This window comes from Papaver somniferum, unplaced genomic scaffold, assembly GCF_003573695.1.
Source record: "Papaver somniferum cultivar HN1 unplaced genomic scaffold, ASM357369v1 unplaced-scaffold_21, whole genome shotgun sequence".
Lineage (NCBI taxonomy): Eukaryota > Viridiplantae > Streptophyta > Magnoliopsida > Ranunculales > Papaveraceae > Papaver > Papaver somniferum.
In genome coordinates, this window is record NW_020631041.1 from 11,078,490 (window position 1) to 11,144,151 (window position 65,662).

General features: G+C 37.5%; 4 protein-coding genes across 4 annotated transcripts; all 4 read right to left on the reverse strand.

The window, feature by feature from the left end:
- Positions 1 to 11,190: 11,190 nt before the first annotated feature.
- On the reverse strand, positions 11,191 to 11,919 carry LOC113339585. The gene is made up of 2 exons (XM_026584827.1): positions 11,859 to 11,919; positions 11,191 to 11,756 (listed from the first exon to the last, which is right to left on the reverse strand). Exons 1-2 carry the CDS (start codon positions 11,917 to 11,919, stop codon positions 11,191 to 11,193), a joined length of 627 nt encoding a protein of 208 aa, XP_026440612.1.
- Positions 11,920 to 17,610: 5,691 nt separating this feature from the next.
- LOC113339586 (DNA (cytosine-5)-methyltransferase CMT3-like) lies at positions 17,611 to 22,875 on the reverse strand. Its single transcript, XM_026584828.1, has 17 exons — positions 21,961 to 22,875; positions 21,777 to 21,877; positions 21,525 to 21,688; positions 21,381 to 21,446; positions 21,035 to 21,292; positions 20,889 to 20,947; positions 20,712 to 20,778; positions 19,484 to 19,813; positions 19,302 to 19,370; positions 19,130 to 19,216; positions 18,953 to 19,052; positions 18,751 to 18,866; positions 18,565 to 18,669; positions 18,437 to 18,480; positions 18,274 to 18,343; positions 17,835 to 17,938; positions 17,611 to 17,740 (listed from the first exon to the last, which is right to left on the reverse strand). Exons 1-17 carry the CDS (start codon positions 22,509 to 22,511, stop codon positions 17,611 to 17,613), a joined length of 2,421 nt encoding a protein of 806 aa, XP_026440613.1. The 5' UTR covers positions 22,512 to 22,875.
- Positions 22,876 to 45,428: 22,553 nt separating this feature from the next.
- On the reverse strand, positions 45,429 to 48,645 carry LOC113340269 (uncharacterized protein C23H3.12c-like). Its single transcript, XM_026585474.1, has 8 exons — positions 48,274 to 48,645; positions 48,115 to 48,179; positions 47,914 to 48,012; positions 46,918 to 46,965; positions 46,764 to 46,833; positions 46,605 to 46,676; positions 46,156 to 46,278; positions 45,429 to 45,836 (listed from the first exon to the last, which is right to left on the reverse strand). Exons 1-8 carry the CDS (start codon positions 48,469 to 48,471, stop codon positions 45,693 to 45,695), a joined length of 819 nt encoding a protein of 272 aa, XP_026441259.1. The 5' UTR covers positions 48,472 to 48,645; the 3' UTR covers positions 45,429 to 45,692.
- Positions 48,646 to 51,515: 2,870 nt separating this feature from the next.
- Positions 51,516 to 55,088, reverse strand: LOC113339867 (pentatricopeptide repeat-containing protein At1g13040, mitochondrial-like). The gene is made up of 3 exons (XM_026585089.1): positions 52,598 to 55,088; positions 52,257 to 52,445; positions 51,516 to 51,782 (listed from the first exon to the last, which is right to left on the reverse strand). Exons 1-2 carry the CDS (start codon positions 54,699 to 54,701, stop codon positions 52,429 to 52,431), a joined length of 2,121 nt encoding a protein of 706 aa, XP_026440874.1. The 5' UTR covers positions 54,702 to 55,088; the 3' UTR covers positions 51,516 to 51,782; positions 52,257 to 52,428.
- Positions 55,089 to 65,662: the final 10,574 nt, after the last annotated feature.

The following is a 65,662-nucleotide window of genomic DNA, read 5'->3' on the forward strand; positions in this document are numbered from 1 at the left end:
GTACGTGTCCTGTTTGAACTTTGATTACTTCTCCCGGCCATTCCAGCCCAATTCGATCAGCCCAATCACTTGCATAGGGTCTGTTTATGTCTAACAGGATTATCCCAACTGATTTCCGGTGTTTAATCGCATTAAAACTCCTCCAATAATCGAACCAAAATCTGCCAAGTTCTTTCCCGCCAAAATTCTGTTTTAAACGTGAAGAAGGGTGTCCCCCTATCCAGCTCCGGTGTCCCTTTAGCAGCTGCCTGGAAATGGGTCACCCCTTAGTAATTAGGTTACCCCTTATCCAAAATTGAGGGTCCGTATAGCAAGTGTCCTCTGGGGCATTTTCCGCACTTTTTTCGGGGTTCCTCCGGGGTATTTCTGGGGTACTTCCGGTACACTTTTGGGGCGCTTCCGGCACTCTATCAACGGAGGTACAAACGCCGCATTTTCAGCCAATTTCGCCGCAAATCCTTATTCTTCTAAAAACAGCTACAAATAAATAAAATAACCAAATAAGTATAGAATCAAGCACTAACACTATATACAATAGAGATATATTAGACACATAAATGCGTCTATCAAATACCCCCAAACTTATTATTTGCTAGTCCTCGAGCAAATCAAAACTACAAAATAAAATCCTAACTCACTGTCGCAGGCATCGTCGATTGCATTTAGCGTATGCAATAAGCCTTTAAACCCCTAGGTGGCCCTAGTGGCCGAGTTATAGTCTCGGGAGGGCTTACCAGAGATATACCCACAAAACCTGTACTCCAGACCTTAGCTATCTACGCAGAACCTTGGAATGCACTAAAGAATCTCCTTGGTTGGCATACTTATTGACTACAGGAAGAAGTACCCTGATGCGAAATTCCAATTGTTGTACACGAGTTTGCACTCAAGCATACTAAAATTCATATAAAGTGACAGAGCTCTACTCAGATAGTTGCACTATGGACATCATATTCGGAGTCAAAACTAATCACATGGATAGATCAAGAAGATGGATATAAAAAACATAGATGGTTTTGATGTTTACTAAGTGAACGACGTTTCCCATATCTGTCTGAAGGCCTCCGCCAAAATGAACCTATCCTAATGGATTGAGATACTAGTCTGACTAATATCAACACATTGGCATATACAAGGGTACCAGTGGTCGATAACCTAACTCTAGGTCAACACAACTGGCATATACAAGGGTACCAGTGGTCGACTTTATTGAATTTATTCCTTTTGGTCAAATGGTCTGGTCTCAATTTCTTTCTTCTTTCATTTTTTTTTTTTTTTTTTTTTTTTTTTTTTTTTTTTTTTTTTTTTTTTTTTTTTTTTTTTTTTTTTTTTTTTTTTTTTTTTTTTTTTTTTTTTTTTTTTTTTTTTTTTTTTTTTTTTTTTTTTTTTTTGGCTGAAGGTATCTCAATCACTCTAATTCACCCTAGCATTGGTAACAACTTGAATCGTGGGCCCCACCTATTACTTAGAGAAACATAGTTTAAAAACAAAATAAAATAAAAATAGAAGTGAAAAGGACTCAACGAGATATGGTGAAACTATCATGTTATTTCTAACACCTGAGCTCTGTGCTTTTATGAATAGACTCTTTAGATGTTTCCATCTAATCAGATTGGTTCCTCAAACTCCTACAACCAAAATGCTTCCATCCACTTAGATTAGTTAGTGCAATCCTAAATAGGCATAAATTTCTAAGCTCTGGAGTTTATTTATTCATACTGCAACTAAAAAGTTTCTCCCATACCCCCAAACTTAAATCTAACATTGTCCTCAATGTTCTAAGATGAAATTAAAAGCATGAACAAGGAGAAAATGTTACCATTTGAAGCAAAAGAGATAAGGAAAGATATTACCGTGTTGCAAGAATATTGGGTTACCTCCCAAGAAGTGCTAAGTTTAAAGTCTTCAGCCAGACTTAGGAAAGGATTAGTCAACTCGAACCATAAAGTAACAGTCGAAATAATTGTGGGTCTTCAAAACGAAAAAGAGCTGACCAGAGGAAACTACAATAACCCAAGAAAGTGAACAAGAATAACATGCCCTTATCTAGTTTCCTGATTAAGATATTTATATCTAATTGCGGTTCAGGTTCAGGTTCTATGAAAGGGTCTAAATAAAATATTTTCCTCGGATGCATTTCCTCATAGGTTGGATCCAAATTATTAGGTCCTAGAGTCTGGAAAAACTCAAATAAGAACTTAGAATCACAAAATAATAATAACCTAAATAACTGAGGATCCTTTAAGTCAATCAGGTTTGACTTATATAATTGACCACAGTGAGAGTAGTGGTCATTCTTAAGCAAATGTGTCGATTTTAATTTCCTAAAGCATTTAGGTTTAGTCTCACAACTTAATATTCGACACATTTGAAATCTATATGTTCCCACATATGGAAGAAAACTATTTGGTGGGAAAACAAAATCAATCTTGGTATTATTGCCTGGGTTAACCACATCAACCAGAGGATGGGTTTCTAAAAGTTGAGACTCTTGTTGGATATCATTAGGTTCTGGAAAACGATTATGAAGATAATCTTGTAAGATGGTTGAGGCATTGATGTCAAGTCCCAAGTGAGGGACCTTACTAAGAGTTAAAGCACATGGAGAATGATACTCACCCCCAAACTTAGAGTTTTCGACGTCTCTAGATAGACTGGTCATAACCACCCTAATTTCTAGGTCGGCAATTGATTTTTCTAAGTCAGGTTCATCCTCGCTAATCTCTACGAGTTCATCTAAGACTATTGTTTCTAAATCGTTTGACTCGATCTCAAGATAAACTGGTTCCTCTAAACCATCATCGGTTTCGTAAACAGGACATACTACATCGTCTATAACGGGGGTATCTCTAGTCAAATCCTCGTCCTTTTGAATAGGTGAATATTTTTTAAAATTATTAGGATCTGAACCAGAAATAATATAATCATTATAAGGCTCAACTGGGGTAACAAATTCCTGATCACTATTCCCACATATTTCAGATTCTTCATCATCACTATCCTCATCATCATGATACAATTTTTGAAATTCAAGAATTCTCAATCTTTGTTCCAAACTACATGGTCTATGTTTATAATATTTCTCATAGATCGTTAGAGGTGATTCCTCAATAAAAGTTGGAGTATCCATATATCGCTGCCCACGCATATATTCACCAAGAGTCATTTCCGAAGACGTCTCTTGATAACGAGAATTTCTAGACATATATTCTCGCAACGTCATCGCAGGTGGCGTCTCCTCAAAAGGATTCATCACCGAAGAAATATAAACTACAGAGATATTCTATACAATCACAAACAAGGCCGACTCGACTCCACCAAAGCAAACCTAAAGATTTCTAGCAAACAAAAAGCATGATGGCTCCACTTAGATTGTTTCTAGACCAGCTTCTATCTTTCGAAAGGGAATTCGTTACAATTTGAGCAAACCCCTCTGGAATTACTCCGAGTTAAAGCAAGTTGAATCGAGGCGAGGGAAGCTCAGTGGAGCTTTGATACCCAATACCTCACCGATCCAATGCGGCGCAGTCACGCATTCAACTCGCAGAAACCGTCAAGAACTTCGAGGTGTGCTTAAAAGAGTAACCAATATTTTTCGAATGATTGTCCTGTTAAGCTCGATACCCTATAGGTCTCTTTCTAGTCCAAATTTTAGGCTTAGGTTCGCTTTAGGTTTTGTTTTCCTAAGGCGGGCAAGAAGGGAGCGGTGATGAAATCCGAACCCTTATCTTATATGGTCCAGTCCTTGCCCTTTACTAGGAATTTAAAAACAGTCCATATTCAAGTCCTCAGCATATATTCACCTTAAGGAGTCCAGTAACCCGCTTGCAGGAGATTCGCGGGTGTTTAGAATTTTACCTCCCGTACCAGACGGGCGAAGAACCGCTGAAGTCGACTCGGGCCACGACTCCTATGCCGTGTGCGAACCCGAGGGGCCGAGACGATATAGTAATCGTCGTCCTTCCCTGCACACAGTTTATATAATAATAATTTTTTTTTTTTAATAATAATACCCTTCCGTAGGGTTAAAAAAATAAAAATAAAAATGTCCCAAAATTAATGTCCAAAGTCCATAAAAAAAAATACAAAAGAAAAGAAAGTCTAATAAAAAAAAAATTACAAAAAAAAATGTCTCTCTTTTTATCAAAATAAATAAATAAAATTCTTCTTCTTTCGCTCCTTTAGCTTTGGTAAATCACCACAAGCTTTGGCAAAATTGTCTTTCACTCCAATCTTCAAAAATCTGCAAGGAAACAAAAAAAAAACCAAAAACGTAAAGAAGAACAAAGAATAATAAAAATAATAAAAATCTAAAAAAAATGCTAACTAAACACAGGTCCGCGTCGGCGGCGCCAAAAATTTGATGGTTTATCAAATAGTGATTGTAGTTGTAGTGGTAAAAAGGGGTCTTTTCAGACTTGTGAAGAAAACAAATTTTTTTTAGATTTAATTTAAAAAGGAAAATAAACAAAATAATTCAAGTTTAGAGAAAATTACCAAGACTAGGATCCCACCAATGACCAAATAAATAGTAAACTCTAAATAGTTTTTATGCAATTCTATTTTTAAAATCAATTCTAATATTTGCCTCAAATATGTTTTTGAAGTAATAATTGTAATTAAGAAGTATGAAACATCAAAAGTTATTAAAACCCAGCATGCTTCATCAAGTCAATTCACAATTATTCAATAAAAACCATTAATTCAAACTCAATTCATGCAAATAATTAAATAATAATATTGCAAATAAATAGAAAAATTAGAATTATACCAATAAATCTGTGCCAATGGCTTCCTCCGTCGTCTCGGCTAATGGGTTTAGCTCCTCATCCCAAAAACACACTCACAAGATAAATTCATGGCCAAAATAGGTGTTTTTATTGATGAAATAGGAATTAGCAACGCTGTAGAAGTGTTACAGCGTCACTGTTACAAAGGGTGTAAGCTGCTGGAAAGAACGATACAAATCATATGCTGTAGATAAACGACAGTTTTCTTTCGCTGTAAGCACTGTGGAAAAACGACTGACTCTGCGAGTCCGTTCTTCCTTCTTCGTCTTCCTCTTCGAGCAGCAGCAGCAGGTATGATTTTTGTTCTTTGTTTCGGCTCTGAATTCTCTCCTCTTTCTCTCTAAACTTTTCTTTGATGTAAACCAACACTTATATAGCCCAACAGATCCATAAATCTCGACTAAATCCGAGAGTATTTCTCTTTTTTTCTTCTCGAGCAGTTGAGAGAATAATCTCTTTTCTGTTGCTTTGTACGCGTCCTATAGCTATAAAATAGGTACCAAACTCTTCTTAAGACGTGAACAAGACTAAATACATTACTTTCCAGCGTCAAACTCTCCCAAATATCTCTCACAAATCTTTGAAACTTGAACAGAAAGTACGTGTCCTGTTTGAACTTTGATTACTTCTCCCGGCCATTCCAGCCCAATTCGATCAGCCCAATCACTTGCATAGGGTCTGTTTATGTCTAACAGGATTATCCCAACTGATTTCCGGTGTTTAATCGCATTAAAACTCTTCCAATAATCGAACCAAAATCTGCCAGACGCTGCCAAGTTCTTTCCCGCCAAAATTCTGTTTTAAACGTGAAGAAGGGTGTCCCCCTATCCAGCTCCGGTGTCCCTTTAGCAGCTGCCTGGAAATGGGTCACCCCTTAGTAATTAGGTTACCCCTTATCCAAAATTGAGGGTCCGTATAGCAAGTGTCCTCTGGGGCATTTTCCGCACTTTTTTCGGGGTTCCTCCGGGGTATTTCTGGGGTACTTCCGGTACACTTTTGGGGCGCTTCCGGCACTCTATCAACGGAGGTCCAAACGCCGCATTTTCAGCCAATTTCGCCGCAAATCCTTATTCTTCTAAAAACAGCTACACATAAATAAAATAACCAAATAAGTATAGAATCAAGCACTAACACTATATACAATAGAGATATATTAGACACATAAATGCGTCTATCATCGGGTTAACCCGTGAACCCGCAAGCTTTATCCGTTACGGGTGCGGGTTGAAGAAATGATCACCCGTGAAGAATATCGACCCGCGGGTTTTGACCCGTGTTAACCCGAGTTATCTACCTTGGGGTTCTGAGGGTGCCCCTTATCCATGCTGAGAGTCTGAATAACAAGTGTCCTCCGGGCGTTTTTAGACAACTTTTCGAGGTGATTTTTCCAAAAATATTTATTGGCCAAAAATACCTACACACACATAAAACACCATAATAAGTACAAAAATGAGAACTATCAATATATAGAATCGAGACAAATTAGACACAAAAATGTGTCTATCAAATACCCCCAAACTTATAATTTGCTAGTCCTCGAGAAAAATCAAATCTAGAAAATAAAATCCTAACTCACTGTCGCAGGCATCGTCGATTGCATTTAGCGTATGCAATAAGCCTTTAAACCCCTAAGTGTCCCTAGTGGCCGAGCTGTAGTCTCGGGAGGGCTTACCAGAGGGATACCCACAAAACCTTTATACTCCAGACCCTAGCTATCTACACAGAACCTTGAAAAGCACTAAAGAATCTCCTTGGTTGGCATACTTATTGACTACATGAAGAAATACCCTGATGCGAAATTCCAATTGTTGTACACGAGTTTGCACTCAAGCATACTAAAATCCATATAAAGTGACAGAGCTCTACTCAGATAGTTGCACCATGGACATCAATATTCGGAGTCAAACCAATCACATGGATAGATAAAGAGATGGATATAAAAAAACGTAGATGGTTTTGATGTTTACTAAGTGAACGGCGTTTCCCATATCTGTCTGAAGGCCTCTGCCAAAATGAACCTATCTTAATGGATTGAGATACTAGTCTGACTAATATCAACACAACTGGCATATACAAGGGAACCAGTGATTGATAATCCTAACTCTAGGTCAACACAGCTGGCATATACAAGGGTACCAGTGGTCGACTTTATTGAATTTATTCCTTTTGGTCAAATGGTCTGGTCTCTTTTTTTTTTTTTTGGTATCTCAATCACTCTAATTCACCCTAGCATTGGTAACAACTTGAATCGTGAGCCCCACCTAATCACTTAGAGTAACATAGTTTAAAAACAAAATAAAATAAAAATAGAAGTGAAAAGGACTCAACGAGATATGGTGAAACTATCATGTTATTTCTAACACCTGAGCTCTGTGCTTTTATGACTAGACTCTTCTAGATGTTTCCATCTAATCAGATTGGTTCCTCAACTCCTATAACCAAAATGCTTCCATCCACTTAGGTTGGTTAGTGTTATCCTTAATATGCATAAATTTCTAGGCTCTGAAGTTTATTTAAAGCAAAAAGTTTCTACCCCACCCTCAAACTTAAATCTAACATTGTCCGCAATGTTTCGCATGAAAGAACAATACCAAAAATATAAGTAACATGAGGAAATAGTAAAGAGAGAGTTCGGAAAGATAGTACCTGAGTGAAGTGAAACCAAAAAGTGACAAAAAAAATTATACAACATACAAATCGCCTCGATGGTCAATCAAGGGTAAACAAGGTCCTTCAGAGGGACCTTCTCAACATCACCTATAGGAAAAGGCTCTAAAAAGGGCTTCAATCTCTGACCGTTAACCTTTGAAGAACTAGTACCATCTGATGTATCAATCTCAATAGCGCCATGAGGAAAAACAGTACGGATCACAAAAGGACCGGTCCACCGAGAGCTCAGTTTCCCGGGGAATAGATGTAAACGAGTGTCATACAGAAGAACTTTTTGACCTGGATAAAATGACTTCCGTAAAATATTCTTATCATGCACAAGTTTCATTTTGTTCTTATACTCCTTAGCACTATCGTATGCATCTCTACGAATCTCGTCCAACTCATTGAGCTGGAGCTTTCTGTGAGCTCCTGCCTTGTCAAGTGAAAAGTTCAACTGCTTAATATCCCAATAGGCTCTATGCTCTAACTCAACAGGCAAGTGACATGACTTTCCAAATACTAAACGGTAGAGTGACATTCCAATGGGTGTCTTAAACGCGGTACGGTAAGCCCATAAGGCATCACTAAGCCTAGACGACCAGTCTTTCCTATTGGGATTAACTGTTTTCTCTAAAATGCGCTTAATTTGCCTATTGGAAACCTCTACCTGACCACTAGTCTGTGGGTTATACGGGGGCAGCTACTTTGTGGGTAATACCATATTGTTTCATTAACAGAGCAAACGGTCTATTACAAAAGTGTGAACCCCATCACTAATATTAGCTCGCGGTGTACCAAAACGTGTAAGTATATTCTCTTTAAAAAACTTAATTACGATCCTATGGTCATTTGTTTTACACGGAACCGCCTCAACCCACTTAGACACATAGTCTACAGCGACAAGTATGTAGAGATAACCTAAAGAATTAGGAAATGAACCCATAAAATCAATGCCTCACACATAAAAGACCTCAATCACTAAAATAGGGTTCAAAGGCATCATATTTCTACGGGAAATGGTTCCTAACCTCTGGCAACGGTCACAAGAAACACAGTGACTATGGGAGTCTTTAAACAGTGAAGGCCAGTAAAATCCACACTGCAATATTTTAGCAGCGGTCTTCTTAGCACTAAAATGACCCCCACAAGCATGTTCATGAAAAAAGGAGAGAATACTGGACTGGTCATTCTCAGGTACACATCTCCTAATAATCTGGTCGGGACAATACTTAAACAAATAAGGATCGTCCCAAAAGAAATGCTTAACCTCGGCTAAAAACCTAGAACGATCTTGTTGACCCCAATGTTGAGGGGTACGGCCAGTAACAATATAATTCACTATATATGCATACCAAGGTGATTGGGAAACAGAGAACAATTGTTCGTCAGGAAAGCTATCCCTTATAGGAAGGGCATCACTAGGGGAACTAACAACTAACCTGGATAAGTGGTCTGCTACTACATTTTCAGCACCCTTTTTGTCTCTAATGTCTGGAGAAAATTCTTGTAACAACAGGATCCACCTAATCAATCTAGGTTTGGTGTCCTTCTTAGACAAAAGGTATTTCAAAGCAGCATGATCGGTATAGATTACGATCTTAGAACCTAATAAGTAGGAACTTATCCAAGGCAAACACGATGGCTAGCAATTCCTTCTCGATAGTTGTAGTTCAATTGGGCATCATTCAGAGTTTTGCTAGCATAGTAAATCACATGAAGTAATTTGTCTACTCGTTGACCTAACACAACGCCTATAGCATAATCTGAAGCATCACACATAATCTCAAAGGGTAGGTTCCAGTTGGGTGCCTGGACTATGGGAGTGGTAGTGAGTAAATTTTTAAGCTTCTCAAAAGCCTCTAAACAAGCATCATCAAAGACAAACTTAACATCTTTTGCAAGCAAATTGCAAAGAGGTCTAGAAATCAAGCTAAAATCCTTAATGAATCGCCGGTAAAAACCTGCACGCCCTAGGAATGACCTAATATCTTTTACGGTTTTTGGGACCTGTAAAGTCTTAATAAGGTCAACTTTGGCTTTGTCTACCTCTATACCCTTTGAAGAAATGATGTGCCCTAAAACAATTCCTGATTTAACCATGAAATGACATTTTTCCCAATTAAGCACTAAATTCTTTTCCTTACACCTAGTCAACACTAATGTCAAATGATGCAAGCACTCATCAAAAGATGAACCAAACACTGAAAAATCATCCATAAAGACCTCTAAAAACCGTTCTACCATATCAGAAAATATGCTCATCATACAACGCTGAAAAGTCGCAGGGGCATTACACAGCCCGAAAGGCATGCGTCTATACGCGAATGTACCAAATGGACAGGTAAAAGTGGTTTTGTCTTGGTCTTCTGGGGCAATAAAGATCTGATTATATCCGGAAAAGCCATCTAAAAAGCAATAGAAACTATATCCAGCTAATCTCAAAAGTAATAGAAGCCATCTGTACTAATTGCTATGTATTTTACCCATCGGAGGAATATATGAAAAGAGTATGGTGTATAATAATTTATACAAAACCTTAGAATTTCTTATTAATTGAGCTAAATGTTTATAAAATTTGGACCGACAAGACATTTATCTTTGGCCACAATCGGCATTGAACTTTTTACTATACAAAAGTAAAAACCTCACTTGTTATAAAAGTTATACTCTCTTGATGATGGCACTTGAAAAATACTTGTATTAAGCTTCAATGATATTATCCAAAGTGCTCTGAGAGTGTTGGGCATAACTTGTATGCCTAAATGAAAGTTCTAAAAAGTTATTTTCTAGAAGAAACTATAAGGGAAGCTGAGTACTCTCTTAAACAATATGGAAGGTTGTTACCCAAATGCAGAAATTTTATACGAGATTTTATTGACAATTTCATTTACAGTTGTCTCTGCAGAAAGAATTTTTTCAAAGTTGAAACTGACGAAGTCTTAACTTCGGTCGGCAAACGTCACCAGAAAAATTGAATGGCCTAGCAATATTATTTATCGAGGTAGATATGGTGAAAAACATTGATTACGATGTAATAATTGATAAATTTGTATTGAGGAGGCCAGAAAGTCAATTAATAGTAGATTAGCTATTTTTATATAGTCGTTTCTATTTGTAAGTTTTATTGTGTGTTTTCTTTTTATTTTAGATGATCAGAGAATTTTTCTCAGAGTCCCATTATCCATTTTCTCCTAGAGCCTCTAGAAAGTTTGGTACGGCTCTGCCGGTGTCTTTAATGTCAAAACGTCTATTTCAGGAATACGGTGTTCATCACATTCAACCATGTAGCTGCGAACGACTATGGGATTTTGATGACGCGTTAATGTCACAACAGAAACAGTTTGGTGAGGTCTTTTGAAGTAGTGGAAAAGATTTTCCCTTATGAAACCAATATGCTGCTGCTATACTTGCAAATTATATACTTATATTCACTCTGCAACTATTATTTGAGCGTCCACGTCAACCAAACGCGCTGAGCTGCTTTTGAACATTTCATCGGATAATGGAAGCTTATACGCAACCATTATTTTTGGGGACTTTGTATGTTAATTATTTTGCGGGATAAATTTTTTCCACAATTGATGACATATAGTAGTAATAGATTTTTATTCATTCAATGTATTTGAGAAACACATTCAATACCACTCAAAAAAAAAAAACTCGAGTTACTTGGAGCATCATCACATGGCAGCAAAACAGAAGAGAACAAGTACTGAAAATTTATCATCGCATGCATTACCATTTTTAATTAATAACCATTATTATTAATCTTGGGAGCAGGTTCATATGTCGTTGCCTCATGAGCCTTCCCGTTTGAACGGCTTCCGTACGTCTGTGTTGTTTTCTCATTGTGCGGGTTCAATCCTTGTTTTCCTGCAACCACCACCGAGCCTGTCGCCGTTACCTCTAAGGTTCCATCCTGTAAATTCCCCTTCGGCTGCACTTCCACATGTCCCGTTGCGAGACCATTGGCCGCATTCACCTTCTCATTTCCTGTTAGTATCCCCTTTGTATCCTTTAAGGTCCCCTTTCCGCTGAGTGACCGTTCCTCCTCTACAATCCCAGGGCCTACATTCCTTGACCCTTCCAAGTTCCCACTTAATTCACCATTTTTTATGTCTTTCTTCAGCATCCCTGACATTTCCTCTGTTACAAGGCCGTTGCCTGCATCGTTTTTTCCATTTCCCTTCAACCCGGCACCCTTGGGTAAATTTTCTTCTCTCTCGCCGTGTACTTCCCCGTTCTCTAGCGGGGTTGATAACGACCCGGCGGCTAATTCAGCTGGGATTGGTTCCGGGCGGCCAAATGCCATCTCTGCATGCAAGTGCATATACATATTATATATAACAGTGTATTTGATATATAAAAGAAGAAAATAGCTGAAAGTTTAAACGAAAGAATTGTGTGACTACTTACCGGTAATGAATACCACCATTAAAACAAAGAGGAAAATGGTAGTGATTGAAGTTGTAGCCATGGTTCTTGCTTGGATCAACTTCAATCTAAGATGTGAATACAAGCTAATGCATTGATCAATTTATATATAGCAAACAACCCCTACCGAAATTCTCATAAAATATAACATAATGATCATTATTCTTTAGGATATGGATTAGTGGTAATGATCTCCGAAATAGATTTTGTGCATCCCTTCATCAAGATTTCATGAACAGCTATCACCAAAGCGCGTCTTTAACATGCTACCCACTCATTTAATAGCATATATATATACATGCTGGATTCTTACATCTCGAGCAACAGTTGCAGAGCACGTCTATCACCATGGTTGAAATAGTTGAACAAGTCGTTTATGGAGCTGGCACAATGGTTTGGTTATATTATTTAAATAGTTTGGATTAATTATTTATTGTTCTGATATATGCAATAAAAGTAAACAAAATAATCCCAGTACAATATTTGCTACTCACAAGATTGCCAGATTAGATATCCAGTTCTCATGTTTAGCACTTAATTTCATTAATGTGAAGAATTAATTGGGAACGAAACCAGGTAATTGTGTGCCTTTGCCGTGAAGTGACACGTTTTGGCTGATTTTGTACTACAATGTCGATTGCTTTCAAGTTATTCTAGACATTTTCAGCATGCTGTTGGATATTACAGTATAGTTTAAGTGTAAGCTCTTTGGAGATGCGGATGTCTGCTGCTGCTGGTTGTTGCAAAAAAATAATAAAAAATGTCATGATCAATTCAATCCCCTAACTATCCACGTCCGGGTCTTCTGTTACATTCAATGGATGTGTTACTGCGCAGTGCTAGATAGCCGTATCTTCTTTTTCCAAAAGTAACTGAATTCCTAGAATAAAGAAAATAACCATTCAACTCCTAATATCTAGCAATTATTATTGGGTGTTCCTTTATATACCCCTAAAAACACTAATGGTACCCCAACAGTTAGTTATGTGGGTTATAATATTAAGTTATCATGAAATCCTTAAATTGTTGGAGAATTTTATACCCGTACCCTCTCTTTAACGAAAGAGATGCATCCACATGCCCTGCCAGTTAAAGAACCCAATTACCCAAACAACAATTCATCCCCGTCTCGACCTGCAATTACACCATTTAGTAATATCCTGATCTTGTCAATGGCTTCTTTTCTGTTTAAATCTATTAATTTATGCATAGAATCGTTACACTCCAAAATCATCTATCATAAATATTGGAGGGATCTGATTAGAAGGATGTTGTACAATAGCTACATAATCACTTCGTATACGGGTGTATTTCTCCATCACCATTTTGGGCACCGTTAGATCTTGTCCAACAAAGCAAGCACCTATGACATTTTCTTGTTGTATGCCGGCTACAACATGCATTAACCTCCAATATTACGGGACCATATTTTACTTGATATCCAAATGATTTGAGTTTGATTTTGACGTTTTTCTCTTCTTCGCCTGCAGCAAGAAATCATACAAACAACATTAGTATTTTATTTACGAGTAAAGAAAGAGAAAAGGACGCGATAGAGACAAGGGGATCATGTTTGTAACCACTAAAACGGAATTATCCTCCACCGGATGAGGCAATGGTCTCCAATAGCTTGCTGCACATCTCCGCTGCTTTAGAGTTCCATCCATTCACATTACCAGAAAAATCAGGTGCCAAAATTGGCACTAAAGCTGTTACATTTGCAATTATACAAAGGGCATTCACTAACCTTATTTTCTTTCTTGTTCTTCCTTTCAACGTCTTCAATAATTGAAAAAAAAATTAGAGCGGGTTTTCACTTCGATGTTTCAGATTTTGATGGAGTTTTACGGACGTTTGATTTTATTTTTTTTGTTGATGAGATGAATCTCTCGAGTCTACTGCAAAAATCCTAGCGACGCAGTTTAGAAAATACAATGTCTGTATCGGGGTATGCAAAAGGAAAAAAACTGATGGGTAGGAAGATTAGCTTAGAGGGTAGGCAGATAAAGGGGTATCATTAGTGTTTTTAGGGGTATATAAAGGAATACCCTTATTATTATCATCAAAAATATGTGTAGTTTCCGTAAATCCTAAAACCACATCCATTCAAGACTAGGTAACATTCTAAGAAATCATGGTGAAAATCATTTGTTTATTCATCAAGATCTAAAGATTGAATACAAGATAATACAAAGATTTTACTTGCTCTCCAAATAAACTTTCTCTCTCCTAATTTCTTGTCTAACACACACCCTAGAGATCTCCATTACACAATTTCCTTCCCTTTATATAGGGTAATACATAGTGGATGACAACTAAAAGATCTCATATTTTCGGAATCACTGTGCGTTACAATCGCTCATGTACATTCGTTCCACTTCGACACACTTTACACTTTCGCATAGATCATCACACTTTACTTGTGACTATGCTGACATCATTAAATATGTCATCCTAATTTTACTATGTGCGATGATCTTCGCTTGCATTAAGTGACCTTTACTTCGCAAACATAATGAATGTGCAATATTTCACTCCTACAATATCGAAATTAGTATCTTATTATAATAGAGAAGCAGCAAGATCTTATTAGGGTTGGTGTCAAAACCAAGAACATCATATTAGTGTTTATATAGAGGTCGTGATCTTCTTCTTTTATTGATTTTATTATCCAATGGCAACTGAGAGAGCTCAACAGTATCAGTTATCTCTCGGAGGTGCAGTTCATAGTTTTGTCATGTCAATGCACCCAAGCCATGTTACCCAAGGTTTTTGGTTGGTAAAGATGCATCATCATTTATCATTTTTTTATAATCTGCAACATAATTCGGCTTTAAGTAGGGTACATAATTTTTTTTTATCTTAATTTCAAATATGAACAGGGCCTTCCTCGAAGATTTTGCGAGGATCACCTACCGAATCATGATGCATCAACGATTGGGATTACCTTGGTAGATTTACAAGGGGTACGGTTCGAAATTCGTTATATCCCCCACAAGCATGCACTGAGCGGTGGTTGGAAAGGATTTGCTTTGCAGCACAGCCTGATTCCTGGAGACGCACTTGTCTTCGAACTAACTGAACCAACCATATTTAGGGTGAGCAATAATATGAAGTATAAACTTCAGTTTGAGCATTTATAAGTACTTGTTAATTTGGGGTTCGAAAATGCTTAAAAGAGTTTCATCTGTTTTGTTTATGTTCCTTTTTATAGGTTTAAATATTCAGAGCTATGTATGTTTGAAGTACTGGTTGCTTCTCTTAGATTGGAATGCTATTTATATTATTCAGGTAGCATGACTTCACATCCTTCAATCGGGACAATGTACGCTAATGTTTAGTGTCGATTTGATGGGGTGTTGGTTGACTGACATATCTCTTTTGTTTGGATTACCAGGTTAGATGTAGCAGTAGTTTTTCGACCTTCACAAGGAAATGATGGAATGAGTGCATAGAGTAGGGTCCTTTTTTGTTTGTCAGGTTAGCCACTTGTTGTTAAGTGTGAGAGTATGGTCTGTTGGACATATATCACATGTGACGTGATAAGTCACGTATCTTGTACTTTCCTTTCTTATATTATATGTGTTGTATATGTAATATCTTTGTATATCTTATATTCCGTGTACCCAAAGGAATATCTAGTGTAATATTTGACGATATAAATATACATGTTCTTCTCTGTGTTTCTCATCCATTAAGAACACCAAAATCTAAGTCTCAACTTGGTATCACCTTGGTTTTCTTCGAAGGGCCTGTGATTTTCTTTTTATCCCTCTTTTCTTAACAAATTTTTTAGGTCATTATGACTATTAATTCTCCAGATCCTTCCAAATCTCCACAAAGCAGCATTACACATGCCGATTCTTCTTCTTGGACAGTTGTGCCTTTTGCTCGACTTCATGGAGCTATTTCAGAAAAACTGAATGGTCACAATTTTCTTCTTTGAGAAGCTCAATTTTTACCCTATTTACAAGGCTATGATCTTGAAGGTTTTGTTACTGGTTCCGTCCCCCAGTCATGAACAAGGATGGTTCTGCAAACCCTAATTTTTTATCTTGGAATCGTACCGACAAACTATTACTTGGATGGATTTTATCATCACTTGCATCACCAATTTTGGCAAAGGTAAAATCCTGTCAAACGTCTTGAGAGGTATGGACCAAACTTACTGAATTTTATGCATCTAAAATTGATGCTACTCTTATTCATTTGAAGTCTTCTCTACAAACTGTCACCAAAGGAAGTTTATCCATGGCCGACTATATTCTATTTGTTGATGCCTTTAGTCCGTATACATGGATATTTCTTATGCATGCTAAATCTGATGCTTTACAAATTTATTTTTATTACATTTTCTAAACATGTTGAGACTCTCTTCAACACCAAAATAAAGGTGTTTCGGTTTGATAATGGCGGTGAATAGTGAAAGTTCACTAAAGTCTTACAATCTAATGGTACTCATCATCGTTTTTCATGTCCCCATACTTCCGCACAAAATGGTTTAGTAGAACGTAGACATCGTCATGTTGTCGAAAGTGGTGTTACTTTACTATCTCTAGCTTTTGTTCCCTTACCTTTCTGGTATGATGCATTCTTTACGGCTACTTATCTTATGAACAGAGTGTCCTCAGCTCCGATCGGCTTAAAATCTCCTTATGAATTGCTCTTTAATCGTGTGCCTGATTATTTATCGTTACGCACATTTGGTTGTCTTTGTTTTCCCCATCTTCGACCTTATGGATGTACAAAATTGGACTCCCGTTCCTCCACTTGTGTCTTCCTAGGTTATAGTGATCAACACAAAAAGGCTATAAATGTCTTCACCCATCCACTGGTCGTGTTTACTGGTCTCATGATGTTGTCTTCGTTGAATTAGTGGGAACGATCTCTTACTACCGCTATATTATCAGTTAATTAGTGGGAAATATATTTGTTAATTTGTTGTGCCTACAACAACACGTACATGTATTATATTTCTTTTAGTGTATGTGGATGACATAATTTTAACAGGATCCTCTCTGAACTGTCTACAATCACTTATGCATACTCTTCATAATGAGTTTGCTTTGAAGGATCTTGGTCCACTTTCTTATTTTCTTGGCATAGAAGTTACACCAGTTTCGGGTGGCTTGTTTCTCTCCCAACGTCGTTATGTGGAAGACCTACTCGTCCGTGCCAACATGCAGGGTGCTAAACCAGTTACCACTCCTTTCAGTACCTCCACTGAGATACACCCTGTTGGAAGCCCTTTATTGTCCGATGTCACTTTATACCGGAGTCTAGTTGGGGGTCTCCAGTATCTCTCTATGACACGGCCTGATACTGCATTTGCTGTGCACAAGGTATGTCAATTTATGCACAAACCTACAGAGGCTCATCTAGTTCTTGTAAAGCGTATACTTCATTATCTTCATTTGCAGTTTCTCTAATCAGATTCACCACATCATCAACCAACAATGCTCTATTAGTAAAGCTGACAGTATAAGCATCCGGCCAAGGGGAACTAAGACGCTCTCTCTTCAGAAGAAAGTATATCCAAAAGTTAGAATACTAAAGAGCTGAATGTGTTGCTGCTCAGGATTGTATTACAAGAGACAGCAGCAAAGAAATAAAACAATGTGTTTTTGGATCAAAAACCTATAAGAAGAATTACTCAAATCCTCATTGAAATTGTTATTTGGTGTCATCATCAAACCATTTCACAGAAGTCAAACTTTAACTGTTATTTGGTGTCTCATCTTGAGAAGGATGGAGGGAGTTCAAAAACCTGTCCACTGTCAGAAGTATTGTTTACTACCCTTGCAAGAGAAAATCCTAGAGCTTTTCCTACCGGTACAGCCACTGCATTACCTACTTGCATGTACCTATAATGTACAAAGAATCGTTAGATATAGTTTGAAGGAGAACCAAAAAGAAATATAAAGAAAATAGAAAAACAATCAAGAGTGACAATTATACCTCTGCTTCACTGTACCAAACAGACGATAAAAATCTGGAAAACCTTGAAGACGAGTGTTCTCCCTGATTGATAATACCCGGTCTTGTTCAGGATGCAATATTATCTGACAAAAACCCCAAAAGTCAGACAATTGATGTTTATATAAACCATCCATTGATTATATAGGAAACCCATATCTTAAAAGAAGGCATTGGACATCTGGAAGGATTATGCTTAAGATTAACAGTGAATCATGAAGAATATCCAAAATAAGTTATAACCTAAAGGCTAGATGGAAACATCACTTTTACTGTCCTTAAATATCAAACCACACCCCACAAACATAACGTCTTTCTTTGTACCTTTGTTTCCCTGTTATAACCTATGATCTTAGCATGTTATATAAAAGCTTAAAACACTTCCAAAATAAGATTTGCATAAAAACAAAAATATGTTCACCTTGTTATGTGGTTCGGCACGCGTAACAACAGTGGAGACAATTTCGTCCCACCAGAGTCTTCCAAATGGCCTGAAAACCAAGAAGACATGATAAATATATTGGGCTAAAACAGGTTCTTCGTTAAATTAAAGATAACTGATCAGTGAAGAAACAAATACTCACTTTTTGGAAGTTCCCCTAACAAATTTTATAGCATACTCAGGCACCTGCATTAATATAAGAATATGTTCAATTGATGATTTGGCAGAATAACTAGTGATAAAAAGATAAGATCAAAAGAGCTTGTTTACCAATGGCTTTCGAGATTTTGCAATCATTACTTTGGCCATATTTGGATCACGACATGCCTTGTTCCCATCAACAATCACTCCAGGGAGGTTTCTGAAGTTTGCGCCCTAATAAATCGGCAAAACAATACAATCAATATACGTATTACAAGATGAAAAATGATTTCGCCAAGTTAACAAATAACTAACCTTTACCCTGGGGATCATAGAAACCCGAAGATTGTCATCTTCGCTTAGTTTTAGAGGCCTGTGGTCAAAAAGCTTTAATGTCACTGATTCCTCTGGGTAAGCTGACCCCATCAACTCTGAAAGGAAGGACCATATTCAATATTCTTGAAAGATATCCAACAGGCTAACTTAAACTTGAAAACACTATTACAGATAAACTTACTGTGCTTTGGCAAGCGAATCATTTTCTGAAAGTCTGTCAAGTCTGTCGTAGGAATATCATTACCATAGTCCCTCTCATCCCGGATTTCATGCGTTGTAATCTACAAGCGAAAGAAATACTGTAAATATGCCACTATCAAGATTAACTTGATAAAATCAATAAAGGCAGAAAGCCTACCTTAGGCAAATCAAAAATTGCATCTTTAAGAACCAACGCATCCTTCAGCTGCAGAGTATACGCTTCATCCCCCTTTACAACATTTCGCTGCACAAACCGAGCAAAGATTAATTATTTGATAAATACAAATACGTTTAACAATTCCATGATGGATAATCACATGCATATATACCTCAAACTCCTTAGGGTTATACCCACGAGCAATAACCTTATGGGTAGGAAGAGGGAACTGTGGGAGTTTCTGCAATAAGAAAAGTAAAATAAAAAGTTCTGATAACCAATTTTTATATCCAGTAAAACGAAATTAAACAGTTGCAATGATGGTTGATAGAACTATTTACAAAGCAATTCTACCTCTGTCATTTTGGCACCCCAAAGAAAGGTGCGCATACGGAACTGTGGTAGCCCGTAGCTTCCAGCTATCAATAACCCAAGACGGACTTGGTACTGCATTGCGACAAGCCTCCCCATGGCATACCGACCAAGCGTTCCACCCAAAAATCTCATAAGGTCTACTACGTTCTCCATCAAAGTGAACTTTGGCTGAAGAAACTTAACAATATCCATAAATACAACAAGCTGATAATTTTTGGGGTCCTTTAGAGGCTCCTCATAATTTCTGAACCTATTGAACCCAGAGATTCCCTGGCAGGGGGGTCCACCACATACTACATCAACAGTACCCTTAAAAGACAAACAGAACAACAGATAAATTTGTTAAGATACAATCATAAATGGCTACACAAAATAAACCAGTATCTTAAAGTAGACTACGTAAAATATTCACAGAAGGAGAGCGCCTCTTAAAGTATACCAGTTTCTTCTTAACACTCCGCTAAAGGCCAGGAAATGTTTCACGTCAAGAAGTTACATGACGCGGACATTAAGTAAGGTGTAGATTCAAAAGAGAGATTACTATGTCTTAGCATTGGGCCTTTGAACATCAAGGGCACATGAGGCGGAACCAATCAGTAAAAGAATCTGGCATTAGTGATTACTCCTTTGTTACTAAATTGATCCCGCATTGATCAATACACTAGAAACCTTAAGTTACCAAGATTACGACTTCCTAACATTATATACAGGATGATTGTGTATGGCAGAGCAACCTTGCTATTTATACTGCACCCAGTGTGTGGGTCATGTTAGGAATAATTAAACTCTACAGACATAAGACATGTCATTAATATAAGGGAAACTAAATTCATATTTGGGGTTTGGAGAACATGCATCAGTATTCTACTACAAGAATTTTAAGATAAAAAGCAATAATTCAAGGCCTGGCAACAATTCTAGTGATTAGTAAAAATTGGCAAACAATTACTTTGCAAGATAATATAAACCCTTTAAAAGTAAATCAGTTCATAATGGTACCCAAGAAAAACACAAAAAGGTGTTGGAGCCCAGCTTGTTGCTAGGCTACCGACCAAAAACTTTGTATAACTTTTCCCAAATATGTATTAGATAACAGAAATACACACAAACGCTTCTAAGTCGCGGGATAATAAAATGACAGCATCTCAAAGTACATATATGAGAGAAGAATCAGTCAGACAAAAAGTAAAACTTGATACACACTTACAGGAAGAGGCAATATATTAGATTGGTATCCATCAGTAACAAATTCCTCTATGCAGTCCTCACATTTCCTGCAGATCAAACTAATATCAACCCTATGCACTCACTGACTGAAGCACGTAAAAATAGGAAATACAAAAAGAAGATACATATGCTGAAAGCTCATAGTGCAGAAACATACGTAAGCTCTGAATAAGGCTCCCAGGAGTCCCAATCAGAACCCCACCCCTTCCACTTTACCTAAATTATATAAAAATGTCAGAAATGAGTAAGAATTAACGAAATAGAGGCTGGCAACTAAAGTATTAGAAATTGCAAAAGTAATACCTTAAAGTGTAAGGCAGGAGTCCTTTCATCTGTATCGGGGTTGACTCCATAATATATTCCAATTATCCTCTCCACTTCGTACTCTCCGTTTTCATCCGGAGGACGTCTCTGCGCCTCTTCTTCAGTTTCTTCCTTCCCTTTGTTCTTAGTTGGTTTTTTTGTTTTGTTATAATCAGTCCCCAACAAATGAAAACGAGAACAGAGATCTTTCCACTCATAAAGCAAATGTAAAAAGTCCTTGGCCTTCATGTTTCGAACCTAAAATCAATTGGCAGTTAATTGTCTGAAAACATATATTCTTGAAAATGTGAAGAGAAAAGACAATAATAGAAGCGAAACATGAAACCTCAGTCTCAGGATGATTGTGGCGAAGACTTTCGCAAGCGTCTTCGTTAAAATCTACTGCCCATCTCTGAAATAACAATGTTAAGTTTCAGTGTGAAATAAACGGACTATGCCAAATGTGCTGAATTCATTTCTTTTTACTTACAGTGACAAGGTTGACATTGGATGCAGCTGCACCCATGCACAAGCCTGTGGACATCCCACCACAACCGGCAGAAATGTCAAGAAGCGTCATAACTTTATCAGCAGTATCTTCCTCAAAGACTATCGAACAACCCTCCCTTGAAACTGCAGTGGATGATGTACTAGCTTCTTCCCCTTTTTCTACAAAAGAAGAAAGTTGTTAGTATCTGCAATCAAGAATTGGAGGGAACTATTAATAGATAAAGTTCATTACCTGTTTGTAGATTTTTAAAAGTGCAGACTTCTTCGCAATAGGACATGTCATAATAATAATGAGAGCCAGGCACCTGAAAGCAAACCAACATAAGAAATTTAGTCACTCAATAAACTAAAATGTAAACTGGAATGCATAAAAATCAGTGGACAAAGAAAACAAAGAAAAAACACATACCAAGAATGATGCTTGAGCAACAGTAATTTTCGAAAGAATACAATCCAGTGGATTGTCATCTCCAGAGTCAGAAGAGAATACGCGTTTTGCGTCAATGAGGTAAGAGTGTTCTTTGATGACCTGAAACATCGGAAAATTTTCGGACTTAAAATCCAGTGGCACATAACTCAACGAAAAGAGAAAAACCAGTGTTCTTTGATTAATCTCGTTGGGTTCTTGCATAAACTTAAATTTTGCATCCGACCTCCCCACCTCCCACTCTGTCTTCCACGCTCTTATTTCTAGAGATGGTCCCATTGATAAAACTAATTCATCTTTTGTTTTCCCTTCCAAAAATCCCCTTCCTGCTGAAAATTTTGCCTTAGCTATTTTTGACCCAATTGACCCAATCTCAAAAAGCATTTCAGAAACACCAATTGCTTCATACAATCCTAATTTACCTTTAACACATCTCGATGACGTACTATCTGATGTCCCTAGTCTTTTTGATGATTCCATCAAAATTTTACTAGAAACTTCACTACCAACTGTTTGTGATTTGGCCTCAACGAAACCCATTGTTAGTGTCCCATGCTTACCCCCTCTGAATCCCCTAATTCTTCTCCCTTATCCCTTTCTACCAGTGCTACATCATCCCCCAATCCCCTCCTCCTCTTGTATCCCCCTCCTCCTCTCCCCTTTCTTATTTGAAAAATCTCCAACCTGTAATTCCCAAAAGGTTATTGAGAGAAGCTCAAAGACTGAACTTTAATGCTCATCAGCCATCTATCCCAGTGGATCATTCTTCAAGGTCTGCTAGGAAAAAGGGTCCGCGAAGTTACAAATGAGTAACACAATTATGTCTTGGAACGTACAGGGTCTGTGCTCTCCCAAAAAAAGAGCGGCAGTCAAACAGGTGTTACAATTGCTTAAACCATCAATAGTAATTCTTCAAGAATCGAAAATTCCCACCTGCACTAATTCTGATATTGCTGATATTTGTGGCTCAAGATCAATGGGTTGGACCTTTCAGCCTTCTATCAGAGCCTCCGGCGGCATCATAATTATCTGGAATCCCAGTATTATTGAAGTCATATCCTCATTGGAAGGTTAATATTCACTATCCGTTGAATGTAGATTTTTATCGTCTAACTTTCATTGGTTTCTCACAGGAGTCTATGGACCAAATAAAATTAATGAAAGGAAATTTTTTTGGAGAGAATTACATTACATCAGAGGCCTTTGGCAAATCCCCTGGGTAATTGGAGGCGATTTCAATGTCATTCGAAGAATCGAAGATAAAAACACCAACAACAGGATCACTCGAAGTATGAGGAAATTCCCTCAATTCATTTCAACTCATGCACTAGTAGATCCCCCACTCAAAGGATCTAAGTACACATGGTCAAATGGCCGGGCATCCCTTACTCTTACTAGGATCGACAGGTTTCTGTTTTCATCTGATTACGAAGGAAAATTCCCATTCATCTCTCAACTGGCTAAGACAAGGCCAACATCAGATCATATTCCAATTTTGTTGGATTTTGCAGAGCCATCTTGGGGTCCATCTCCATTCAGGCTAGAATTAATGTGGTTTCAGCATTCGTCTTTTTTAACTAATCTTAAAGAGTGGTGGCGCTCATTTAACTTCTATGGACCCCCTAGTACTATTTTTTGGAACAAGCTACAAGCTCTTAAACACCAAATCAAAGTATGGAACAAAACTATGTTTGGCCAGTTAGATCCCAAGATACAAATTTGTCTAGATACGATTGAAGTTCTAGATGGTATTGAGGCTGATTTGGGAAGTCTGCCAGAGGAACAGTTCATTGAAAGAGCCCAAGCCAAAGTGGACTTCCAGGATATCTCAGTACAAAAAGAAATTTCTATGAAGCAAAAATCTCGAAATGAATGGTTAAAATATGGAGACCGCAATACATCTTTCTTCCAGAAAACTGCATCAGATAGAAGAAGATATAATAGAGTTAAGCAGTTATTCATTGACGGTGAGCTTGTTACTGACAAAGACGCGATTGTGGATCACATTACTGGATTCTACTCCACCTTATTTTCTGAGGAATTCACCGAAAGACCTCGTATTGGTGATATGAATTTACCTTGTATCAATGAAGAGGATGCAACTAGATTGGACTCGCCTATTACCGAAGACGAAGTCATATCTTCCCTGAAAAGTCTGGAACACGACAAGGCCCCAAGACCAGACGGATTCCCCATTGCTTTCTTCCAGAAATGTTGGCACTTCATCAAGCAGGACTTCATGGAAATGGTACACGAGTTCTCGAGCACAAGTCATCTGGACACCAGGCATAACTCAACATTTATCACTTTAATCCCAAAGAAACAACATGTGGAGATTGTGAAAGACTACAGGCCCATTAGTCTCCTCACGAGTACATACAAAATCATTGCCAAGGTTTTATCTTCTCGTCTTCAACTGCTGATGACTCAATTAGTGGATCCAAGTCAAACTGGATTTATTTCTGGAAGAAAAATCGTCGATGGCATTTTGATTGCCAACGAAATTGTAGACTCTAGAATCAAAGATAAAATCCCGGGAATGATTTGCAAAGTGGATCTTGAGAAAGCATTCAATAGAGTTAGTTGGTCTTTTCTTGAAGACATATTACGCAAAATGGGGTTTAAGGAGAAATGGCTAAGCTGGTTGAGATACTGCTATGGTTCGCCAACTTTTTCACTCTTATTAAATGGATCTCCTTTCGGTAATTTCTCGGCTTCGCGTGGTCTTCGACAAGGAGACCCGCTGTCTCCGCTGCTTTTTGTTCTTGCCATGGAAGGTCTTTCCAAAATAATTGACAAGGCAGTTGACACAGGGTTATTTAATGGCTTCTCTGTAAAGAAAGGTACTCCCCCTATATCTCACCTACACTATGCAGATGATTCAGTCTTATTTATAAATCCATCATGGGATGAGCTAAACAACCTCATGAGCATCTTAAAATGCATTGAAGCTGTATCGGGACTTCGAGTAAATCATTCAAAGACAAAATTAATCCAAGTGGGTCAGATTCCAGAATTATCTCTTTGGGAAAATAGGCTTGGATGTGTAACTTAATCTCTTCCTTTCTTATACCTTGGTATGCCACTTGGGGCACAATCAAAAGCCAAATCTCTTTGGGATCCAATTGTGGAAAAATTCGAATCTAAGCTCGCAGCTTGGAAGAAATCCATTCTCACAAGAGAAGGTAGAGTCACATTAGTGAAAGCGGTACTAATCAATGTCGTCATGTATTGCTTCTCGGTGTACCTAGCTCCCGTTTCAGTTATAAAGACATTAGAGAAGATCATGAGGAACTTCATATGGGACAATGGTGAAACTAAAAGGCTACATTTGATCAAGTGGGAGGAGCTCTGCAAGCCCCTCAAAATAGGTGGGTTAGGCATAAAGAACCTTCGGATGATGAATCAGGCTCTCATAGCTAAATGGGGTTGGAGATTTGGAGAGGAAATTATTTCTCTGTGGCACAGAATCATTCGAGACAAATACGGAGGACCGCAATCCATATGGACCCCTCAAATTCCCTCCTCTTCCTATGGATGCTCGATATGGAAGCATGTCACAACTCAATTCCAGCAGGTAACCCATCTTTCCAGTATCTCAATTGGCAACGGTTTAACCATCTCATTCTGGCTAGACAATTGGCATTCTGATGCATGTCTAAGGGACATGTATCCATCACTCTTCAAAATTGCTGGTCTCAAACAAGTCTCTATTCATGAGCACATTTCATTGGATGGTACCAGTTGGTCTTTCCACTTCAAGAGAATTTTGAAGGAAACTGAAGTCAACCAATTAGATGCCATGCTTGTATACATAGGTCATTCTCCACCGCCTCTTTACAGTCAACCTGACTCAAGAGTTTTAGGTCCCAGGTACGCGGTGGTGGATTCCTTCTCTAACAGTTCTTCAAATAGCTCAAAATTGGTCATCTAAAAGTATTTTAGGTCCAGCGAAAGGAATATGGGACCTAGTACCAGCTGCCGTGATATGGGCTTTATGGAATGAACGCAGTCGGAGAATTTTCGACGAGAAATCTCTTTCTCACTTCCAAGTCAGCGTGGAGGTGAAAGCATCAATTCTAGCTTGGAGTTCCGCCTTCAATAGAAACTTCAACTTCAGGCTTGATTGGTGTGTTTTCTCTTGGGAGAGCATGTTCCACTAACATAATAACTTAAGAAGTTCGCTTCCTTTTTACTTTCATCAGTTATGATGGACGGTATCCCCTGTTTTTGTTCACTACTTTTCTTGGTTTTCTTTTTTTGTTGCAACATGTAATTCTTTTTTCTTTGCAATAAAATTTCCCCCCTTTCTCGATCAAAAAAAAAAAAAAAAACAGTGTCTGCTGCTCGGGAAAACCATTTCACAGTAATGTATGGTGTCCTCTTAGTTGTCTCAAAGAATTCAACGATTCTTCCTATATAATCGGGCTCTCCATCTGCAGCCTGAGATACATCACGTAATATTAGATTCTTGTAAAATACAAAATCATACATTCAACTGTCAAAGACACTTATCAATCACGAAACATGAAAACTCAGCAATGAAAAATCCAATTTAACAAGAAACAAACAGAACAATTCGACGATTCTCCCAATATAACTCCTTCTGTCTAAAACAGATCAGTAATAGATTCTTGTAAACAATCACGGCACATAAACTGTCACATTATAACAAAGACACTTATCAATCAACATTAAACTCAAAATGCCCGAAACATGAAAACTCAGCAATGAAAATGTCAATTCAACATTATGAACCAATCAATATAATTCAACTATTCTCTCAATATAATACAATTCTCCTTCTGTCTAAAGCAAATCAATAATAGATTCTTGTAAACAATCACAACACATAAACTTCTCTACACCTTGGTCTACTTACTCATGAAAAATGAGAAAAAAAAAGGGGGCACAAAAACATAAACTATTTATACATTCAACTGTCAAATTATAACAAAGACACTTATCAATCAACATTATGAAACCCAAAATGCACAAAACATGAAAAATTCAGCAATGAAATATAATTCTACGATTCTCCTGAGTAGAATCCAATTCTCCTTCTATCTAAAACATATCAGTAATACATTCTTGTAAACAATTACAACACATAAACTTCTCCTACACCTTTGTCTACTTACTCATGAAACCAGAAAAACAAAAAAACTCGACCATAAAAAAACTAAATAGAACATTAAGCAAATGTATAGATGATTCACCTTGATATGACAACAGTCTCCCAATTGGTATATCTCGCCACCTACTTGTGCACTAGTGAAGTGTTGTCTCACATGCAGATAACCTTCACCACCTTCCCATATCTACAATCATACACAAAAAACCAGAAGAATCGCAACCTTTGTTGCATCATATCTGAGAGGCCATCTTTGTCTAGCTTTTTCAATAGGTACCGGTTCCCCAATTAAAAGGCAATTCTCTTTCTGCTTCTCGGATTTATTAATCTTCCTCTTCATTTTCTCCACAGGGACATCTTCAATTTCTTCATCCTCATCCACTGCTTCCTCAGGGTTTTCAATCACTAGATCTGGAACTACCTCGTCATCATCTTCTTCTTTTACACCAACCTTCTTCTTACCTTTACTTATCACACTCTTCAATTTCTTCAACGGTCCATCTGTTCTCTTCCTTGGTCTTATAACTTCAGATTTCGCCTCAGATTTACTTGTTGATTTCTTCTTCTTGTCCGGTAAATCGACAACAATCGCTTTGCCTTTACCTTTAGCTGTTTTTGCGTCTGTTGATTTGGTATCTCGATCTACTGCAGAACTAGGTTCAGCTTCTGGCTCTTTGATTTTAAGCGTTGTTCTGTTTTTCTTAGGGTCTGGAGGATCAGAATCTTGAGGTTTTCTTCCTCTTTTCCGGCTAGAAGCTGTAATTTCCATCTGAAAATTGAGATTTAGGGTACAGAGTTTCAGAAAAAGGGTTTGGGGGTAAGAAAATAGAGATTTTGAGTGAACAAAGTAAGAAAATGAAGATTTAGGGTATTAAAATGGAGATTCCGAGTAAGAAATTGGAGTTTCTGAGAGAGATTTAGACTAAGAAGATGAAGATTTAGAGAGGAGAAATGGGAGAAATTAGGGTTTAGAAGACGGAGAGAAACTGAAAGAGGGTTTTTCTGATAAATAGAGGAGTCGGAGAAATGGGAGAAATTAGGGTTTTGATCAGAGAAACAAATGAGTATCGTGGGCGGGAAAAACTGAAAATTCAAATTTCGATATATTCTGGGAACTTTTATTTTTTGACGCGAAGTTTGCGTGTAATTATATTACCGGTTGTGGATATAATCTAAACGGTGTATGTTTTGTGTAAGTTGTTTAAGGAAAGTAATACTGGTTATAGGTTATCGGATCTTTTGATGAAGATGGAAGATGAGCGGTGGATGTAAGGTGATTGAAGATTTTGATAGATCCTAAATATACTGGATAATATATCTTTCAGTTACTGAAAAAAGCTGGCAAGATCGTGTTGAGATTTTGGATTGACTCGTCCAACTATGGAAATGGGAAAAGTGGGGCGACATTTTAGCTTTTTACAGCCGATGTGGTGGTGGTGCAAGTGGACGTGGTCTTGCGGCTGAACCGGTGACTAAGGTCCGTCATTGGGGCAACTTCCCAATCTTTATTGCATTTCGCACTCCATAGACGTGGTATTTGGTTGGTTACTATACAGTCTTGTCTCGTGATGGTTGTATTATTGCTTTTGGGAAAAAAACAGTGTAGTCCAAAAACACTTTAAAAAGTACGAATTAGTCTGTCACGTCTATCACGAATTAATTAGATACAGTTTAGTCCAAAAACTATATAATAATCCGTGGTAGTGATGCGTTTTGTTTACTTGTGAGTTTTTTTTTAGCGATTTAATGTTTTTTTTTTAACTATTTGCCTGGATCGAATTCAGATACGAATAATCATATTAAGTTGTACTTCAACTAATATGAACGGGTGAAGATATGATTCGATTAAGATACAAATCAATCAAATTAGAGAAATAAAGCATTGTATAAGACAAATATGTGAATGAACAATAAAATGTCATCTGACTCAAAGATATTACTTGTCAAGGGCATTATAGACTGTATTTGGATGGTTCTTTCTCTTCAATATAAACCTTTTCACTTCAAAAATATATATATATATATATATGTTCCTTTCGCCGCACAAGACAAGAATTTAAACTGCAAATATTTTAAGAAAGAGACATTTTTAAGGTGCAAGACTAAAAAGCATTCAAAATACTCGATCAATTTCACACTTGAACAATCAAGTTCGAAGACTTATGGGAAAGCAACATTGAACTCTAAATACTCATTTTCCATAACCCATATCCTCGAACAATTCATTCAGGACGATATGTTATCCAATGAGACACGAATCCGCCAAGTGGAACACATTTACTTTCTTTGAAATCCGCTATGTGACGATCAAAAAAAAAAAAAAAGAAATCCGCTATGTATTGGATTAGATGCGGCTGGGGATAATTAAAACAAAACCAATCCGCTCAATCCTAGCAAAAACGAACTCTCATTAAACATAGATTACGTTCCCACGCAGTGTAGATAGTGCAGTCATCAAGACAAAAAAGAAAAGAACATGTAAAGTGACACATTGTGGTTGATTTTGTGCTACAATGTTCAAAAATCCCCAAACTTTTCATGTCCGATTCTTCTGTGCATTAACGGATATATTCTGTTGCACCGTGCTAGCTGTTAGCTTCCAGAATTATTTAAATTCCTAGAATAAAGAAAATAATTTATTAGCTGGATATGAAATATTCTACTCCCTAGTATCTAGAAATAATCAATATCATTATACCTAAGAATTCAAAAATATATTGCAGGCGATGATAATATAAAAAGGTCTTGTAGTGATCTTCTTTTGCTCTTTCATTATCCAATGGCAACCGAAGAAGAAAGACAAATCATGATGCAGTGATTATTACCTTGGTAGATTTACAAGGGGTACGGTTCGATACTCGTTATATGCCCCACAAGCATGGATTGAGTGGAGGCTGGAGAAGCTTTGCATTGCAGCACAACCTCATTCATGGAGACGCCCTAGTGTTTGAACTCACTGAACCTTTCGTATTTAGGGTGAGTGATAATATAAAACTTCAATTTGCATGTCAGCATTTACAAGTCTTGTTAATTTGCGGTTCGAAAATGGTTTAAGACTTTCATCTGTTTTGTTTGCATTTATAGGTTCACATATTCAGAGCTAGAGATGTTTGAAGTACTGATTTGTCAAGTTCATATTCTCCGTATTGCCAACGATTGAAGATGACGGAAACTTATGCAACTGCTGGTTTAAGTTTTCTGAATTTTTGGGATAATGACCTAAATGTAATTTTATTTTATTTTTGAAAAAACTCTTACGATTCTATTATCTTGTAGTTGAAATACTCCAATAAAATGTCTACCATGGTTTTTTTCAAGAAGTTGTATGACAAATAAAAGATATGCAAGAATTTTATACTGTTTCTTGTTTTTCTGGTTTCCTAAACAAAAAACCGAAATCCACACAAAAGACAACTAGCTGAGAGTGTTTCCATCCACACCCACTTAACCTTACACCTCATTTACACACTGTGCGACAGTCCCATCTCTAATCTACTAATCTGTAAGGGATATGTTTGAAATCAAAGAAACAAAGGCCATCGCAAAATATCTCCATGTGTGGTTGTGCTGGTGAATGAAAGAGACGCTAAATAGAGAACATGAACATCAAACTGCATAACTGAATCCATTATTGAAAACTAGAGTTTCACTTTTCCCTACAAAAGTAACTTAATGAAGATTGGGTGAACATTTTTCATCCTACAACATCGTTGTTAGAGGCGTGAACAAAATGATCAACGAACTCACCACATTGATGGTCACTGGAGTTCTAAATTTACAAAATTTATATATACTACCTCAGTCTCTAAAAGATAGTCAGGTTTGTGTGTCTAAATTTACACACAAACCTGCCTATTTTTTAGAGACGGAGAGAATAGTTGGTTACATAGAACAACGATATTTATCAACTTCCTTCGTGTCCAAATGATATGCTTTGCAAATTTCAGAATTGCTGAGACCATCTTTCTCATCTAGGTCGTGGAGATACTTATCAAGGCCTTGGAAGGGATGCAGAACCTGCACACAGGAGAAGGGTCTTAGTTATTGGCGAAGATAAAGAGGAGAAAGGAACTTTCAAAAGGTTAAAATATTAACTAGAAGAGCCACGTCCATTTTAGAGGCAGGAGTAACAACATCGCCCTATAAAAGTAAAGTTGACAAGCTACAGCACAAAAACATATATATTGCTCCAAGTACAAAATCAACATGCCTCCGCTGAGATTTTTATACTTGGGGCAAAAATGGATATGAATATGGTTACCTGTTTTGAATTTAAGCCCCTTTCTAGTTTTGTAGTGTCCATCTATTTTGAATTTGAATATTAACGATCAATTCAATCCCCTAACCATCCATGTGACATGTCCGGATCTTCTGGTAATTTAACGGATATGGTTGTTGTAGCTTAGTTGTAACTACCGAAAATCAGTAGTACACCCAAATAGTAAGTAAACGAATGAGACATGAGATACCGATTTGATTAAAGAATTTTTATTGATTTATAAAATGGGAACTCTCGATTTCAAGATTACACACAAAGGAAAACCCTAATCTTATTTTCTAAGCTAAGGTTCCTACCCTACCAAAAATTCCATCATTCATTCGTTACCCAAAGACCTCTATTTCAATGTAGTCAATTTCGGGCATCTCGGCCGGAATTCCGGCGGAATTTCGGTTACGGATCACCACAAAACGAAACACAAGATTTCTCCGAGATGAAAAGGAACCGGAAATATCGGGCATCTCGGCCAAATTTCGGCCAAATTTCGGGCATCTGAAGTGTTTCCACTTTTGTGTTTTCTTAATGATTACTTGTTCATTTTCTTGTTGGATTGATGGTATTTCATTATATCATAACATATGTAGAAATTACATATATAAAAGTTGGAACCGAAATTACACCGAGATTTGGAAACGAAATCTCCCCGAGACAAAGTTGTACCAGTGCTTCGCTCGGGACCGAGACAAACCGGAATCCGAAATCGACTACATTGCTCTATTTATAGGCATATCACCCTTAGTGATGGACAACTCATTTTTCTTCGTGGGAGCTTCGTGGTCTTGCTTTATCCTTCGCCCGGACCATTTTTCATAAAGTTTTTCCCCTTCTTTCGCTGATACCCATGTGATCCTGTCGGGACAACTGTTCTATTTCTTGCTCAATAAGTATTATCTTCGTCGAGTGACTTTTGGCCAAGCAATCTTCCTTCGCATGTATACTTGTTTCGTGTGATACCTTGTCGAATACTCCCACAGCTTTCTCGCGGTTTGCACTATTATCTCGTGCACGTATCTTCGTCGGTTCATTAATTATGACTTTCTCTGACTTGATTTGACAAGTCACTGACTGGGATCTTTGACCGAGAGGCCTTCTCGTGTTGACACGTGGTGAGTCTATTTTGTGTACCTACATTTTTCTTTTTCTTATTTCGTTCGAATTTCGCGATAACGGAATAAGAACCGTCTAGAAATTCTTTGATCGCCACGTTCTCCACTCTCCGGTTTTTATTCTCCTATGTTTTTTTAGTAACCGGCTATTACCGGTTATACTACTTCGATCGTGCCACCCAACTGGTTCTTCTGGTCATTCCCTTTTACTTTAAATATCTCTTCCCATCTTCTATTCAAGTTTTTATTTTTTCTTCCCTTCTGCACAAACCCTTACATCTCTCCTCTTTGCCTCAACTTTCTTCGACCTCCTTACTCTTCCTTCATCTTTCTTTATTATCATGGCTTCTCAGAAAGTATTACCCCCTTCTTTGCTTATTTCTTACGAAGAGTTTCAGGCAGACTTCCAAAAGAAGGGTTTGTCTCTTCTCCCTGCTGCTGATTCCTCAGTGACTCCTTCTGTTCACGCTACTCCTGACATGGAGTTAAACTCCCGGTGGGTTCTTTTCGATGCTTGGTCCTCAGACAAGATGATAGTTTCGTTAGGTCAACTGAGGGCGGGGCTTACTTTCCCTCTTTACAACCCTTCCAACCCCATCTTTCTCGAGATTTTGAGTAAGCTTCAATGTGGGGATTTCCAACTTACTGGTAACGTTCTTCGCATCTCTGGAGAGTTTTATACTCGCTCCGGTGAGGGTTCTTCGCAAATACCTTTCCCGACATGCGAATTCAATCCTCGCGACTACACTGCTGACTCCTTCGCAGCTAGCTATTCTGCGATATTCACTAGCACTAAGAGATACCAAGAGTGGGGTATCGAGCTTGTTCACAAATTTTATTCGTCGAAGAATCTCCCTCCAAGTGTGGGTCCTCTCAAGCTTGAGAAGGATGATGACTGGGCAGTGTTTCCTCTCGTGATGGGAGGTCCTTTTATTTGGGGAATTGACGAGAATTGGGTTTCCAGAGAGGGCCCTCTTCCTCAGCACCGTCATCTTCTAAACTGTAATCCTTTGAAGCTGTAATGGTCTGTTCCTGACGAGGTATCATCTCTTCCTTATCCCCTTGTCTTTCCTTTGGACGTACTGGTTCTCACATCTCAATCATTTTTTGTGCAATATGAGCTACCAGCTGTCGGTCTACTCAGAGATCACAAGGAGACGGGGCTTACTATTGGGTTTCCCAACCCTAAACAGGTATCTTATCTACTTAACTCGTTACTCGCGTTTGTCTGTCTTCCTTTTCTTACCTTTCTCTTTCGCAGAGTGTTATCGACTTCGCACTGCGTTCCCCCTCCGATTCAGCCAAGGGATCGAAGAAACGAGATCACCCTCTTCCTAAGGTATTTCGCCGAGTTTCCTTCTTATATCTTTTACCTTTTTCTTCCATTGACCGTTTGGAATCTACTTACTTTGCAGGCTGATTTTCTTGCTGCTCCTTCTTCTGGCGAGCCCAAAAGGCGCCGCAGGGTTTTAGATCTGGAAAGCTTAGTTGTTGTTAAGGTTACTGCGGTTACTTTCGTTCCTCCTTCTTCTTCTTCTCATACCCCATCCTCTCAGATTCCTGCAACCACTCCTGTGAAAACCAATGATCATCTTGTTCCTTCTCCTCGTGTCGAGAAACCCCTAGCCAAGACTCCTGCTGGTGATAAAGGAAAGCGGACAGCTTCCTCGACGATGGCCAACCCTCTCTTCAACCCTGACATGATGTTTCTTCATGATATTTATCACAAAGCCAACGAGGACTCAGCTTTACAGTCTGTCGCACTTAAGTCTTTGGAGACTTTTAGTGATGATGATTTTCTTTATCTGGATACCTCTGTCCTTTTGGATGCATCCATGGGCCTGTCTCTTCAACAGCATTCTACCTTAATGATGTTGGTGATCTTCTCACGCCATCCCTTCATGTATTATTTCGTATTTTCTTCGTGGTTGGCTTCTTACTTCATCTTCGTCGATTCTCAGGAAGGCAAGGATATGATGTGGTCGGGCCACATACTTCAAGTATGTGGCCCCTCTTAGTTTTATGACACCTATTACAACTAAAAACTGCCCCCTCCAAATCCCCGTCAACATTTCACTTTTTGAGAAAAATAGGGAGTTAAGAAAAAGAATTAGTTAAACTTTCTGGTATTTAACTGTTTTAAAACTTTATTTTCTTCTTTACAATAGGTGTCACAAAACTAAGAGGGGTCACATACTTGAAGTATGTGGTCCGACCACATCGTAGCCGCACCGTTCTTAGGATGTCAACCGCCATATGGCCAGTTTGATTGAAACTAATTTGCTGCGAGAGAAGGTCGCGTCGTTGGCGAAGGATCTCAAGGAAGAGAAGGAACACTCTAATAAACAAGAGAAGAAGGTGGAGAAACTTTTGAGTAAGTTGTTTTTCTGATAAATTCCTTTTCTGCCTTTCTTCTACAGTCCTTTATTTTCTTTTTATGTGCTTCATCAAGTGCGGTGCATGAAACGTCACATGGATGCCTCCTAAGCGTCTGCATATCTTGAGGATATCCGTGCCGAGAACTTGAACCTCTTGACTCAAAATGATAGCTATATTTCTGAAAATCTGATCCTGAACGAGAAGATCGAAACTCTTCATCTCCAACTGGACAATTCATCTGCTAATTCTGCTCGTAATGAGGAGCTAAACCTTCATCTTCACGAAGAGAATGAAAGCCTCAAGCTTGACTTCAAGCGTCTTAGTAAATCCCTTACCACATCAAGGGGCCTTCATGCTTCGGCGATGTCAGCTTACAGCCGGCTAGAGGAGGATTATAAACGGGTGGTAAAGAAGAAAGTCCAACTTATGGTCGATCTTCGCAAGTCTCGCAACAAAGCGGCTGGTCTGAACGAAGAAGTAAATTGTCTGAAGAGAAAAGTGGAATTCCTATAAGCTCAACCAAATAAGCCTCCCCGTTCCACCAGATATTCCTCACGAGTTAAGTCTGCTACTCTTCACGAATACAAAGGCTCTCTCGTTGTCTAATCCAACCAAGTTAGCTCAAAATCTCCTTATGGTCAAGGTTGGGACAATGCCTATCACGAGCTATGCGTTCGATTGGAGGAGTCAGATCTTAAGATTTCCAAGCTGGACCATTTGTACAATGACGTCCAAAAATCTTTGTACATTACCCTTCATTAGGCGGAAGGTAGCTTTAGGCGTAGCGAGAAACATCACTAACTAAGCCATATTTCATGTTCTTGACAATGCTCTATTTTGTTTTGCAGAGTCCGAGGGCCATTACAAGAATCAGGTCATCCAGCTCTCCCACGAGAGAGATGAGTCTCGCAAAGAGGTTTCCAACCTTCAAGGAGAAGTCAAGGGGCTCAATTATGATATTGAGGATATGATCAAAGCTTCCAAAAAGGTGGCGAAGCTAGCTCGTAAGAATACCCAGGATTATTTAGTCCCTCTCTTCAACGGCTATTGTGATAAGCGCGATATTCCTTACCCTTATATTCCTTTAGAGGTGTTTTCTGACGACGAAGAGCAGCCACCAGAGGAAGAAGATTATCTGGATCAGGAGGGTCAACCTCATGGTGGTGCCTCTGGCGATGCTGGTACTGGTACTGATGGTGATCCCCTTCAATAATGGCTTTCATCTTGAATCCTAGTCGTTAAATTCTGGTTGTGCTCCAATTTCTAACTTTCGCTGTTTTGTGCATTTTCTTTTCATCTGGGTGCTCCCAAGATTGGGGGGCAAAATATTTACTCAATATTTTTGGTGATCCTTTTATTTACTATATAGTTCCCTTTGCGAAGTGCTACTCCTTCTTTGATGCATCTCTATCAAGTATATACTTACCGAGGGAATACTCAAAAGAATAAAAACATTTAAAGGTATATACTTGCCTCTTGTTCTTTTGAGTGTTTCCAAGGTTGCAACACCGGCTGTCATCTCGCTTATTTTCATAGTGTCCTTTTCTTTGTCTCTTGCTTCGCCTTTGGCTTCTTTTCGTCGTCTTATGTTGCCTTTGTTTCGTCGTCTTGGTGCCATTTATCCGTGTGTTTACATGATACTATTTTTCATTCATTTGATTGTACATGGTTTCACTACAAGGTCTTAGTATGCCTCCTAATTAAGGTCTTATTTTGCCTCATCCTTTATGAAGGATCTTAATTCGACGAAGTATCAGGCGCTTACTACTCTTTCAAGTAGTAATCCATATACCTCGCCTTATCATTTTATTGGATTCCTTTCTCGCGACGATGTAATAGGCCTATCCATTCCCGTGAATGTTAGCACCGTTACATCCTCGTCTTTTTTTGTCACTCAGCTCCCTAATTCTGGAGGGTGCCATCCCTTTATATTCCTCCTGAATTCCCCTTCAAGGAAGTTACCGCTAACATGCATGTTGAGCTCTTCCCATCCGGTTATTACGACACCAGTTGTTTTCGTGACTTCTTATCCCTTTCGCCGATGTGGCTATTGGTTACGAAGTCACACCCTAAGTGAGGTTTCTTTGGGATCGAATGCTTTGTAGCCAAGACTTTCCATACGGTCATGGCCGGGAACGCTCCAGACGCCCCAGGCACCCGTAGCTCAACCGAATACGTTGGCGCCTTGATCTTACTCCACATCCCTTACTGAAGGCCATCATAAAAGGGACCCTCAGCGGATAGGTCTTATCATTGCCCCTAACTTTCTGTCTGGGATTTGTTCACTACATGCGTTAGGATTTTCCTCTTACACTTTCGTGCGAACTAAGGTGCATGTTGTGGATTCCCAGCCTTCCTAGGAGAAGGTTTTAAGTTTCCCTAGAAATCGTTTATTTCGTGGGTCTTATCTGCCTCCTATTCTTGAGGTCTTATTGAAATTTCCTTATACTTTCTTATGAAGATCTTTTTCTTATTTCAAAATATCATTGTTATTATTTCTTAAATTTTGGTACAATGCCAAATCAGTATATTTTTCCTTGCGATTTTCTCTCAGAATCAATGCCCTTCTTCGAGACGAATATGCTCATATTGATACCGCTTCAAGTCCTTCATCTTTACTTCGTTCCTGACCTTAAATAGCGTCGAGAACAATGGGTGCTTTATTGACAGGGCATAGATAAAGGACCATACCAGGTGTTCCTCCGATAGTCTAGTACTTTACAAATCGTGTCCCACCTTGCCACAATGCTTCGCAAGCTCTTGTTTTCTCCTTGCTTCAAGGAAAATAAAGCTGATATTTCGGGCTTGCATGGATCACTTCTCGCGCACTTGTTTGTCATTTCTTGCCTTCCTCGTGCATCGGGTTCCCTTCTCTCCAACCGGCTATTGCTAGTTGTTCTTCTTCTTTCCGTTATTCTTGCTTGTTGCAACAGATACTCTTTTTCCTTTGATTCTCTTCTGCTTGCTTCTATGGCTTTCCTCAAATTTTCCCGCTCTCTTTGTTCTCCTCGCCCCTTTGTACCTCGCAGTGGGTCCTGATTATCTTCCTCCATTACCCTTTTCTCAGGTGTCCTTTCTCCTTTTTGTACCCCATATTCTGTTTGCTTTCGTTTTAGGTGGCTGTTCTTGATTAATAGCTTCTCGTTTTGTCTTTAAAGCCTGATCCTTTCTCTTACCAATTCCTATTTCTTTCGTCGTTCTCGATATAGTTGCTCTTTTAATTGCTCCATTTCTTTTTCTTCATCACATACTTTTTTTCCCTTCTGAATAGGCTCACTTGGTTCTTGACTTTCATCTGTTTCTTGTGTGAATGCCTTCTTCTGTTTAGAAGTGCTCGTTTTGGCTCCTCTGCGTGGAGTTCGTTTCTCCTTGACTATGGGAGCTTCCTTTTCGCTCCCTATGCTTGGCTTTGTTTTCTTTATCTTTTCGCTTTGCTTTTCCTCCATTTGGATTTCGGATTCTGGAGTCATTTCGCAGCGGACCTCATTGTCGCCTCTTTCCTTGTCTGTATCTTCTGCACTTGTTTATATTTTGGCCTGCTCTTTGCTTATTCCAATTGTAAACACCATCATCCGTTCAGCTTTTTTGGCTTCACATGCCTCCTTCTTTCGCTCTATCCTTTTCCTTAGCTTTTTGTCATATTTGTTGACGTCTTTTTCAATACAATCTCGCGCATCCTTTATATCCCCTTTAATTTCGCCTATTCCGCTGGGCATTGGGAACCATATTGCTTGAAGATACGTCGACCCAATTCCTTTTATCCCGTGTATCCAGGGTCTGCCAATAAAAGCAATATAGGGAGAATCTATGTCTATTACACAAACGGTAACTGTTTTTCCAACTCTCCTGCGAAGATCTTCACGGTCAACTCTCCTTTTGGTCTTGATGCAACGCCGTTGAACCCATATATATTATATGTAGAGGGCACAAGGTCGGAATCTTTGTAACCCATAGTTCTGAATGCATGATAAAACAATATGTCGACTGAACTTCTAGTATCAACCAAGATTTTATCTATCACTCAGATTTTTTCCTTCTGCCCTTCACCACTTTCCCATCTTGAATATTTCTCGAAGTTCAAAGTTACGACCAGTGGTTCGGCGTGTGAAGCTCCTCCTTCGGGTGCATCTTTCGCCGAGAATGTTATTTCTATTTTTTGCTATTCTTCTAACGGCTCCTTTTTCGCTACGCTGAATATTTCATTTCCTCCGAAGTCCCTCTTGTATACTCTTTTGAGAACATTATCATGGAAGTTTTGAATGCTTTTCGCTAAGTGTATTATCGAATTGCAATTTAGTTTGCTGGCTGCTCGATCAATTTCAATTAGGTACACGGGATGGTTTTCTCGTGGTGGTGGCGGTAATGGTTGAACATATCCTTCCAGAAAATGAGCGAGCTTTCCTTGATCCAGCAAACGAAGTATGATTTTTCTAATGTTTCTACAGTCGTTTGTATGGTGCCCATGGAACCTGTGGTATCTGCAAAATTCTTTTCTCCTCGCGCCCGGAGGAGGCTCTTTTCCCACGTTTGGTAGAGGTGGTATTTCTTCCGTCAGCACTATCGCTTCCCATATGTTCTCAACAGTGGTATTGAGCCGTGGGAGCTTTACATCCTCAAAGGGTGGTGCATTCGCTCTCTGTTCTCCGAATCTAGGCGCCTGGTTATTCCTCTGTTGATATCCTGGATTATAACTTCGTGGTTCGTAGCTCCTTCGCCTCGATTCCTCGTGTCTTTTTTGATCAATCCACTCCTGATCTCCACTTGAAAAAACTACGAGCTTCTCCGGGATGGGGGATGATGGCTCCCTCTTCTCGCAGCTTTTACCGTCTTCTACCGCATGTACCGTTCTTGGAAACAGCCTTGAATTTCCGTCCTTCATAGTAACGGTGCTACTTCGCCAACTTTCTTTTGCTTTTCTTCCAACGCTATATATTCCTCCTGATATTCCCTTAATTCATTCATCGTCATAGAGTTCTGGATTATGAATATTTGAGTGTAGAGTAAATCTGTCGGGAACAAGGTGTTGACGAAGGCTAAGATAAAAAAATTCTCGTCCACCCTTCCTGCTAGCTCGCTGCACACCGTTCTCCATCTCGTCACTAATACTCGCAAGCTCTCTCTTGGTCTTCGCCTTAAGTTGAACAAGGTTTCAATTCCTGGCCTCAACATGCTGTTGCTGATATACGTTGTTAAGAATATCCTTTGCAGATCCTTGAAAGATGAAATCGACCTTTCTGGTAATCTGTCAAACCATGCCAATGCTTCGCCGGTCAGGCTTGACGGGAGGTACTTGTATAGTACAGCCTCGTTTCTTCCCCATTGCATTAATGACAAAGTATATTGTCTCAAGTGTTGTACAACACTTTCCGTTCCGTTGAATATGCTTGTAAACGTGGGTAAAACACACTTTTCTGGAATATCCGCATACATTATATCATAGGTGAACGGAGACTTGCCCGCCTCTTATATTGTTTCTGCCAATTGAGCTCTTCCTCCTTTCTTCGAGTTGCTGATCAAAGATCTCATCTCTCGCAGCTCGTTCATGATCTCCTGATTTGGGTTCCCCCCATTTTCTTCGTTATGACCACTCCTCAGCAAGCTAAGTCTTCCCTCACCTCTCCTGATTGCCCCCTGATGTCTCTCCATTTCGTCAAGTCGGGCCTCTTCCTCTCGCCTCAATTCATCCGCCCTTCTCCTTTCTTCCTCATATCTCTGTCTTTGATCTTCACATCTTGTTGCCTCTAGCGTTCTTCACTATCTTCCCGTTGTCGTATTCTTCGTCGTTCTCCTCCATCATCTTCGCGAGTAAATCTTCCCCGTCGTGGCTCTTCATCTTCTGATATTATTTTGTTTTCTCCCGAGTCCACATGGTTTTCCGCTAACTCTTCGTTGAGCCTGTCGTTTTGCATCATTAGCCTAGCGTTTTGTCTCGTCAGCCTAGCATGTTGGTCCTCCAAGTTCCTGTCTCGTTCTTGCTCAAGATGAAGCGTCTCTCTTAACTGCTCCAACGTCACATGTTCTTCTCCTCTTATGCAGCAGTCTCCGTGTCGGAGGTGTGTACCGAACCTTCTCTGTAATTGTCCTCTCCGTCCGGATCATTCTGTCGCCGGTTTGCACCTTGCCTTTCCCCTGCATCTGACGTTCCTTCCTTTTCCATTCTTCCTTTCCTCGCCTCTATACGTTTGCTTCTTCTTGTTGCTACCACATGCCGTGCTCGATCTGGTGCCCTGGCCATCTAACAATCTTTCTCTGCTCTCCACGCGAAATTCCAAGATCACTTCCTATTCTATGTTCTAACCTTGTCTACGAATGTAAAAACTCAAGATCTACAAACCTAACTTCAAACAACTCGCTAGATCTATAATCTCTACAATCTCTAAGACAACTTCTTTCCTTTTCTAACTCTTAGATGAGGATAAATCCCCAATCTATGTTCCCTGTTTCTGGACGCCAAAATGTAACTACCGAAAATCAGTAATACACCCAAATAGTAAGTAAACGAGGTCTAAGACATGAGGTACCGATTTGATTAAAGAACTTTTATTGATTTATAGAATGGGAACTCTCGATTTCAAGATTACACACAAAGGAAAACCCTAATCTTACTCTCTAAGCTAAGGTTCCTACCCTACTAAAAATTCCATCCTTCATTCGTTGCCCAAGGACCTCTATTTATAGGCATATCACCCTTAGTGCTGGACAACTCATTTTTCTTCGTGCAAGCTTCGCGGTCTTGCTTTATTCTTCGCTACGCCCATTTTTCATAAAGTTTTTCCCCTTCTTTCGCTGATACCCATGTGATCCTGTCGGAACAGCTGTCCTATTTCTTGCTTAATAAGTATTATCTTCGCCGAATGATTTTTGGGCCAAGCAATCTTCCTTCGCATGTATACTTGTTTCGTGTGATACCTTGCCGGATACTCCCACAGCTTTCTCGCGGTTTGCACTATTATCTCGTGCACGTATCTTCGCCGGTTCATTAACTATGACTTTCTCTGACTTGATTTGACAAGTCAGTGACTGGGATCTTTGACCGAGAGGCCTTCTCGTGTTGACACGTGGTGAGTCTATTTTGTCTACCTACATTAGTTGTTGGAGCTTAGCTGTAACTAAATATTTCAATTCATACAAACAGGTCTGGTCTTCTGGTAAATCTTCTTTTACTAATTGTATATATAATTTGAGGCCGAAATACTGGCTTCAGATTGAAAGTTAGGCTAAAAGCTTGAATTCTAGAGCTCTTGGCCCCAAACCAATAGGAATCAAGGGTTTCCAATTTATTTTTAAATTTTTTGTTCACATCAAACATCCGGGGGAAGATTACTCACCACTCCACGTCTAAAACACAATCTATCCCTAACTCTATCCTCCTCTCTTCCCTCCTAATATAAAACCCTACCGAAATCGGTTTACCTATACCTAATTCTCTTCTCCTCTCTCCTCCTCTCTCCCCTCCTAATACTTCTGCAAAACCCTACTGAAATCAGTTTATTTTTCCGTAAAATAAACAGTAAGAAGAATTGCCGCATCAAAATCCGGAGTTTGATCCTCTCAAAAGGATAAATTCCAATTCTTATATGACTGCTTTACTCAATTGAGCCATCTTTTGTAAGTTTTTTTTTTTGCCTTAGTTCTCCTGGTGTATGTTTTTTTCTTTTTGCACTGCAGGTGAGAGAGGAACTCCTGCAGATTATTCCATTCGTAAATTATTTATGACAGTAAGCCACTGAAAAATAGTTATGATGTATTTTTTGTACAAATATTTTCATTCCACAATGCAGGGCAACTGGATCAAGTAGCAACTTAGATCTTACGGTCATATAACCCAGTATGTTGTTGGATTCCTTTCGTTTTTCATGTGGATTTTGCTTTCAGATCCGTTCTCAAGCAAGTCTCAATCCCTAATATAGGATATCCATTTGTGTGAGATATACATTTTGGTTATTTTTCTGTTCTAAACAAACCCCTATTTCACTGACGGACCTACAGCTGGGCTAAAGGGGGCTTTAGCCCGGGTAGTCCTCCCAGTCCACAAGCCAAAAAAAAATAAATTCTACTCCACCAAGGCTTCTAGCCCGGGCCTTACAAGGAAATTTAGCCTTTCTGGGTCCGTCCTTGCCCTATTTGTCAAACACAGGTTACAGAGATGTGCTTGGGCATAAATATAGTGCAAGATACGTATTCTCTGCTCAGAAAGTATGCAGTCACATAAAAACATTTTTCATTCTGGTGTGCAATTTTTTGTTCCTCTGAATTAATGAAGCTTCAATTGTCAGGTGAATTTTGGTGTGATTCAAAACACAGGTGAATTTTGAATTGATAATGCATGTTATGATTGCAGCTAAATAAAAGTACTACCTCCGTTTCAAAATAATAGGAAGGTTTGTGTGTAATAAGGTTTCATTAATGACTGAAGTATGTGATATTTACATGCCTATTTTCATTTCTATAGTTTTGTTTTGTTTTGGACTAATGTAGTAAGTGGGCTAATGTTGTTGTTGTAGTGATTCCTAAGTCGTCATTGATGATGGATTTTTGGCTTTCCGGATGCTTTTGATTCCAGTTACACCTCAATGCCTTATACCTTCTTGGAAGACTTGCAAATCACACTGATAATGGTTGTCACACTGTTCTCTTCCACATTGAGTTGCGAAAAGATTACTGAAGAGGATGGAATACAACTATTAGCAGAAGAATGTTAGTATTTGTACAACTAATTATTTAAGTGCTTTAAGAAGCATCTGTTATTAGAAATATAAATACTGCTTTTCTTCTGGTAGGAGTACTGTACTGTTGTTAACCTCCGTGAAGCAGATGCGTGCACTTTTCTGCATGTAGCTGTTGAAGGTAAAGGAAATACTTCCTTTTTTTCCATTTGTTATTCTGTTCTTACCCAAGACCCAGGGTACACTTGAGTCATAATCAATTGGAAATCAGTAGGTTAGGCATGAAATTTCCATCCAAGATATTCACAACTAGGAAAGAAAAAAAAAGGTCCTAACATGGGTTTCTCCTTACTTAAGATGTCTAAATGAAAATAGTATCCAATCAACCAATTTATTAGAGTAGGCAGTCGTCTTATTATACCATTATGAATGTTATTTATGCCTACGAAACTAGATGACAGTAGTACACAGTTTTACTGGATTTTAAAAAGCCATAAATTTTGTGGTGCATCCAGATGGATGACAAACTCTGAACCAAAGCCATGAAGTAATCTTCAAATATTTATTATTTCTCAATTTCTCTAACCTACTCATTTGTACAAGCCTGCAGCTATCCAAGAATACCTCTCAGGTCAGTTTGTAGATATGTATGGTGGTGTTGTTGCTGCTGTTTCAAGAAGTGTACGACCGTACATAACGTTGATGTTGAATGTCACGAAATGATTAATTCTGCAGGTAATATATGTATGTCTTCCTAGATAATCGTTCAATACATATTTAGAACCTTGATTACCCAATGAACACATACAGTTTGTATCGATGAGTTACTGCTAAATGCTGACTTCAAATCCTTTTAAGGTAACCTTTGTACTCAAAGTATTGCCACTATTAATTATGGAACGGGTCTACCAGTACCAGTGTAATTTAGTATTAATATATTAACACCTCAGGTATACATGGATATTATAGGCGAACTACAATTCTGATTAGATCATTTCTTCAACATATTTGGCTACATCTAGAAGTGGGATATCAAGAACAACAATAAGTTATAGCATTACCAGGCATAAATTGTAGGATATAGCTGCATTACATGCATATGGGATGTAGACAGTACCAAATGATCGGTATCCGTTTTTTCTATCTTACGTTATGAGTTCGGGTGTCATATGAACATAAACCTCAATTTAGCTATTTTTACTTCCCACAAGAACTACCTTTTACATCTTATATTACATGCAATGACTATTAATCACACGTGACGCATTGAATATCTTTGGTTGGTAAGACTATAAATTACTTCAACATGCATGTCAGCATCCATAAGTACTTGTTTGCGGTTTTTCAAATGCTTCAAGAGTTTCATCTGTTTTGTTTATGTTGCTTTCTAGGTTTACGTATTCAGACCCAGGGATGTTTGAAGTACTGGTTGGTTCTATCTAGATTGGAATGCTATTTATATTATTACCGGTTAGATGCAGCAGTAGTACTTTGACGTTTACAGGGAAATGATCGACGAATTAGTACGTAGAGTAGGGTTTTTTGGTTGCTAGCTTATTGGTTCAGTGTGAGACGGTGATCTCTTTTATTACAGTACTGCAATGGGTCTTTTATGTTATTCAAGTATTGAACTGAACAATATATAGAAATGAAAGAATCGATCGGTTGCATTCTGAAATGCTTGCCTTTCCTTCTATGTGTCTCTTTATATGTTGAAAATTTTGGATAATCGGCAAATGAAATTTCTCCAAATTTTAATAACTGAATGTAATTGCTCCCTCACAATAACTCATTCGCCACAATTTCTCCAAGTTCTTCTACGTTGCAATGAGTTCGACATGCACATAGCAGACAACCAAACACCTCACTCAGGTTCAAACCATGTAATATCGCCTCATGAACTGGAATATTAATATGCCGCAATTAACAACCATATAGTAAACTGCATAACTGAATCCATTATTGAAAACTAAGCTTTAACTTCTGCCTACAAAAGAGGACTCGGGTGAACATTTCCAATGAAAATGTCACTCTTCTTCGAGAATGAAGCTGCCTACAACCCTATTGTCAGAACTCAGAAGTGTGAGCAAAATGATCAACAAACTCATCACATAGATGGCCTGTGGAGATCTGAATTTACAAAATTTATATAGTTGGTTACATAGAACAACGATACTTATCAACTTCCTGTGTGTCCAAATGATAAGCTTTGCAAATTTTAGAAACAACGGACTTGTTGAGACCATCTTTTTCATCTAGGTCCTGGAGATACTTATCAAGGTCTTCAGAGGGATGCAGAACCTGCACACAGGAAAAGGGTCTTAGTTAATTGGGAAAAAGGAGACAGGAAAAGGAACTTGTCTTAGTTAATTGGGAAAAAACAGACTGGAAAAGGAACTTTCTAAAGGAAAAAATGTTCCATGGATATCTAAAGCCACATTCAAGTTTAAAAGATTTTCAGTAATTTACTCTAGTGGTGAGAAAAGAGTACGACACAACATCCTCGAGAGATGTCTTTAGATTTCTACAGACCCTGTATTTAACTAAGTGCAACCCAAATTTGCATACATGTGGATAATAATTTCATTACTTGCCATGAGGATAATGGTTAGTAGCTTACCCATTGTGGAATAGGTGCATTCAGGCTTTTATGTTCTTGCTCGTCTTCATCATCACTGTCCCTTTTCTGCTCCTTTACAGTTGTCGAGCCATCTGATACTAGAACAAGAAGCCTTTCGCTTCCCTACAAAATTTGCAATCATGAATTAGTGTAACTGGTTGTGTCTACAGGCAGCATGGAAATGGATGACAAAGAAATTACGGTTTGGACTATAAATTCACATATATGAAACTAACCAAACATATAACAGAATCGCCCTATAGAAGTAAAATTGACAAACTACGGCACAAAAACATATATACTGGTCAAAGTACAACACCAACATGCCTTCCACTGAGATTTTTTTGGTTTGTAACTGACGCCTTTAGCATGAGTACGAATAGTTCTAATCCAATATATAACTGGTCAACGAAACTATGGCTGCTTAACTATGAGAAGATTCCACAAACCTGGAGAGCTCGCCAGTGGGAATAGGTGCGGAATAAGGTCCAAAAGAACGGGATGTTGGGCAGTGGTAGAATCTGTGCAGAAATAAATAGTATAGGCATGAGTTGCAATAGAGCTTAGTAAGCAACACCATTGGGAAATCAGTGAAATGAAATACTTACAGCACATGCAGCAGTTAGTGGAAGCAGCGAAACAGAACCATAGAAGTACCGTCTGTGAATTACAGATCCCCTGGAGAAAAAAAAAAGTAGAACACTTTGCTTCAGTAAAACAAAACAACAGCTTAATCATTTCAAGAGGAAAGAATTTAGCTACCTGAAAGCAATATGGCGTAATCTTCGGCGCACAAGACGAGGATTTAAACTGAAAATATTTAACAAACAGTTTATCAATTAAGCAAGGTTGAATATCTACTTTCTATGAAAAGTTAATAAGGGTTCGAACTTCTCTTAGTATTCAGTTTGCAACATGAGAACTCTGTCTTTTTACTTGCTAGACATGTGAATGTCTCATCCTAACTCATTATAATAGTTCAGTGACACCCATAAAGCCATAAGATATCATGAACTATCAAAACAGAGCCCAGTCCTTTAGCATTAATTCTCACTCAGCGATTCAAAATGAATGCTTTAAGGTGCAAGACTACAAAGCATTCAAAGCACAGAAAATTCTTTGAGCATTTCTTGCTCATTCAATTCCACATTCTGAAAATTTACGTAAACACCAGGAGTCTTGGACAATCAAGTTTGAAGCCTTCTAGTAAAGTGACATTGAACTCTAAAGACTCTTTTGCACAAATCCGTTGCTCAAGCAACCCATTCATGACAAATAATAACAACGAGACATGCCTGGCTGCACGCAAATGAGTGCACAAATCCATTGCTCCAAACAGAACCCAGTAATTTAACACTAATTCTCAAGCGACAGAACACTTTAAGGTGTAAAACTACAGAACATTCAAACTAAAGAAATTCTCTGAGCATTTCTTGCCCAATCAATCCCACATTCTGAACATTTATGTTAAATCCAACACTAGTAGCATTAGATAATCAAGTTCCGAACCTTCTAGGAAGGCAACATTGAACTCTAGAGACTCTTTTGCACAAATCAATTGCTCAAACAACCCATTCATGGCGATATAATAACAACAAAACATGACAATTGCACGCAAATGAGTGCACACACTGCTACGTGGCCATGAAGCCCACCTTGCCCCTGCGTGCTCTCCTTGGGTGCAGCATTGCGTTTTCCAGATGACAATGTACACTAAAGCATATAGTTCGAGTACAAAGGATTCAGAAGTTTACAGACCTCGTTGGATAAGTAATCTCGACATTGGTAACATCCTTTGAAATCGACTTCAAGAAAATTTCAGACGGCTTAACACGAGCCAGCAGTTTCACTCCTAAACTACAACACCAAATTAAACCAAAAATCCCATTCTCAGTCAAACATTTCCACACGTTTCCCATTCAAAATCGAGTAATCGAATAGTGTGGTTAGAGAATTTACCCATGAATCTTATTCTTGATACTACCTTCAGGAGCTTCTCCAAGACCAGCCCAAGCTTTATTCATCTACACACAACAAAATGAATTTCTCCAATTTTTTTCAAAAAACAAAACAAAACCCATTAAAATTCATGAAATGTGAAACAAGAAATCGACTTACTTTAGTTGAGAAGAATTCAGTAATGATCTCAACATTTTGATTCATGGGTTTCCCATTAGAAGTAATTTTCTTATAAAGATCTTTAAATTTTGGTGATGGTTTTGCTGATTCTGATTCTTGAACTGTTTGTTCAATGGATCTACTGAAACACCAATTCCTTCCTTTGATTGGAAACACTATCACTCTTGCTGCCTTCATGATTCTTCAACTCTGATTTTGAAACTAAAACCCTTAAATGTAAAACCCTAGTTTGATAAGAATCATTCCCCAAAATGAAACCCTAGAAATGGGTTTGAAGAATCTGGTGATGGAAGTTGGAGGGATGGATTCAATTGGCAAATTTTTGAGAATTCTGGAGAAAAAAAATGTGGGATTTTTTCAAAGAGAGAAATGGGAAGAAATGCGGCGAATGGGTCAACTTTTATACTACCAACCCGGATCGGTGGTGGAGCCAATTCTAAGTACCAAGTTTGTAATTTTGGTCCGATTCATCTCAGTGAGTTGTTTTTCTGTACCAAGGCTGCAGAGGTTGTTTTGATTGTTTGGTAATTGGTTGGGAGGTAGAAGAAGAATTTCTATTCGTGGAATGCAAGCGGCCGTGCATGCATTTTACGTGGAAAAACGACATTTATGAGATGAACTACTTTTTTGGAGTGAACGCCTGTCGGAAAAAAATGATCTGTCGATAAATTTATTACTGTTCAGATTGAGAAATTCTAACTTGCAGCTCGTTGAAAAAGTTGCATGGTACATCTCCTCCTGCACTATCCTTTTTTGTAATGAATGAATTCTGGAGGGACAAGTAGTTGCATTGTGGTAAAAAAGGTGCCCATTAACCATCACTACTACGAAGAACTTTGAGGATTTTCAAGATCAAGACTTTGACCCTCTTAATATTTCTATCTTTATTACTCAACTTCTTGCATTTATGTTAAAGACAATGCAGAGAATACGGATTTCGGGTAGTATGTGAATCCTGGTTGAAAGGATTAGGAAGACTTGCAGAATCATGAGATTCAATAGTAGTCGAGACTGAAACAAATTGTATTCGTGGCATGTAATAATCGTACATGCATTCTACGTGGAAGTCTTGTATTTGTTAGAAAAACTTGATACAAACAAAAACAATAACTTGAGATACTTTCTTTTGGATTGAGAAGTTTTGGCATGCATGATCTCCCATTCAAATTTGAATTCCATCCAGCCCAGTAGTTGGCTAGTGGTAAAAAAGAAATGATTTTTTAGGGACCATGGTTTTTTTGAGGGGACCATGGTTTTATTAGGACACCTTCCCTATAGTGATAAGGGGTGTCCTAAAACGTTGAAATGACTAACCTACTCTTAACCTAATTTAATTTAAAACCAACCTAATAACCACCTATATCTATAACCACCACCTCCTCCCACCACCACCGCCGATTACCACCGCCCACCACCACCAACCATCGATTACCACCACCACCACCACCACCGCCGATTACCACCACCACCACCTCCGATTACCGCCACCTCCAACCACCGATTACCACCGCCACCTCCTCCCACCATCACCGCCACCGCCTATTTAAGAAATGTAACAACATCAATGCAATCACAATTAAGTTCGGTTACATAATAATTTTATCGAGTATAAAAGACGTCAGCCGCAACCTGATTCTGCCATGGGACCACTCCGGAGGTATTTTCCAACTAACCCTTCACTTTAATTTGATTTTGATTGCTTCAATCGAATAGAAATCATCAAAATAGGGTTTTAATAGGAGTTACAGAGCCATGTTCGGTTAGGCCGATTTTCCAAGAAACCCTAGTTTACTAACCGAACTTCTTGAAAATGAAGAACACGAAGAACAGTTCGGTTCTATTGGATTTAAAACTAAGTCACCGAACTCTCTGTTCGGTTGTTTCGCAAAAAAATTTAAAACTACGAAGTAACCGAACTCCACCCTTAGAACCGAAAAAAAAAATCCAGTCTAACCGAATTGTGTTGTTGTGGCCACTATGTTGAGTTCCAAAATAACCGAACTTAGCCAATAGAGTTCGGTTTGTTCGCAAAAACTTTAAAACTACAAAGTAACCGAACTTAGCCAATAGACGCTGTAACTTCACATTTTTTTTTTGTTTATTAAGTTCGGTAACTTCACAATTTTATCGCAGAGTTCGGTTGGTTAGCTGTTAGGTTCAAGTTTGCGAAAGAACCGAACTTCGTAAACTTACATACTCTTATATTACGTAAAGTTCGGTTAGATCAAAAGTGCATGCAGTTTGCGAACCAACCGAACATAACGTTGTAACTCCTAGAAATTCTATTATTTGAGAGTTCGGTAACCTGCGTGTTTGGAACAAGTAACCGAACTACATTTTCAGATGAGTTCGGTTACTTGTTCATCTCACGGGGAAACCGAACTACAGCTTCATATGAGTTCGGTTACTTGTTCTTCATATAAAGTAACTGAACTGTTCAAAATCCAGTTCAAATCCGAATCATTTTGAAGATTAACAAATATTCTAGGAGAGGATGGAGATGAAGAATCAGATGAGTTTTCATCATTTGAATACTCAAACTTAGTGAATTAGAAAAAAAAATTATTTTCCATGTTTTTCTCCTTCATCTTCTCTAACTCTACTCTCTCAATAATTTTACTCAACTAATAATAAACTCATCTTTTAATTTAATCTCACTAATTGTTTTTAACTAAATCATTCACTAATCATAACCTAAAATTAATTAAAGGGTAGATTAGGTATTAAATAAATAACTAGATATGAGGTGATCTAAAATTACTTCTAATGCCTTTACCCAGAATAAAACCATGGTCCCAAAAAAATCGTTCTGAAAAAGGAAAACACTAAACGTGGGCCCATAATTGAAGCCCAAATGCAGACTGATGAATCAGAGTAGGGTAAAAAAAAATGCAGCAACAATCACCAGTACAAAAGTTACTGATACTGGACATAGTTGAAGACAGTAAATTTAAATTCGAAGGTACAGATATCAAATAATGAACAAGACACTGCAGTGACTACCGGTCCGGTCCGGATACTGCTCTCAAGTCAGGTGGGTGAACATAGTACTAACAGAATCATGAGATTCAACAGTAGCAATAAGAGTGCCCAGAACTCCGGACTCCAGAGAAATGACTGTTACACAAACCAAATATTGCAATGTTTAACTGCGGATAACAAAAATATGTCACATAGTGGTCAAGTATCGTCTGAAAGTGCAGGACCAAAGATTCATGAAAAGTTCCTCAAAATTGGAAGGCCTCTATTGAAATTCGAAAATCAGTAGTTGTACATTTTCACAGAGCCCAATCTGTATGATTAGACTAGGTTTACAATACTGATCTAAAAGGTAAACAATACATGGATGTATGGAAATAATCATCAAATGAGAAGAAAACACTAGAAAGAATGGTATGTATACAGATTATTCATGCAGGGAAGGGGAGCATGGCGATATAGATGACCTTTGGTTTCCTATTCGAAAATTGCCCATATCATACATACACCTGCAAATTCATGAAAAATAGTATTATGTTGAATTATATGACAAACTCCTTACAGATTCATATACGAGCAACAAACAGAAGATTTTAAAATGAGAGTCTACTGAGATCTTTCGGACAGATAAAATCGAGGGATGTCAGTCTGCACAAGGCTGGATAATATGGAATTGGAAACACACAGGACACTAGGGGAATGTGTCTATGACCCTTTATCTGTTTGACGTGTCAGTCGTCAGCTTAATTACAAGAAGAGCTCTATATTTATCCCTCGTAACATAGCTACCCAAGAATGTGTCTGAAGTAATATAGATTAGGGTATACTAGATTCATAGTCACTTCACTCTAAGGTGATCTAACCTTTACAAGGTTGCAGTAAATGTGTCAGAGAAAGTGCCAATAATTCTTCTATCTACCATGGTTATACCATCAGATACATCAAAGTTCATTGGATCGTTCTGTGAAATGTAAATGTCGTACCTGGATGTCCTTGTTTATCTTCTGTCTTGCAATGAAGAGCTGCAAGCCTGCAAAGGCCCCAAATGAAGACTGGCTTCACTCACACCTCCAGATGGTTTCATCTGGTTGTTAGAGTCTCCGACTTCCGTACATGCTTTTGAACAGCGCATTAAAAGACGCAATCAGCTCATAGTTACAATAGATTTGTACCTGAAAGAAGAAATTGATCAAAGAATCATTTCTGTTAGTAAAGATAGCAGCTTTCTCATGCTGGGTTTAACTGTTGTTATCAAAATTACCAGACTCCTGATAAAGCAAAATGCTTTTAGTTCAGCAGGAAGTATAATACTTGAAGGTAGTACCTGTCAACATATTCATGACTGAAGCATCCTTTGACTGGATGGCATTGGTTAGGGTCTTGGAAAGTGCAGCATCAAGAGTAAATCCGTTCTCCATCATCTGGTCCCACACTTTACAAGCTATTGTAAGCTTCTTTTCCCTTATGAGCCCCCCAATTATCAATTTATAGGTCACTTCGTCAGGATGGCACCCATTACGTTGCATATCTTCGTAAAATTGCATGCCTTCAGCAACCCTAAATGCTTTGAAGAGCCCATTTATAAGGGCATTGTAACAAATTACATCCGGAGTGATTCGAAGTCTTTCCATGTCGCGGAAAAAGTTTTGAGCTTGATCAACTCTCCCGCTCTTGCACAGGTGATCAATCATTGTAGTATACAAAACTCGGTCAGGAAATAATCCCTTTTGTGACATTCGATCAAGAAGATCCTCTGCTAAATCAGCACGACCCTTTTTGAAGAAGGCATTTATGAGAATCGTAAACGTTACAACATCTGGTTCAAACCCTTTTCCACTCATCTCTTCGAACATCCTGTACGCCTTTTGGGTTTCGCGGGCCCAACAATACGCCCTAATCATAGTATTGTAAGATACTGTATCACATAAACCTCTCTTCTCCATCGTTTTCACCAACAAATTATATGCACTGTCCGTACGGTTAGCTTTGCAGAGAGCCTTAAGGAATTGGTTGTAGCTGTATGTATCGGGTTTCGTCTGACTTCTTTCCATCTTCTTTAGCAATTTCGCCGCCTCTTCTAACATTCCGTTATTACAGCAGTAATTCAATTCTATGTTGTAAGTAACCATATCCGGTGCACACCCGTTCTTCCTCATGAATTCCTCAATTGCTTGTGCTTTTTTAACCTCACCTTTCTGACAATATCCATGAATAAGGGTGTTATACACTGAAACACTCAATGGGGTTTTTCCCTTCATTGAGTCTACAGTAAGATCATAAGCCAAATCAACCTCTCCACGTTTACACAAACCAAAAACCAGCACCCCACATGTTATCCCATCCGGAAGCAATCCTCTACCAATCATTTCACGCCAAAGCTTAACTGCCAATTCATAGCGCCCATCACTACACAACCCTTTTAGCACTGTCGTGTAAGTGACAACATCAGGGTCACTTCCCTTCTGTAACATCGTCTGCATTACTTCCAGAGCTTTGTCTAATTCGTTCTCCTTGCACAAGAGGTTTACATATATATTGTAACTCCACATGTCAGGTATAGCCCCATATCTATCCATGTCTTCTAAAAGTCTCTCAATGAAACTGAAATTCTTCACCTTACAGAGAAAAGAGATGAATCTTGAATACGTAAAGGAAGTCAGTGAAAATCCTAGTTTCAACATGTAACTATAGTAATGCTCCGCTAAATCAAATCTTAAATCTTTAACTAAAACTCCAATAAATCTGTTATAATCTACACTAAAAACCCGGCAATCCGAGTCAATCATCTCTTCAAAAACATTGATTGCCTGATCAATTATACCAGCTTTAACGTAAGCTGATATAAGTCCCCGGTACATGTTTCTGCGCACTGAAAACACATTATCTTTTCTTCTCTGCAAAAACTTTGCTAACATATCAAACTTGGAATCTTTAAGTAACAAAGAAGCCATCGTCCTGTTCGTAAAGTAGTCATGCTCGTAACCAGATTGACACTCAGCCCAGGTATAAAAACTAAAACCCATTTCAGAATCAGATAAACTTGTTAAAACCTGATTAACAATATATGCATTCAACTTTACATCCATATTATGCAATTCAATCTCTAACAAATAAGACCAATGCTCATACTCAAAAAGCGTCTTACGAATTCTCAAAACACATTCCAAAGAAGGCGACGGTCTTTTTCTTGTTTCCAACTGATTTGCTAATTGGGTTTCTTTCGCAACCCCATTTTGATTACAAACTGAGCTAAAATTCGAAGATTTCATATTATTACTATTCAAATTCTTCCTACTAGTGAAAAATCTGAGCTTAGGTTTGAATGTACAAGTGTTTGAAGAAAAGAAACAATAGAGTGATGAGAGTTTTGAAAACCTTACCACCATAATATTGCATACATCCAATCTTTTCGAAGCTACCCATTTCATCTGACTACATCACAATCATCTTCTTCAGTTGTGAATTTAATCAAACAGTTTATGTGCAAACTCCAAATCTCCACTTCAAAACACTAAACCCCCAAATGTGAGTAAGGGTTTAAAATCAAAATCCAAATGTGAGCAAAGGGTTTAAAGTTTCAACATAGAAAACCCTAAAACCCTCAAAAATAAGGAGATTAGGACATTGAAAGCAATGAAAGTTTGGATTTTTTTGAAGTTTGACAATGGAAAGTTGGAGTTTTAGGGTATTGATGAATCTATCTGGTGGAAGAAGATCTAATGAAAATAACGTTTTCTGGTTGATTTTGTTTCTGATTTTAAATGCAGGTGAATGCTAATTGCGATGAGAATAACGTTTTTTGTTTTGAGTTCGTAGACTCGAGCTCAAATTAGAAGACATGGGGGAGGGCTAACATTTGAAGCTAAAAAGACTGTATGAATACAAAGCTTGAGTCAGATTTCAGACTATCCTTTTCAATCTGACTCACTTAGAATGTGGTGTATTTGCCATTTGACTTGGGGATTTTTATACAGAACCCCTGAAAATACACTAAAAAGCGGATTCCATCGTGTTAAGTACGAGATTGTAGTTATCTCACCGATTAAAAAGTTATATTTATCTTTGAACTACGATCTCCTTTGTTGGGAGGATAAATAACATGATGATTTTCAAAGCGTGGTAACGGTTGAATCGAGCTCGAAAGTGGTGTAACAATCTTGAGCCAGGGTTGACGAACCTGAAAAATGTTTTGGGAGGTCGATTTTCCACCAACCAAAATTCCGAAGACACTTGGATGAACCCATTTTGGAAAATGATTGGAAACATTCGTTTTTTGAGAAATGATTTAACGAATCTGAAATCGATGAAACGATCCTGAACCGAGTTAAACGAACATGAAAATGATGTAGATGTGTCAACAAGTAAAAAACTAAATATGTAAATTGTGAAAAAGCAAACTACTCTTGTCTAACTCAAGATGGATGTGAGGGTAGTTTAGAAAAGTTACAAATGTCACACTACAAAATAAGTAGTTTCTAGGGACAGTCTGTTTTTTCAAAACCGTCCCTAAAGAGGGTTATTTGGGACGCTCATGGAGTACTCGTCCCTATTAGTGATCAAATTTTTAAATTAAGGCAATAATATGACCGTCCCTAAAAGAAATGACGACCAAATAGTATTAGTAACGGTGGAACAGGGGACGGTCAGAAAAACGTCACTAATATCTTCTTGGGACGGATTTGGGCCTCTTGGGACACTTTTTAGCCGTCCCAAGAAGCCTTTTTTTTAGTGTCAGGGTAGTATTTTAGCGGGGTCAATAAAACGGGATACTTTACCAAAATTCTCAAGTATTTTTAATTCTACAACAACTACGAAACTTCGTAACTACACATTTTCTAAAGAATTTTGTTAATTATTTTATTTTATTTATTTTGAAAAACAAACTAATATTCAATTAGCAATTAAAAATTTAAAAATAATTTGTTATTCAAAATACATTATAAGAGGTTGGATGGGAGTCTCGCCACAAGCTGACTCATTAGGCTTGATAAGAAGATTTTCGTTACACTCGGGACACAAGGATCTTCCGATAAATTGACTTCGTTACCTTTTGATCATCCATAAAACATTTTGATTTATGATTAAAGAAAAATAAAAGTTATCCTAACTGATATAGGATTATATTTCAAATTGAGGATCCTTTTGAATTTCTATCGACCAACCAATAAGCCTTGATTTTTAGTATTTGCCTCAATCACTTTCACCCATATATAACTTCTTAAATTTTTCTCTTAATTAATTTCATATCTATTGGGAGAAATGATTGGCAGTCAAGAAGGAGAAACATGAAGAAAACTACAGGTGTGAGGAAAGAGAAAACCAAATCCATATATAGGATATGGTGAGTCCATCTCGATTATGGAAAATCTCCTAAATAAAATCACTCCAGACGTACTTTCTCAATTATCCATTTGTTTCGGTATTGAATTACAAGCTAGTTTATAAACATCATTACCAAATTATTCAAAGTCTAACATGAACTTTCATCCAGTTTTAATAAATAAGTTTCCTTTCATTAACTTTTGAGAATAAAAAGTTAGTGTATTGTAGATACAATTTTGATAACAGAAAACCTTGTATGGAATTTAAAATTACACACATCGATAAGAAATATATATCGTACAAGTGCAATGGTATGTAGTCGTTTGGTCTGGTTTCTTATAGCTTATACACATTGACATTATTGATATTTTGAGAAATCACAAACATAACATCTTAATACTTTGTGTGTGTCGTCTGAAAAGGAAATGAAATTTTTAAGACCCTTTGATTTATTTCTTTATCTTTCCTTGTAAATAGATAATGAAATCGAGAGAAGAAGGAAATTTTGGTGTTTTTTTTCCTGAAGGGGGGTTTACAATTATGGCTTTCTCTATCACACCAAGCGCCACAGATGGGGATTTTGAGTACGCATGATCCACATTAAAAAAAAAAAAAGATAGAAACAATGTTAGAGATATGTATAAATCAACAATCCAAACCTTGGAGAATATTTTGGTCTCCTAACATTCACAATAATGGCTAAAAACAAAAATAATGTTGAGTATCAATTATGTTGTTAATCAACCTAAGGTCAAGTTGAGGTTTTATAGTGGAACTTGGTGGAGAAAAAGAAAAGAAAAGAAATTTTGTACTTGTTGACACGTTATGATAGTTGTTATACCAAGAATATAATCCTAAACCTTCAATTAGCTTGGTTATAAGGATAACAAATCCTAAAATTTTTATGTGCATCAGTGATAGAATTAAATCTGCATCTACTCACCGTATTACCAATAAAATAAGATGTGTTCTTGAACTTAATATTATTCTTGTTTATAACCATCACTGTGAATTTTTAAGAACTAATATATTACCCAAAATTGGGATTATCAATATACAGAATAGAAACTATATATAGAAATAACCTCCACATGACAGTCAACATACTACTTTTTTATTCAGATTATAAGCCTGTAATCTTCTACACTCTGTCCAATACAAAATTCCTCTTATAATGACTAGACTGCGGACACCATAGTCACGCCCAGTGACATCCTTATGTCGTGAAATATTATGGACCTCCCATTTACCCGCATCAGAAGAAAAGATTTCAACACTGAATTTGCTAGCATTCTTCTTAAATGTCGGGGCTCTAAACAATGGATGAATTAAATTCACAGGTAAAAGCACCATCAGCTTTTGCACCTGGCGTGGGAGTTACCGGAAGTGCAATCCACTGTCTGGTGAGTGGGTTGCATACACAGTATTCCAATATATTGGATGCACATAACACCAATCTGGTACTAGAACCTAAGAGGTATGAACTTTCTGGATTTGTTATTGGGTCTAAAAACTTAAAAGAACATCCATGTACATCACCCAACATAAATCGTGAAACCGTCATTTCTTGTGAACTCATTAATGATTGTGGATATCCAATTAAGAATTTCCTCCTATAACGTGAATCATTATAATTATGGTATACTACGAGAGAAAGTCATAAATAAGAATAAATTTGATATTGGATTTTATTTTTCAGGTATCGTGTTAATGATTTAACCTCCATATAGAATAATATGACATTAATTATAGTGAAACAAAGAAGAAAAATGATAATTGTATAAGTTTTTTCAAACTAAACTTAGAAGTATAAACTTTGAATACCTTCAACATTTCTGGATAAATATTTATTTCTCATAATATTCCACGTGTAATATGTTTTTTACCATATATATATATATATATATATATATATAACATTTCATCTGAAACTCTATATATAAGAATAACCTCCATTAAGAATATATTTCTTTGGTTCCAAAGATATTCTTATATATACATAAGGGTTCTGGTATATATGTTTTGGTTCATTATCATTGTGCGTACAAGGTATATGAAACAAATTAAAGCATTACAAGACCATGCACTTGTATAATATTTCTTTTAAATATGAGGATAATCTGTAATTTTGAATTCGATGAAAGGTTTAGGGTTTTAGGGTCTTTTTCTGAAGTTTGACAATGGAAAGTTGGAGTTTTAGGGTACTGACGAATATATCTGGTGGAAGAAGATCTAATGAAAATAACGTTTTCTGATTGATTTAATTTGTTTCTGATTATAAATGCAAGTGAATGGTAATGATGATGAGAATACCGTTTTTTGTTTTGAGTTCGCGGACTCGAGCTCAAATTAGAAGAAATGGGGAAGGGCTAGAGAATCTGTTTCTTTTGAAGCTAAAAGACTTGATGAATATATGAGTCAGATTTCAGATTATGATCCTAATCTGACTCACTTGGAATGGTGCTACCTAAAATCTGTAATTAGGCAAAAGAAAGAAAGAACGAGTTTAGAACTCAGATCGTTGGTATCATTTCTCGGTTTCCCAACTAGGAAATACTGACACGGACACAGGGTACAGATACGACACGACGAGGACACAGGGACCGCCGAAATTCAAAGTCAATTTTATCCCGGTAGGTTAGCCCACCTATAAAAAAATTAACTATTATACTAATTTTCATAATATACTTGATTATCCAACTAGTAAGATGGAATATAGATTTCTAAAAGTGCGTTGTATCGATGTCACGCGTACATCTGACGTGGACACGACATCTATAATGGTGTGTCTGTGCTCCACAGTTTTCCAACAAACTCGCACACTCTAAAGTCTTTTTTGTTTTATTTTATCACTTTTTTTATCGAAAGAAATTCGATATGACAAATTCCTAACACATATTAACGATATTGTCACCTAATGTTTTTATACAATTCTTGAAGGGACATAAGGAGATAGAAAATTAGATACACGGGATCACGGACCGTCTTTTTTTATCCAATTTCGAATTACATTTTCTTTTTTCTTTCTTTTCGAACCACCATTTGGGGAATACATAGTAGGAGAAAACCAAGGTCATTAGATAATATTTCTGTAGTGCCCTTTTTCGAGTCATTTTTATAATGGCAAAAATACCCTTATTGATCACTGGTATTAATTAGTGTTAATTTAATTAGATATTCTTGATTAGTTGATTTTTTTTATTTTATTATTATTTTTATTTTTTTAAAGAAAGGCAATACTTTATTCAAAACAAGGAGCAAATTACAAGAAATTTGACTGGAGCCGAATCACAAGCTACGCACCAATCCCTATTTTATTTTAAAGAAAGGTAATACTTTATTATTTTATTTTTTTTACTATTGAATAAATAATATTATTACAAGAAATTAGTTGGAAGCCTAACAAGCTAAGCTCCAAACATCGTACTAATACATTAGTTGAACGTGTTGTCCTGCTAGCCTACAGTAGTACTACTACTACATAATAACAACTATTATTATTGTTAACTTTTTTATAAATATATTTTTATTTAATTTCGAGAATAATTTACACGCCGAAAAATTTGCACCGTGTGAGAGGGGGTGGGGCCCACTCCTGCCCTTTTCTTATCCAATGCACATAACGCTCCACTGTGTCCTTGCGATCTCCCTCAGTGCAAATCTCGGTCTTTTTTCGATGTGTCTAGCAAAACTGATTTTTTTCACTCTTTCTATTTTTTTTTTTTTTTAAAAATTCTTTCCTTCTTTCTTCTCTCATAGCAAGTAATGTACTATAGAAAGTATTTTCCACGACCCCAAGCCTTACTTTTTTTATTGAGAGATTATGATTGAGAGATTAAAAAAAAATACTCCATAGCAAGTAAGTAGTATAATTTTACGACAGCTATAGAGTGAAGTTCGGCTTACAATTGAAAAATTATCAGCCGAACTTCTCATTGTTCTTCGTTCTGAAGGTGCTGATGAACAGTTCAGCTGATAATTAAGCACGAAAATGCCGAACTTTAATTTATGAAGAATATAATGCTAGGTTCGGTTGTCCTACTTTTTCCTCAAATCTACCGAACCTAAGTTTGGCGGTTACAAAGTTAAGTTTGGGTGATAAAAGTCTACCGAACTTGGGTATGTTTTCAAAAAGCATAGGTTCAGTTGGAAAGTCATCAGCCGAACCTTTCAGAATTCTTCATATACGAGGAACACCCACGGTTCGGCTAACTCGTTAATAGTCAAACCTATGTATGTTTTACAAAAACTTAAGTTCGGCCGAACCTAGTTTTGTAAATGAAAAATAATTTGAAAAAATCTACAAATTATTAAAATTTTGAAAAAAATAATAATTTGAAAAACACTTCTCACTAGAGTTCTCACGAGAGTTCAGAAAGTCATGCACGGTAATGTCATGACCCCTGGTTCGAGAGAGTTTGTTTTTAAAAGGATAGGTTTTGCAATTCAAAAAGGGCTTGCGGCGCAGCTTGTTGCTCGCTTGCATGCTATCTAATTATTGTTTCTTGTTATTCACTTTTAATTCGATTATAAAATGCAAACAAATTTTAAAAAATAAATAAATAAATTTTTGGGACAAGAAAGGTTATTACTGTAATTACTTAGATTTAAAGGTATCTTAGTAACTTAACTCTCTCTAAGACACCCCTTATAAGAGTCCATAGGATAGGGTTATTAAGATGTATGCCCCAAATGATGCTTCTTCTTTTTCCATGTACCAATCTCATAAGAAAAGATCTGCTACCTACAAGCCCAAGTAACTAGGTAAAGAAAGAAGGAAAAATCTCAATGATGTGGCGAGGTTTGCACTTAAGTCGTTGTTATCATCATCCAACAACCTTGCACATTCTCTAAAAAAACGAATTCATATTTTTGTTAACGATAAACAAGTCGGTATGACTGTTTTGCACTCAGATTATTGATATTATTATTGTGATATAAAATTATTGGAGGGATACCAGGAGATAAAAAATTAAGGGACAACATAACCAATAAGGATCTCTTTTATTATCTAAACTGTAACTTAAACGTCGTCACATTTAATTAGCTCGATAATATTGTGAGAAAATATCTATGTTAACAAATTCATATTTCACTGTGTCGAGTTAAAAGGAAAAGATATGACACCTGTCGTAAATCCTGTGGAGCATTATTAGGCTTGAGAATAAGAATTCTCGTTAAATTTGGGACCCAATGATTTTTTTCATAACTTGACTTTTTCACCTTTTGGTATCATCCATAAAACATTCCGAAGTTTGATTAAAAAAAAGTTATTTTAACTGATGGAAGACTACGTTTCAAATTGAGAATCCTCTTGTATTTTGTAGACCAACCAGTAAGCGTTGTTTCTTAGTATTTTTCCTCTATCACTTTCACCCACATATAGGTCCTTTTATTTTCCTCTAAATTTCATATTTATTGAGAGAAATGGTGGTCAGTGGAGAAGGAGAAACAAGAAGAAAAAAGCAATCCACGTATAGAAGATGGTGAATTCATCTCGATTATGAAAAACGTTTTAAAAAGTAACTCTAGAAACTTTCTCGATTTGCTAGTTTGTAAACATTGGTACCACATTATTCAAAGTTTTTCCTCCGGTAACATGAACTTTCGGTCGAGTATAAGGTAAGTCTTATGTTCATTAACTTTAGAGGATAAAAAGTTAGTGTATTATAGATATGATTTTGATAACAAAAAGCCTTGTATGGAATTTAAAATTACACGTAACAAAAAGAAATATCGTACAATAAGTAGTGCAATGGTATGTAAAAGCTTAGTTTGTTTCTCTATATACCTTATACACAATGTTAATGATATTCCTTAAAAAAATAAATTTTAGCGCTATGTATACATGAGTAATATCGAGCTTGGAGAATAGATTGGTTTTCCAACATTTATAGTAATTACTAGAAACAAGAATGATGTTGAGTTTAACAATGTCACTGATCATCCTAAGGTTCAGGTTGAGGTTTACACTCTTAATAGTGGAAGTGGATGGACAGTAAAAAGGAGAAATTTTGTACTTTTTGTCGCATTACGGTAGTTGTTATACCATGAGTGTACACCTGGACCGCCCTTTAGACTGATATCAAAATAGTATATCCTAAATCTTTATATTCATCAATAATAGAATTATATATGAATCCACTCAATGTATTACCAAGAATTCTGAAAAGGAATATACCAAAATTCAAAATTAGAGTACCAAGAAATGACAATGATACTCACATTTAGTTGAAGTTGATATAGGTTTTGCAAGATGTTAAAACCTTTCTAAAAAATGATAGAATATTAAACAACTATATCCATATTAATTTCTTCACGGTTCTGCATTTGAAGATTGTTGGGGATGGAGAGTCTAGAGCTGTCAACGGGGCAAGCTAAGGTCAACCCGGCCCTAGCTTGACAAGCCATGGACGGGTTAGGGTCAACCCTAGCCCTAGTACTGTTCCTGTTCATGTACAAGCCCAAAAGCGCAACCCGTCATAGCTGTCAAAGGGGCAAGCTAAGGTCAACCCGGACCTAGCTTGACAAGCCATGGACGGGTTAGGGTCAACCCTAGCCCTAGTATTGTTCATGTACAAGCCCAAAACCCCAACCCTAGCCCTAGACGGGTTGGCTCTGACGGGTTGCGGGTTGGCTTGTCAAATGGGGTGGCTGAAACGTAAAATCACTTAAACGTATAAAAAACTCAGTGGGAAGAGGGATTCGAACTCATCCCATCTTGGTTCATATCTTAAAACTATAGCCACTCTTCCATTTCGTGGTTGTTGATTACTTTTGCTTGTTATCTTATATATAATGATATATTTATGTTGGTCAATGTTTTCCAAAACGCTAAGAAAGCACCCACTACCCCGTAACCCTAAATTAAATGAAATTTGGATTGTATTAAATCATTTAAGGAATACATGAACTTTGATTTCTAGCAAAAAAAAAACTAAAATCATCATAAAATTCCTAAATTAGTAACTTAAAATTCCTAAATTAGTAACTCACACGAAATTGACGAGTTGGCGGGTAACCCGCGGGTTGACCCTAGACCGGATTGTTTTTACTAGGGATAGATATGACAACCCTAACCCGGCTTGTTTAGACAACGGGCCAAGCCGAGTTGAAACAAGCCAAGCTAGGTCCAACCCGCAAGCCGGGTTAGAAATTGACAACTCTAGGAGAGTCCAAATTAGAGAACATAGTGAATCAATGCAGAATTCTTATACATGGATGGATGTGAATGTGTTGAGTCATGAATGGTCACAATGATTAATGGAATGTCGCAACGTTTCGAGAAATAACTAGATAATCTCCACTATGATAATGAAACCATTGCGATGTTTCATCAAACATTGTGATGATTCAATAAATAAGTAGATCATATCCACTACAATGGTGCAAAGGAAATTAATATAAATCTCCTCAAAATGTTTAATAACTTTGCAGTTGTCTAGGACATACATCCTGAATCTGTGCATTGTGTGTGAGATTTTTAAGACCTTAATATCGTTATGTGTCTTCATCGTCCAAGTCATTATTTTTCTTCAACACTCCTCTCGTTATCTCTTCCAAAACCAAATTAAAATAAAAAACCAAAATCAATCACAAAGTTCCAATTCTCAGCTAACCCATTCTTACTTAAAAATCTTTCTATTTCTCACAATCATCATCAAGAACTTCACCAAGAAATCTTGACTGTAATTAAGAATAATACAGAAGAGTGATAATAAGAATTCAAGAACTACTAGTAGTACTGCTACTGTTACAAAAATAGAATCCCGATAAAATCAAAAACCCAAGAACGAATTAGCGGTGCCAAAACAAAAATCAAGAATTGAATTTGATTACCCAAGAAGAAAGTCAAGGGCCTCCTAAATTTTTAGATCTTTTTGATGGAAGTATTTGAATTTCTCACCGAACACCACCAAAGTTGCAGGTAGAACCTTCATGGATGATTTCTCCCAGTTTCAACGGGTACGATCGAACCGTTGGCGATGAATTCATTTATTATGTTTTGAGTTACTTTTTTCTTTTGTAATTCGATGAATTATTGGGTTTACTGAATGATGGTGATTATTTCCGAATCGTTCTTCAGAGATAAAGAAGAAAATTGGTTGATGTTTGGTTTCGGTACTCTGGTTTTTGTTTAGTGTTGGTTTTCCTGTATATGGAAGAGTATTGAATGTTTTCTTTAACTTAATGTTATTCTTGTTTATAACCATTACTGTGAATCTTTAAAAAATAATCCATTTTCCACATATACTTTAGTGTGGTTATTAAGCAGTTCTACGTAAATGCATACGCCATAGACCATAGTTCTACTTTTTGATCTCTCTCTCTTTTCCCTCTGTTTCTCTCCTTCTATGTACCGTCATCACCACCAGACAGAGAGATAGAGAGAGAATCATGGCATTATTTTTAGCACGTCCTACAAACTATCTCACAGGAACACATATCAGTTCTTATTTTGACAGAGATTCCATTGTGAAAGTACTCAGAATAAGATTCATTTACATTTTCTAATTTTTTGTTTTAAATCTTTGATGGAGATACTTTTCCCAGTGTTTTTCATGGGCTTTTAGGGTTTAGAGTGTGTTTGTAGACTTGATATGTCCAAATTTTGGATTCTCTTATTAAACCCTGATTTGGGTACCGTTTAACTATTTAGGAAATATGAGTTATACACCCTTTATGGGGGTCCCATTGTTAGCTTTATTTTCAAGCCACTTCCGGGTAGAGAGTTGGAATCTTGTTTGCGATGTAGTCGCTTGTTTGGTAAATTGCTAACCTCATTTCTTGCGACTCTGAGATAAACAATCTGCAAGTTATTCTCCTACTATTGGTTTCAGTTTTTATTTTTTGGGTTTCTCTGATTAGTATTATGCATGTTTCATGCCTACACAACTAAGATTATATTCGAGCCTAAGAAAGTTTTGGAGTATGAACGAGCCAAATCTAGACAAGAATGACTAGTTAGACTATTTATTCTCCCTTTTTTTTATCTCTTTAACTCAATTACGAAAAATGAGTTTTAGGTGGTGGTGCCATTATTAGCTTTATATAGAAATATAATATA

Bases quoted from the DNA above. Each gene is read 5' to 3' on its own strand.
- LOC113339585 (XM_026584827.1), bottom strand. From the start codon at position 11,919: ATGGCTACAACTTCAATCACTACCATTTTCCTCTTTGTTTTAATGGTG. The intron at 11,757-11,858 runs GTAAGTAGTCAC...ACTTGCATGCAG, and splicing joins AATGGTGGTATTCATTACCG to AGATGGCATTTGGCCGCCCG.
- LOC113339586 (XM_026584828.1), bottom strand. From the start codon at position 22,511: ATGGGTTTCGTTGAGGCCAAATCACAAACAGTTGGTAGTGAAGTTTCT. The intron at 21,878-21,960 runs ATTCTTGGTATG...TTATTGAGTGAC, and splicing joins ATTACTGTTGCTCAAGCATC to TAAATTTCTTATGTTGGTTT. The intron at 19,371-19,483 runs GTAGAATTGCTT...TTCTTATTGCAG, and splicing joins GGGGTGCCAAAATGACAGAG to AAACTCCCACAGTTCCCTCT.
- LOC113340269 (XM_026585474.1), bottom strand. From the start codon at position 48,471: ATGAAGGCAGCAAGAGTGATAGTGTTTCCAATCAAAGGAAGGAATTGG. The intron at 46,834-46,917 runs GTAGCTAAATTC...TTTTTTCTCCAG, and splicing joins TTACGCCATATTGCTTTCAG to GGGATCTGTAATTCACAGAC. The intron at 46,677-46,763 runs GTAAGTATTTCA...ATTTCTGCACAG, and splicing joins CACTAACTGCTGCATGTGCT to ATTCTACCACTGCCCAACAT.
- LOC113339867 (XM_026585089.1), bottom strand. From the start codon at position 54,701: ATGAAATGGGTAGCTTCGAAAAGATTGGATGTATGCAATATTATGGTG.